This window comes from Mus musculus, chromosome 7 (genome assembly GCF_000001635.26).
Source record: "Mus musculus strain C57BL/6J chromosome 7, GRCm38.p6 C57BL/6J".
NCBI lineage: Eukaryota > Metazoa > Chordata > Mammalia > Rodentia > Muridae > Mus > Mus musculus.
This window is the reverse complement of record NC_000073.6, coordinates 12,942,046-13,010,490: the sequence shown is the minus strand read 5'-3', so window position 1 is coordinate 13,010,490 and position 68,445 is coordinate 12,942,046. Positions and strand designations below refer to the sequence as shown.

At 47.1% G+C, this 68,445-nt stretch overlaps 4 protein-coding genes and 2 long non-coding RNA genes across 17 annotated transcripts; 3 read left to right on the top strand and 3 right to left on the bottom strand.

The window, feature by feature from the left end:
- Nucleotides 1–443: 443 nt before the first annotated feature.
- Nucleotides 444–4,825, top strand: Zbtb45 (zinc finger and BTB domain containing 45). Of its 4 annotated transcripts, none has more exons than XM_006539803.2 (3): nt 444–725; nt 2,162–3,467; nt 4,111–4,825. In XM_006539803.2, exons 2-3 carry the CDS (start codon nt 2,162–2,164, stop codon nt 4,365–4,367), a joined length of 1,563 nt encoding a protein of 520 aa, XP_006539866.1. In that variant the 5' UTR covers nt 444–725; the 3' UTR covers nt 4,368–4,825. The 4 variants fall into 4 exon arrangements, with proteins under 4 accessions (XP_006539866.1, NP_001019870.1, NP_001347762.1 ...); NM_001024699.2 differs by having other exon boundaries at nt 639–809; NM_001360833.1 differs by having other exon boundaries at nt 639–855.
- A 7,473-nt stretch (nt 4,826–12,298) lies between these two features.
- On the top strand, nt 12,299–22,145 carry Slc27a5 (solute carrier family 27 (fatty acid transporter), member 5). The gene is made up of 10 exons (NM_009512.2): nt 12,299–13,113; nt 14,051–14,260; nt 15,453–15,611; nt 17,052–17,176; nt 19,152–19,346; nt 19,434–19,524; nt 20,939–21,137; nt 21,384–21,481; nt 21,628–21,758; nt 21,839–22,145. Exons 1-10 carry the CDS (start codon nt 12,429–12,431, stop codon nt 22,013–22,015), a joined length of 2,070 nt encoding a protein of 689 aa, NP_033538.2. The 5' UTR covers nt 12,299–12,428; the 3' UTR covers nt 22,016–22,145.
- Nucleotides 22,146–24,773: 2,628 nt separating this feature from the next.
- On the bottom strand, nt 24,774–34,295 carry Zfp446 (zinc finger protein 446). 5 transcript variants are annotated; one of them, XM_006540024.4, is made up of 6 exons: nt 32,273–34,295; nt 31,113–31,493; nt 30,845–31,040; nt 30,512–30,606; nt 28,564–28,645; nt 24,774–28,372 (listed from the first exon to the last, which is right to left on the bottom strand). In XM_006540024.4, the coding sequence occupies exons 2-6, from the start codon at nt 31,452–31,454 to the stop codon at nt 27,816–27,818; spliced, it is 1,272 nt and encodes a 423-aa protein (XP_006540087.1). In that variant the 5' UTR covers nt 31,455–31,493; nt 32,273–34,295; the 3' UTR covers nt 24,774–27,815. The 5 variants fall into 5 exon arrangements, with proteins under 5 accessions (XP_006540087.1, XP_006540088.1, NP_780767.1 ...); XM_006540025.4 differs by having other exon boundaries at nt 24,774–28,368; nt 32,379–34,295; NM_175558.4 differs by having other exon boundaries at nt 24,775–28,372; nt 32,379–32,643.
- Nucleotides 34,296–36,246: 1,951 nt separating this feature from the next.
- On the bottom strand, nt 36,247–44,653 carry Zfp324 (zinc finger protein 324). Of its 4 annotated transcripts, none has more exons than XM_011250558.3 (4): nt 43,991–44,167; nt 41,570–41,696; nt 41,011–41,127; nt 36,247–40,277 (listed from the first exon to the last, which is right to left on the bottom strand). In XM_011250558.3, the coding sequence occupies exons 2-4, from the start codon at nt 41,688–41,690 to the stop codon at nt 38,854–38,856; spliced, it is 1,662 nt and encodes a 553-aa protein (XP_011248860.1). In that variant the 5' UTR covers nt 41,691–41,696; nt 43,991–44,167; the 3' UTR covers nt 36,247–38,853. The 4 variants fall into 4 exon arrangements, with proteins under 4 accessions (XP_011248860.1, NP_001349068.1, NP_848847.3 ...); NM_001362139.1 differs by lacking the exon at nt 43,991–44,167 and adding an exon at nt 44,192–44,653 and having other exon boundaries at nt 36,669–40,277; nt 41,523–41,696; NM_178732.4 differs by lacking the exon at nt 43,991–44,167 and adding an exon at nt 44,192–44,653 and having other exon boundaries at nt 36,669–40,277.
- A 3,950-nt stretch (nt 44,654–48,603) lies between these two features.
- On the bottom strand, nt 48,604–60,506 carry Gm29638. Of its 2 annotated transcripts, none has more exons than XR_391162.4 (2): nt 60,138–60,506; nt 48,604–49,004 (listed from the first exon to the last, which is right to left on the bottom strand). It is a non-coding gene; the product is annotated as a predicted gene 29638 (long non-coding RNA). The 2 variants fall into 2 exon arrangements; XR_391161.4 differs by having other exon boundaries at nt 60,148–60,506.
- 1810019N24Rik (RIKEN cDNA 1810019N24 gene) lies at nt 48,674–61,900 on the top strand. The gene is made up of 2 exons (NR_166501.1): nt 48,674–48,802; nt 60,506–61,900. It is a non-coding gene; the product is annotated as an RIKEN cDNA 1810019N24 gene (long non-coding RNA).
- Nucleotides 61,901–68,445: the final 6,545 nt, after the last annotated feature.

Here is a 68,445-nt window from a genome sequence, read left to right as displayed (position 1 = left end):
CCATTCATTTATAGAGCAGCGAATTCCCGAGAGTCTGGGTGGGGTGAGGTGGGAGCACCGAATGAGGAGGCTTCCTTGGGAAGGTGGGCCTGTGTTCTTTAGATGACTGCAGGGAAGCTCTGCAAAGCTTCTTCATCTGGGGTGCGAGCAGAAGTGACTCAAGAGAAACTTCTCGGGGCTGAAGAGATGGCTCAGCGGTTCACTGCCATCGGTAATGGGAGCTGATGCCCTCTTCTGGTGTGTCTGAAGAGAGTTAATAATGTACTCGCATAAAATAAATAGAAAATAAATAAATCGAGAGAGAGAGAGAGAGAGAGAGAGAGAGAAACTTTTCCCGTGTAAGAGAAAAGCCACCTGGGAGAAAAAAAAAAAGCCTCTGGATTCCATCCAGCGCCCTCTCCAGACCCGCTGAGAGTACTGAGGGCGTGGCCCGAGGAGTGATTGACAGCTCGCTCGGATCAGCCTGGAGACGACGGACTCCTGCTCCTTCTGCCTACTGATCCCCAGCTCTTCGGTCCCCAGCTTCTGCGATTTTGGTTGTGGCGCGGACCAGACCGGAAGTTCTGCTCAACGACTGCCTAGTCTAAAGAGGAACACCGGAAACGTGCTCCCGACTATCGTTCCGCCTGTGCCGAGGCTATCTGTTCCGCTTCAGCGCCCGGAAGTGCGGCCTTCAAGTTGACAAGCAGGAGGACCTGCAGGACCTGCTGCCTGAGGAGTCGGAGGTGGGGTCGAGCGGGCATCCCCCTGCCTCAGAGTCCCAGAGAAGGCTGGGGCGTGCCAGGAGCGGCACGCCTGCGTGAGGATCGGTGTGCACGTTGCGAACACAAGAGGGCGCTGCAGGATCGGGGCAGGGTGCGGAGGCGGGAAACTGGGGGTAGATGTAGCGGGCCTGAAGGGGACTCTGGCATAGATAGGGTGGGAGTGAGACAGGCTGATGGAACAAGGTGCATGGCATGGGTGAGGGAGTTGTAGCGAGAATGCTGTAGGAGATGTGGGAGAGTGTGCCTTTGTTCTGAGGCATTCAGGAAGGTTCTGCTGCATCTGAGGAGTCCGGGCGTTCGAGAAGTAGGGTATGGATGGGGTTGAGGAAGAGTTATGGGTTGGCATATTATTTGAAAAAGGAGGCCGCTTGGCAGAGACAGGTTCAAAGCCTTGGTGGGTTTGAAGAATTAATTCATCATCATAGAGGTCCCAGATAAACCCGGTTCGCAGGCTCCCTCTGGCGGCCACGTGAGGGAAAGGCCTGGAGGTGGGAGTGTGGAAGGGACCCTGCATGGCGACTTCCAGTAGGCCAGGCCAGTGGTAACTGACACAATGTGTGCAATACTCCGAGAGAAAGGGAAGGGTGTTTTTGTGTTAAGGATCTAGAATCGTTGAGTCTGAGATCTCAGTAGTCCTTTTGTAAGGGGCAGGATTAAATGGGGCCCTGCTCTGGGTCTGTCCTAGAGAGACAGGCTGGTGGTCAGGGCGAATCCTGAATCTTGATTCTCTTCCCTTAGAGCAGTGTATGCAATCTGATCCAAGGGAAACACCCTTGTTTGCTGAATAAGGAAACAGGCCCAGAGACCTGGAGATATTTGCTTGATGGGTTAACTGACAATTCTGATTCCCAGCTCCTTTGCGGAGGGCGTGTGTGTGTGTGTGTGTGTGTGTGTGTGTGTGCGTGTGCGTGTGTGTGTGTGTGTGTGTGTGTGTGTGTGTGTGTGATGGAAGAATCTGTCTTCCCTCAGTATGATTAGTGCCAGGATGATAGTCTCGGGTTCATAAGAACTATGGGGATTGCTAAACAACACTGAATTTCAGCTTGCTGGCCTTTCACATCACTGGTGCATTTTCAAAGCCCAAAGTTAGCACCTCTCAGGTGATGCAAAGAAGAAACAAGGTTGCAAAGGCCTTGTTATATGTACTGTTTATTTGCTTCCCTTGGGTATGGCAGGCACAAATCCTCAGCCTCAAGGGGTGTTCCTAAATGATTCGGCCAGGAGGCAAGTTGCCTCCCCACCCTTCTGAAAACCTCCACATAACAGTAGTTAATGGGACCTGGTTCTTGAGGTAGTCATAGATCTGCTTGGGGCCTTCGTGGTACTAGGATATGGAAATCTGACTAGGGTAGACTAGAAAAGAAAACAGCCATCCGCATTGTCTCCTCCTCTTGCAGATGGCAGCCACAGAGGCAGTGCACCACATCCACCTACAGAACTTTTCGCGCTCACTACTGGAGACCCTCAATGGGCAGAGGCTAGGCGGTCACTTCTGTGATGTGACCGTGCGCATCCGTGAGGCTTCTCTGCGTGCTCACCGCTGTGTGCTGGCCGCTGGCTCACCCTTCTTTCAGGATAAACTGCTGCTCGGCCACTCAGAGATTCGTGTGCCACCAGTGGTGCCTGCGCAGACAGTGCGCCAGCTGGTCGAGTTCCTTTACAGCGGCTCGTTGGTGGTGGCACAGGGCGAAGCGCTGCAGGTACTCACTGCAGCGTCGGTGCTTCGCATCCAGACCGTCATTGACGAGTGCACACAGATCATCGCTCGTGCCCGTGTCCCCAACACCCCGGCGCCTGCGCCTCTGCCACCACCCGTGCCCCCTCCACTAGCACCCGCGCAGCTGCGCCACCGTCTGCGCCACTTGCTGGCCGCCCGCCCCCCGGGTCATCCCAACGCCGCGCACAGCCGCAAGCAGCGCCAGCCCGCGCGTCTTCAGCTACCTGCACCCCCAGCACCCATCAAGGCTGAGGGGCCTGATGCGGAGCCAGCGCTGACTGCCGCGCCTGAAGACAGAGGTGAAGAGGATGACGATGAGGAAACGGATGAAGAAACCGACGCTGAAGAAGGTGAAGGAGGCGGCGGCGGCCCGGGTGAGGGCCAGGCTCCCCCTGCCTTCCCCGACTGTGCAGGGGGCTTCCTTACCACTGCAGCTGACAGCGCTCGAGAGGATCCCCCTGCATCCACTGGCATCACTGATTATGGTGGTGCCGGGAGAGATTTCCTTCGGGGGACTGGGGTCACTGAAGATGTGTTCCCAGATAGTTATGTGTCCGCTTGGCATGAGGAAAGCAGCGGAGGGCCAGAAAGTTGTCCGGTGGAAACGTCTGCTCCACCCGACTGTGCCCTGGCTGGGCCTCGCCCAACAGGTGTGAAGACCCCAGGGCCCCCCGTGGCTCTCTTTCCCTTTCACTTGGGTGCTCCCGGCCCCCCAGCGCCAACACCTCCTACTCCATCTGGGCCAGCCCCTGCACCCCCGCCCACCTTCTACCCCACGCTCCAGCCAGATGCAGCCCCCAGTGCTCAGCTGGGAGAAACGCAGGCGGTGCCAGCGGCCCCTGCCGCTCAGGCCACAGCCATCTCTGGCACTCCTGTGCGCGCCCCGGGTGGCCAAGGTGCTGAGCAACCCGCCTATGAGTGTAGCCACTGCCGCAAGACGTTCAGCTCGCGGAAAAACTACACCAAGCACATGTTCATCCACTCTGGTGAGTGGGAAAGGAAATCGCCTTTTCTCGCACAGATTTACGAGATCCTTAATCACGGGCGGTTTGGTTCCTGCCTGGGATTGGGCACTTGAGAAGCTTTGTTTTGAGTTAACCCTAAAAGCCTAGAGTTTTGGCTTCTTCCTGGAAAGGGGTTGATTGGGAAGCGGGAGCCTGCCTTTCCAAAAAAGCCTTCAAGGCCTTTGGAAAGCTAGACTCAGCCTGGGGTGGCCAGGTTAAAGGAAGTGTTGGTAGGAAACTGGCCAGCTTCCACAGTGGGAGCCGCCGGAAGAGGTTTGACGTGAAGGAAGCTGGGATTATTTCCCATAAAAGTGGCTCACAATATGGGTCTGAATAGAAGAATGTGGTGCGAGTTGGGCAAGATCTGTGTGTGTAGCCCGAATGGGCAGCGGGTGGCGTTCCAGACAGGGTTCTTTTTTTAGGGTCCCTGGTAGACGATGGCATAGTTAAATGGTGATGTGGGTGCCGGAGAGGGATTCCCTGCAGAGCGGGATTCCAGGGTGGTTTCGTTAACAAGCAAAAGCTTTCTGACCTGACCCAGGAGGGGAGAATAGAGGAGTCCCTACAGGACAGACTCCAGGGAGAGCAAGCCAGACTAATATGTGGTTTGCTTTGTCATCTGTAGGGGAGAAGCCACATCAGTGCGCTGTGTGTTGGCGATCCTTCTCGCTACGCGATTACCTGCTCAAGCATATGGTCACACACACTGGCGTGCGAGCCTTCCAGTGTGCAGTGTGTGCCAAGCGCTTCACTCAGAAGAGCTCCCTCAACGTGCACATGCGCACACATAGGCCTGAGCGTGCGCCCTGCCCTGCCTGTGGGAAAGTTTTCTCACACCGTGCACTGCTGGAGCGACACCTTGCAGCTCACCCTGCACCTTGATCGGGAGCCAGCTTCACACTGCCGGCTGCTGCAGTCTAGGACTTGGACTAGGTTCACTCCACCAGATGGCTTCTGCTCTGGAGTACGGACCCTTCCCTTTCCCCAAGCTGAACCTGTTTTCCCTGTGGACTTGGGACCCAGAACCCTATTTCTCTCCTACACTTGCTTAGCTTCTCTCTATGGGACAGCGAGATGCTTAGGGCCCCTGCCACCTCAGAGACCATTTCCAGATTGAGCTGGGCAAACACATTCTTGGAACCTGATGCTGGATTTGTGACTCACCCCCCGCCAGGTATGGTGTCTAGAATTGTCCTCTGCCCCTGTGCTGGGCTAGAATTCTCTGACCTCACCCCCCAAAGTCTGGAGCCACCCTTCCCTCATTGGGCACCTATGGAGGCCCAGATGGACCTCCCTAGGGATTTTAGGATTCCAATCTAATAAAGGACATTGGGCCAGTACATGCCTCGTAGGCTTTCTGGGCTGTGGGCTTGGGGCTTGGTCCCTACGTTCCTGACTTGCACTTTTGCGGTGACCTGAGATTTCCTGAGTAGGTAGGCACAATTTGCTTTGATATCCTAGACTTGGATTTTCTTTTTTTTTTTTTTTTTTTTTTTTTAGATTTATTTATTGGTTATATGTAAGTACACTGTAGCTGTCTTCAGACACTCCAGAAGAGGGAGTCAGATCTCGTTATGGATGGTTGTGAGCCACCATGTGGTTGGTGGGATTTGAACTCTGGACCTTCGGAAGAGCAGTCGGGTGCTCTTACTCACTGAGCCATCTCACCAGCCCCAGACTTGGATTTTTGGATTTTTGGGTGGGTAGGCTGTGTATATAACAGTCCTGAAGTGTTCAGCCCTATGGGCAGGGGAGTCGCAGTCCCATTGTTGGCTGCTACATTTCTACAATGCAGGAATGGAGTCCCCTTTCAACCAGAAGCCTTTTAGATTTAAGACTCCACCTCCCTCATCTTGACGTCCATGAATGTTGGACACCTACTCGTGAGATGTTCAGGAGGGTTCTTGGGGGCCAAGCTGCCTTAAGGGACTTTGAACCCTGGATGTTAAGCACTAAGTGTTAGAGAACCCAGAGTGAACTGAATGGCTGTGTTAGATAAGTGGGATGCAAAAATGGGTAGGACCCAGCTTGCCAACTGAATAACCTAGTGACCTAGTGTCAAAGAAACCCATGTTAGATCTCTCAGCTCACGGAAGTATTATCCTCCGGGTCTCCTGCCCGTGTCTTATGCGTCCATACCTCACTGTAAGGATCGGGTGCTAGGGGAAGAAGGGCTCTAGCCTACAAGGCCAGGCTCCAGCCCTACCTGTGTGTCTTCTGGGCCCGTAGGGTTCCTCTGTGGCTGGGCATCACAAGCATAGCTCAGCCTCCGAGTCCCAACGTTATGAGAGCTGCTTAGATTCAGCACAACTCAAATAGCAAGGCAAAATAAAACAAAATGTAATAAATCCACTACTGATAGATCAGGAATACGGTCTCAGGAGCTGAACTGCAATTCCCCTTCTTGCCCTCAGCCAGAATGTTGCAGAGCTTTTTTGGTTTTTGGTTTTTGGTTTTTCGAGAAAGGGTTTCTCTGTATAGCCCTGGCTGTCCTGGAACTCACTCTGTAGACCAGGCTGGCCTCGAACTCAGAGATCTGCCTGCCTCTGCCTCCCTAGTGCTGGTGTTACAGAGCTTTTAAGCCTGAAAGCCACAAATGTCTGTTGCAAGTTACATTTTTCTACCAATTAGGATTCACAGATAGGTGACTTCCTCATGCTGATGCTTTTGGGTTATTGAACTGTGGTGAGCCAATTTGCTTGGCATTCACATCTCAACTTGCCAACCAGGATGTCAGTTGCCCAGGTACATGTCTCCGTGTCTCTTTCTACCAACCAGGATGTCAGTTACCTAGGGAGGTCTCGGGAACATAAACTTTGACCCCTGTTGAAAATGGAAGTTTTATTCAAAATGGCTTCAGTCTGGTTCCTTCTTACATCCCTCCCTTGGCTTTTCACATTATTCAAACTATTGATTATTTCACAGCATAAGGGCTTGTTTTGGGTCCTTAGGACCATGAGCAAAACTGAGTAGCAGGAGGAAAAGGAGGGCCAGGGATCCTGGTGTAGTGAGCAGGGTGGTTAGCTTAACAGGATTAGAGCTGGGCAGATACCAACCCTCTATGGCGATTTTGTCTACTTACCTGTCAATAAACTGAAGTTATAATTTGCTGTGTTCTGCTTGGGCCACTCTTACTTTAAGTGGCCATGTTTTCTTTTGTTGTTGTTTGTTTGTTTGTTTGTTTTTAAAGATTTATTTATTTATCTATATGTATATGAGTACACTGTAGCTGTACTGATGATTGTGAGCCATCATGTGGTTGCTGGAAATTTGAATTCAGGACCTCTGGTTGCTCCGGTAGACCCTGCTTGCTCTGGTTAGTCCCACTCACTCCGGCCCAAAGATTTATTTATTATTATTATAAGTACACTGTAGCTGTCTTCAGATGCACCAGAAGAGGGCGTCAGATCTCCTTATGGATGTTGTGAGCCACCATGTGGGTGCTGGGATTTGAACTCTCATGGTTTCTCTGTGTAGCCCTGGCTGTCCTGGACTCCCTTTATAGATCGGGCTGGCCCAGAACTCCCAGAGATCCACCTGTCTCTGCTTTCTGAGCGCTGAGATTAAAGGTATGCACCACCATGTCCATTAACACTGCCAGTTTATCAGAACTCCATTTATTAAAACTCTGAACCTTCGAAATCTCATTATAACAAATCGTTTTTGAGACCCTTAGAACTTATTTAGGTTTTTACATCCTTGCGTGAATTTTAAATCGTTTTTAAACCTAATCATTTACCAGAAACACACACTTAAAACCTGTTTATCCTTTAATATGAAACCTGTGATCGAGGTAAACCTGTCTGCCTTTTCTTAGCAGGAGACCCAGTAGCTTTAATTAACCAATGAACTAACTAATGAACTAATAAGGTGGTTGATTACTTTGGGGGAAGGAGCTGGTTGCCTGTTGTTCCTTAGCTGACAAAGCTACAATTAGCTTAACTGTCAATGTGATCAGGAACCTGAGAAGGCTAAATTATTATCTAAACGGACTATGTATCAATTAAAATGGCAGAGACTAGTCTATAGTCCATTACATAGACAGTCATCCCAGGCCCCAGTTGTCTCTATGGTGATGGAGGCAGAGGGGGTATCAGGACAGTCAGAGACATTCCTGTGGAAGAGGAGTATGGAAGGGACTGACTTCATCTAGTCTCAGTAAACTGAGGCAATCAAGTGTCCTGTTTGTCCATAGTTCAGTCTGGGCCCTCAAAGCAGGCAAGGCACTGGGGGAGTCTTTCTCAGCGGGTGGTGTTACCACAATCCAGGTGGAGCCCTTTGTCACTCTGTCCATTATCTTCTTGGAGACCTTGGGAGGTGAGGGTGTCAGGGTCACTGCTGGGATCTGAAACTCTCATCTGTCATAGTAAGTTTAAACATCTTAAATGTCATAATCAGCAGATCTTTTTTCTAATTAATTAATCAGAAGATCTCTCTCTCTCTCTCTCTCTCTCTCTCTCTCTCTCTCTCTCTTGTGACAGGGTTTCTTTGTATAGCCCTGGCTGTCCTGGAACTCACTTTGTAGACCAGGCTGGCCTCGAACTCAGAAATCCGCCTGCCTCTGCCTCCCGAGTGCTGGGATTAAAGGTGTGCGCCACAACGCCCGGCCAGAAGATCTCTTTGAGGGTTAGTATCAAGCATGTCTGAGTTAAACAAGCCTTGTCTATTTTTAATTATTTGCTTTAGGCTATACCTTGAACCAGGGGGCTAAATAAGGCTTATTTCTGTAATTAATTACAGTAGTGTTTAGCAGGACTACAAATATAGTTCTGACTGTAACAGCTTATTCATCTTTGAGCAGTTTATAATAAAAAAAAATTCTGAATTGAAGCTCTTTTAGTATCAAGATAAGATTTTTAACTCATAAATACAGTTCATAAAGAGACTGGGAACTTTTCTTGATCCTTACATGGTATATCGTTAAAGAACACAAACGTTTTGTTGTATGACTCAGTTCACCGTATAGCTTAACACTGCTAGTTAAAACAGGAGGTTAGCATATAACTTTAAGTCAGCCTCTGTCAGCCTGAATAGTCCTTAGGTAACAAGTGACAGATTTTAAAGCTAGTGATTCTCAGTTTTTAAATGCTGTAACCTTTTAACATAGGGTTTTTTCATGTTGTGGTGACCTAACCATAAAATAAGCCTTGGATTTGCAGGCAGCTTTGGACTACCTATCAAAAAGATCTTTTGATCCTCAAAGTAATGTAACCTATGGGTTGAGCAATTGTTCCAGTTGCTTAAGGTTAATGTTTTACTGCATCATAAGATAGGAATTCTTAGTCTCTGGTGTTTCACTGTGGCCCTAAATTTTAGTCTTTTATTTACCTACTTATCAAGATCATATATACATAAAGATATTATAATAAAATATCTGATAAGTTTTTTTTTTCCCGAGACAGGGTTTCTCTGTGTAGCCCTGGCTGTCCTGGAACTCACTCTATAGACCAGGCTGGCCTCGAACTCAGAAATTTGCCTCCCTCTGCCTCCCAAGTGCTGGGATTAAAGGTGTGCACCACCACGCCCAGCTCTGATAAACTTTAAAATGTTCCATAGCCTTATAATGTGAACATTTTAAAAGCTGTTTTTAAAATATCCAGTTTTGGGGGTTGGAGAGATGGCTCAGAGGTTCAGAGCACTGATTGCTCTTGCAGAGGTCCTGAATTCAATTCCCTGCAACCACATGGTGGCTCATAACCATGTATAATGGGATCTGATGCCCTTTTCTGGTGTGTCTGAAGACAGCTACAGTGTACTCATATACATAAAATAAATAATTTTAAAAAGTAAAATAAAAAATATATATAATAAAAAAGTAAAATAAAATACCCAGTTTTTGACTTTCTTTAAAACGCCAAAACTTTCTCCTTTTTTGTGTTTGTTTGTTTGCTTGTTTGTTTGAGACAGGGTTTCTCTGTATAGCCCTGGCTGTCCTGGAACTCAATTTGTAGACCAGGCTGGCCTCGAAATTAGAAATCCATCTGCCTTTGCCTCCGGAGTGCTGGGATTAAGGGTGTGTGCCACCACGCCTGGCCAAAACTTTCCTTAAAGAAGTTTAAAATCTTTCAATTGTATATTTTTGCAATATCTTATAGTATCAAAGTACCTTTCTTATTTCAAGACCATAATTTGTAGAATTATGTAGAATACCAAAGAGCACAATCATAATTTGTAGAAGGCAAAACCTAGTTTTAACAGTGTAAACAATTTAGTGTCTCAAATCAATATCAAGTGCATTGCCCTTATGTTACAAAGTCTGGCTGCCAGTAAAGTATGTTCTTGTAATGAATGCAGCTTTAACACCTCATTAAACAAATATAAACCCGTTTTTTTAAAGACAGGACAGGAATTATATAATCTTCTTGTTTTGTTTTGTTTAAAGATTATATTTATACACACACACACTTTCACTGTCTTTAGACACACAGGACAGTTATTATATAATCTTCTTGTTTTGTTTTGTTTAAAGATTATATTTATACACACACACACACACACTTTCACTGTCTTTAGACACACCAGAAGAGGGTATCAGATCCCATTTACAGATAGCTGTAAGACACTCTGTGGTTGCTGGGAATTGAACTCAGGACCTCTGGAAGAGCAGTCACTGCTCTTAACCTCTGAGCCATCTCTCCAGCCTGAATTATATAATCTATAATCTTACTTTTTTGCTTGTTTGTTTGTTTTTGTTTTTGTTTTTTGAGACAGGGTTTCTCTGTTTAGCTCTGGCTGTCCTGGAACTCACCATGTAGACCAGGCTGGCCTCCAGCTCAAGAAATCCAACTGCTTCTGCCTCCCAAGTGCTGGGATTAAAGGCGTGCGCCACCACACCTGACCAATTATATAATCTTTTTTTTTTTTTTTTTTTAAAGATTTATTTATTGATTATATGTAAGTACACTGTAGCTGTCTTCAGACACTCCAGAAGAGGGAGTCAGATCTTGTTACGGATGGTTGTGAGCCACCATGTGGTTGCTGGGATTTGAACTCTGGACCTTTGGAAGAGCAGTCGGGTGCTCTTACCCACTGAGCCATCTCACCAGCCCCCCAATTATATAATCTTAAACTAACTTTTTGTTACTGATGTTACAGATTTTTAACCATACCCAATAATTTATAAACCAAAAATCTATAACCATGACACACAGACCATAGTAAACTCACTTATTTAAGACCAGTCAAAAACAAACATGTAGTGGCCACAACATTTATAGATTTAGAACAGACAGACAAAACTTTCCTCATCTTCCCCAGCTATAATTTCAAGGGAGAAGCAACTAGTTATCTGCTTAATCCAATTCTCACGGGCACAGCAGATCTGTAGTGTGACTAGCTGCTGCCTTCCCTACTGGAGAAAGCTGCCTACCAGCCCAAGCACTGTGTTCTACAACCACATTATTTCACTGTTCTGGTCTCACTATGGTAGTGACAACATGGAATGAATTAAGACTAAGCCAAGAGTAGATGGCAGATGAAGTTTGGCCCATTTCTCTGAATATGAAACACAGAGCAACAATGAAAGGAAACAAACTACAGACACAAACGGACAGACATGCACAAACCGCCATGCCAGGGATAGCCAATACACTGGGGGAGGAGAGAGAAGAGACCAGATGTCCCACCAGCAGGACCCATGCCAGATGCCCTATCAAAGGAGCCCAGGAGGCAGATGAGGTGTCCTTCAGTCCTGTCAGACTCTAAAAGCAGTCCTGCCTCCAGCCTCCTTCAGTGAGTCAGTGGTGTTCTCAACAGAACCAGAAACAGGCTTACCTCTGGAGGTCTTGAACAAATCAGGGGCCGGGGTAGAGTGATTGGATTCCCCGCCTGTGCACACCAACTCAAAACAGAAAACAATTGTTTTGTATCAAGTCACTACTGAGAGGTCAGAGATGCAGAAGAGACTCAGGAGTTGAACTGTGACCTTGAGGCAGAATGTTACAAAACTTTTAATTCTCAAAACAACAGGCATCTATGCCAAGTTACACTTACAGTTTTCTACCAATCAGGATTCAGGGATAAAGGACTTTCTTAGGGACATTTCCCTATGTGGTACATTTATCCTGGCCTCACTGATTTATTTAACTGTGGTGGAGCGACTTACCTAGCATCCAACTTACCAACCAGGATGGCAGTTACCTAAGGGGGTCTTGGACCTTAAACGTTACTTGACCTTTATTCAAAATGCAAGTTTTACTGAAAATGGCTTCACCAAATCTCAATCCACAGGGCTACCAGAAGAGCAGGCTCATAGTGGAAAGCATAAGTATGTTTAAATCCAGATGATAAAGGTGTTCTAAGTATTTACTGAGTTGTCAACTGTCTACCTGACAGGCAGCCTGTTTCCATTCAGAGCAAGGGCTCAGCTTCATAAGTCAGGCAAATAAAACCACAGGCTGAGCTGGGCGAGGTGGCATATTTAATCCCAGCACTCGGGAGGCAGAGGCAGGAGAATTTCTGAGTTCTAGGCCAGCCTGGTCTACAGAGTGAGTTCCAGGACAGCCAGGGCTACACAGAGAAATCCTGTCTCAAAAAAAACAAAAACCAAACCAAAACAAAAACCCCACAGGCTGTGTATCTTATCTGGCTTTTTCACGTGGCTAGAGTCAGGCAGGTCTTATTCTCTCTCTCCCTCATATCCCATACCTAACAGGAGATGGAGACAATGCTGGCCCTGGAGAAGAGGATGGCTGGTGGTGTCCAAGGGGGCGGGGCAGGCCGGGTGATCCGGCTGGGGGCTGGAACTGTAGAATTCCCAGCCAGTAAGAACTAAGTAACAAAAGGACAGAGTCCATGGGTCACATTCAGTTGCTGATAGTACTTGGTCATATTTGGGAAGTGGGTAGACAGATTTCCTTAAAGGCAGGTAGTTAGGGCTTTGGAGCACTCATCAGAGCTAAGAGAGACTACACGCTCTCATCTACTTCAGAAAGAGCCAATGCCATGGGTATTTGGAAGAAACTAACCTTACTGCTGTTGCTGCTTCTGCTGGTTGGCCTGGGGCAGCCCCCATGGCCAGCAGCTATGGCTCTGGCCCTGCGTTGGTTCCTGGGAGACCCCACATGCCTTGTGCTGCTTGGCTTGGCATTGCTGGGCAGACCCTGGATCAGCTCCTGGATGCCCCACTGGCTGAGCCTGGTAGGAGCAGCTCTTACCTTATTCCTATTGCCTCTACAGCCACCCCCAGGGCTACGCTGGCTGCATAAAGATGTGGCTTTCACCTTCAAGATGCTTTTCTATGGCCTAAAGTTCAGGCGACGCCTTAACAAACATCCTCCAGAGACCTTTGTGGATGCTTTAGAGCGGCAAGCACTGGCATGGCCTGACCGGGTGGCCTTGGTGTGTACTGGGTCTGAGGGCTCCTCAATCACAAATAGCCAGCTGGATGCCAGGTCCTGTCAGGCAGCATGGGTCCTGAAAGCAAAGCTGAAGGATGCCGTAATCCAGAACACAAGAGATGCTGCTGCTATCTTAGTTCTCCCGTCCAAGACCATTTCTGCTTTGAGTGTGTTTCTGGGGTTGGCCAAGTTGGGCTGCCCTGTGGCCTGGATCAATCCACACAGCCGAGGGATGCCCTTGCTACACTCTGTACGGAGCTCTGGGGCCAGTGTGCTGATTGTGGATCCAGGTGAGTGCCCTAGAGGCAGAAAGGATAGAAAGGGACAGAAGCAAGGGAAGTCAGACGTTTCTGGAAGCTAGGCAGAGAGCCTTTTGTTGTATCTATTCCCAGTCCATGCAATTAAGGGTCAAAATATAGGTCACCCAGAAAATAATTCTAGGGTTACCACTTGGAGACTTCTCTAAATCTTTCAATTTCATTTAAACAATTAATTTTTTTTTTTTCGAGACAAGGTTTCTCTGTGTAGCCCTGGCTATCCTGGAACTCGGTATGTAGATCAGGATGACCTTGAACCTACAGAGAATGAGCTGCCACTGTCTCCCTATTGCTGGGAATAAAGGTGTGGGCCACTATGTTCAGCTTTATTTGAATAATTTTTTTTTTTTACCAATTATAAGGTTTCTTTTAATTTTATTTTATCTATTTCTTTTTTCTGATCAAGGCTCAATCTTTTTTTTTTTTTTTTTTTTTTTTTGGTTTTTCAAGACAGGGTTTCTCTGTAGCCCTGGCTGTCCTGGAACTCACTTTGTAGACCAGGCTGGCCTCGAACTCAGAAATCCACCTGCCTCTGCCTCCCGAGTGCTGGGATTAAAGGCATGCGCCACCATGCCCGGCTAAGGCTCAATCTTTTAATTCTCCTTTTTATTTTTTAAACTTTCTTTCTTTCTTTTTATTTATTTATTTCGAGACAGGGTTTCTCTGTGTAGCCCTGGCTGTCCTGGAACTCTCTCTGTAGACCAGGCCGGTCTCAAATCACAGAGATCTGCCTGCCTCTGCCTTCGGAGTGCTGGGATTAAAGGTGTGTGCCACCATCACCTGGCATTATAGGGTTCTTTACCTAGGAACAAGAAAGCTTTTCTCCGGGATCTGCTTTTCAGTCTCTGGGTCTCCTTGACTTTGGAAGAAGGTAAAATTTGCCTCTTTTCTCCTCTGATGGCTCCTGTAGACCTCCAGGAGAACCTGGAAGAAGTCCTTCCCAAGCTGCTAGCTGAGAACATTCACTGCTTCTACCTTGGCCACAGCTCACCCACCCCGGGAGTAGAGGCTCTGGGAGCTTCCCTGGATGCTGCACCTTCTGACCCAGTACCTGCCAGCCTTCGAGCTACGATTAAGTGGAAATCTCCTGCCATATTCATCTTTACTTCAGGGACCACTGGTGAGGATGGATGCCTGTGGTCCTGCTCCCACCCTCCACACTGATCTTGACCCCACTCACCTTGCACCATGCCTTCAGTTTGTCCTCTGACACCCAACTCTGCCCTCCATCTGGACCTCTGCCTTTGACTCTGACCTCTAGTGTGGCTCTATTTTGTTTGGATTTATTACTCCCAGCTCTGAAAACCAACCAGAGAGTGGGACTTGGTGCTGTTTACATACAAATCCCAGTACACAGAAGGTTAAGAGACAGGAGGATCTAGAGTTCAAAGTCTGCTCATTTCAGTGGAGCATATACTAAGATTGGACCAATACACAAATAAGCATATCCCTGGTGCATGTAATATAGGAAAATTCACAAAGCATTCCATTCCAGGTCTTTAAAATGGAATAAATGTTCAAGCTGGGCATGGTAGCCAATGCCTGTAACTCCAGCACTTAAGCAGAGGCAGATGGCTCTCTGAGTTTGAGGTCAGCATAACTTCAGTTAACAAGAACAATTAGCACAGAAGCTAAAAAGCAAAGATTACTACAATTTAGAGACTTTCTTAGAATTATGGACTTTGACGGATTAGATCTTTGTCTAAGTTCTAGCAGGTGGTACTGTCTACATGCTGAGTTTTACAGCCTGAAAGGTATTTCCATCATGGAGTCAGCTGTGCTAAGGTCTCAGGTTCTACTAAGGTCTAGGGCTCTGCTACAGGAAGAAAGGGAGGAAGGAAGGAAGGAAGGAAGGAAGGAAGGAAGGAAGGAAGGAAGGGAGGAAGGGAGGGAGGGAAGAAGGAAAGGAGAAAGGAAGGATGAATAGATTGAAGGTCAGTCTGAATTACATAGTGAGTCCAGGCTAGCTTGAGGCACAGAGAGAGCTCTTGTCTCAAAAACAAACAAAACAAAACACACAGAAAAAAAACCAAAACAAAACCACACTCAGCCACAAATTTTCATGCTTTACTGTTATTTGTTTTTGGTCTTTTGAGACAGTCTTGCTCTAGCAGTCCTAACTGGCTTTGAACTCTCTATATAGGTACCTCATCCTCTTGAGTGCATTATAGATTTGCATCACATTACCTAGAAAATCTCCATTCTTGCTCCCCTCTCAGAGGTTCAAACCCAGGCTGATCTGACTGTGGAGACCCACCCTGCAGTTGTAGTCTCTCTTCCTACCCAACCTTTATTGCTCTCTCATCGTCTAGGACTCCCAAAGCCAGCCATCTTATCACATGAGCGGGTCATACAAGTGAGCAACGTGCTGTCCTTCTGTGGATGCAGAGCTGATGATGTGGTCTATGACGTCCTACCTCTGTACCATACGATAGGGCTTGTCCTTGGATTCCTTGGCTGCTTACAAGTTGGTAAGTCCTTCAAGGATCTCTCTAGTGCACAGGACCACAGTGGGCATTAGTGTGAGGCAATCAAAAGGACAAGATTCTATTCTCTGTACCTTGGGTTTGTTTTCCCCACTCCAGATTTTGGGCCATGTTGCTTGGTATACAGCCTATGGTGGCCTCAAACCTCTGGTCATCCTGATTATACCTTCCAAGAGCTGAACTACAGATCTGAACCACCATGCCCAGTTTTAGATACTTCATTCACTTATTTTCCTAAAAAGACGGGGTCTCACTATGTAGCCATGTCTGGCACAGAATGCAATTTGTAGACTGGGCTGGTTCCCCAGAAATCCACTGGCCTCTAACTCTGGAGTGTTGTGATTGAAGGCATGTACCACCATGCCTGGCTAGATGCTGATTTTTTTTTTTTTTTTTTTTTTTTTTTTTAGACAGGGTTTCTCTGTGTAGCCCTGTCTGGCCTGGACTCACTCTGTAGACCAGGCTGGCCTTGAACTCAGAAATCTGCCTGCCTCTGCCTCCCAAGTGCTGGGATTAAAGGTGTGCATCACCACTGCCCAGCGCATTTCTTGTTAGATCAAAAGTGTCATTGCTTTTTTTTTTGGTTTTGTTTTTTGTTTTTTTGTTTTTTCCAGACAGGGTTTCTCTGTGTAGTCCTGGCTGTCCTGGAGCTCACTTTGTAGACCAGGCTGGCCTCAAGCTCAGAGATCCACCTGCCTCTGCCTCCCAAGTGCTGGGATTAAAGGCGTGTGCCACCACCGCCCGGCAATGTCATTGTTTTTTACTGGCGACTAATATCCATGAACTCAATACAACACTAAGAAGACAGAAGCTGGAGAACCACTGCAGTTCAAGTTCAGCCTGATCTATATACATACCAAGGTCTAAATCAACCATGGCTGGTAACTCAGTAGTTAAGATCACTTGCTGTTCTTGTAGTGAACTCAGGTTTGGTTCCTGGCACCAATATCACAGGACCCCCCAATCACCTGTCACTCTAGCTCTAGGAAGTCTGACTCCTTCTTCTGACTTCTACCTTGTATAATACACACACACACACACACACACACACACACACACAGCCATGCCGATATACACATCAAAAAGAAATAAACAAATCTTTCATAAAAAATCAAAATAGAACAAAAATAAAATGTCTTCTAGAAGCTAGTATAGTTTATTTATTGTGTAGGATTGGGGATGGAGCCTAGGACCTTGTACATGCTAGGACCCCCTCTAGTGAATTCAGGACAAGTGCTCTACTAATGAGTCACACCCCCCAACCCCTCTCTGGGAGATTTTAGGAAAAAGCTTTACAACTGAGCCAAACTCATAGCACCTAACTGGTGAATTTGAATTTGCATTTGAAATACCACAACCAGGTAATCACATAGCTTCTCACGGCAACATGGAACATTATCATCTTTTTTTTTTTCCCCGTACCAGGAGCCACCTGTGTCCTGGCCCCCAAGTTCTCTGCCTCCCGATTCTGGGCTGAGTGCCGGCAGCATGGCGTAACAGTGATCTTGTATGTGGGTGAAATCCTGCGGTACTTGTGTAACGTCCCTGAGGTAAGGCTCTAAAATGAACTCTCCAAAGTGAAACTCATAGGTCTGCAGCCCCAGATGACTTCTCAAAGTTATCATCAGATAAAGACTTTGGTAAGGAGTGAAGACATTGATTCAGAAATAGAACATAGGCCTAGCACGTGCGAGACCCGACATCAGAGACAGAAAGACTCAGCTATAGGTCTCAAGCAAGCTCACTTCTTGGTTACACAGAAAGTTGAATGCTAGCCTGGGCTACCCTGAGACTACATCAAAACAGAGCCTCATAGGACAAGTCCCAAACACTTTCCACATTTTCTGGTAGGCTGCTTTGATGGTTAGTCACCTGGGCTCGTGTGTGTTAGATTCCTTTAGTTGTAAAATACAAAAACAACCTAAGGAATAAAAGTTTTGTTTAGCTCACAATTCTTGGCTGCAATGCCTCACTGTAGCGAAGTCAGGGGAGCAGGAATTTAAAGAAGCTTCGCCTACCACATCCACAATCAACAGCCTCAAGTAATCAATTAATGCATGCATGCTAATACCCACTTTGATGTTTTTCCTTCCCTCAGTTCAGCCTATAAAATTACACCACCCACATCTACGGTGGGTCTCCCAAAGTCAGTCTGTCACAGGTATGCCACAGGCCAATCCAACCTACACAATCTTTACACATCCACAGGTGACTCTAGAATGTGCCAAGATGTCAAACTGTCACAAAGGTAACCTGTACCTTGTCCAGTGTCAGTGGCTTCGTTTAGAAAACATAGAAAAGAACAGTCCCACCCTGGACCTTACCAAACCCTGGATCTCAGTTTACAAATACAACTATGAATAATAAATATTGGGGGAAGAAAAGAATAGCGCCTACCTGAAGGGGGCGCTGTAAACATGAAATGAAGTACCTTGAACAATGTGGCTCAGGATAAACACACTAGATGTGAGATGTTCTTATTCTTATAGTGCAGTGAGCTGTGGTCCCTAGGAAACTGTCTCTAGGCAATACAACACCTCCCCTAGTCTTTCCCTACCCCTTCAGTTTCAAATTAAAAGCCCTGTGAAACTCCTTCCCAGGAAAGTGCATTCCATTAGGTATCAGTTCAAGTAATGCCCAGGTTCACCTATAGAATGAAAGTCACCACTCAACAGAAATGTTTATAGATAATGCCTCCAAGAAAGAACTCTCATACCCCAGGAAGTGTCAGATGATCAGAAGTTTGCCTGACATTAAGGTCATATTGGTTTGTCATCCTGGCACATCGAGAGAGGTCACCCATGAAGAGTCTCAATGAAAGATTGTGTAGGTTAGATTAGCCAGTGGCATGCATGTGAGAGATTGACTTTGGATGTAGGTATGGGTGGTATAATTGTATATGGCCTGGATACTCCAGTTCTCCCTAGCTACGTAACTCTGCAGATAAAAGCTACTTCAAGCTGGGCATGGTGGCACACGCCTTTAATCCCAGCACTCGGGAGGCAGAGGCAGGCAGATTTCTGAGTTCGAGGCCAGCCTGGTCTACAAAGTGAGTTCCAGGACAGCCAGGGCTACCCTGTCTTGAAAAACCTAAAATCAAAAGAAAACAAAACAAAACAAAAAACGATGTCAAGCAACTTTCTCTAGGCAAAACTTCCCTACAATGTCTGCAGGGATACTGTAGATAAAGACTCCAGTCTTTTTTTTTTTTTTTTTTTTTTTTTTTTTTTTTTCTTTTTTAAGATAGGGTTCTATAGTCCAAACTGGCCAAGTGGCTCATTTTGAGATTCAACTAATAATCCTCCTACCTTGGCTTCCTAAGTGCAGGGATTATAGGCTTGCCTAGCACCCATGCCTAACCATTCTTAAATACCTCAGGTAGAGTCCCTAAGTATAGGTCTCTCCACCACTTCCCAGGTAATTCCAAATTAACACCTAAACTACCTTCTTCAGAAAGAGTTCCTAGCCATACCCTACACCCACCCCAGGCCCCACCTTCTGACACTTCTTGGGATGTCCCTGCAGCAACCAGAAGACAAGATACATACAGTGCGCTTGGCCATGGGCAATGGACTTCGGGCAAATGTGTGGAAAAACTTCCAGCAACGCTTTGGTCCCATTCGGATCTGGGAATTCTACGGATCCACAGAGGGCAATGTGGGCTTAATGAACTATGTGGGCCACTGCGGGGCTGTGGGAAGGACCAGCTGCATCCTTCGAGTGAGTCAGTGGGACTCCCCAGTGTGATGGTGGTCCTGAGGCTGAGCCCCTGGTACCTTTGCCAATGTTTCCCACCCTCTTTCCCAGATGCTGACTCCCTTTGAGCTTGTACAGTTCGACATAGAGACAGCAGAGCCTCTGAGGGACAAACAGGGTTTTTGCATTCCTGTGGAGCCAGGTAAGGAAGTCAGGAAGCCTGCTTTGGATGTGCGAGGGGTTTGTGAGCTAAACTTTCACTTCCTTGGCTGGAACGAGCTGCCCAAAGTCCTTTTTAAATTTTTCTTTTCTTCTTCTTCTTCTTCTTCTTCCTCTTCTTCTTCCTCTTCTTCTTCCCCTTCTTCTTCCCCTTCTTCTTCCCCTTCCCCTTCCCCTTCTTCTTCCCCTTCCCCTTCTTCTTCATCTTCAGATTTTTGGTATAATATCTCATATAGCCCAAGCTGGTCTTAATCCTCCTGCCTCCAATTCCCAAATGCTAGGATTATAGGAGTGTGCCACCACCCTGGGGTCCAAAATCTTAATATTGGTGATACTTTGATATGTGGTGGTGTCTTCAACCTTCACCTTGAACTTTAAGCCTATCTGACCATCACCTGGGGACCTCTGCCTTGGAGGATTTTGGCTCTCCCCGAGTCCCATTTCAAATCTTATTTCAATCAATTCTAGTCTACTGCATTGATATGTGTCTGTTGGTTTTCTTGAGCTTTTTATAGGGGCCACAAGCTCCTAGACAGCAGCCCTTTCCTTCTCTCCTGGAGATTTTGCAAGGGCACAGGAATGGCTTTCTTCCAACCCCCACTTGCCAGCTCCTTATCCTTGCTTTGTTTTCTCATGAACATCTGGATGCTACTACTTTCTCTCTCTTTCAGAACTATTTGATTTCCTGAGTTTCTCTGTCCTCTTCTTGGTGTCTTGGTTTCTCTTGCCTTAAGTCTGAGTGTCTCCCATCAACGTTATCTTTAAAATTTTATTTTATGTACATGAGTGTTTGCCTGCATTTATGTGTGTGCACCAGGTGTATGCTTGGTGCCTGAGGAAGGCAGAAGAGGGTGTTGAATGCCCTAGAAGTAGAACTACAGGTCATTGTGGATGGTGGGAACTGAATTTTAAATCTTCTGGAACAACAGCTGGTGTTCTTTTTTTTTCCCCCCCTTTTTTTCTTTTTTCAAAGATGAGTACATTGTAGCTGTCTTCAGTCAGATCTCATTAGGGATGGTTGTGAGCCACCATGTGGTTGCTGGGATTTGAACTCAGGACCTCTGGAAGAGTAGTCAGTGCTCTTACCCGCTGAGCCATCTCACCAGCCCGCAGCTGGTGTTCTATCTCTCCATCTTTATCAGGACATCTTAGCTCTACCATTGGCTGGGTGAAGAGTTCAGAGTGAGAAACCTCTAGCAGGAGGGCTGCCTCAAGAGCTGGTGGGGTTTTTGTTGTTGTTGTTTTTTTTTTTTTTTTTTTTCTCGAGACAGGGTTTCTCTGTATAGCCCTGGCTGTCCTGGACCGGGCTGACCTTGAACTCAGAAATCCGCCTGCCTCTGCCTCCCAAGTGCTGGGACCTGATGGGTTCTTATTTAGGACTTATTTTCGATCTTCAGGAAAGCCAGGACTTCTTTTGACCAAGGTTCGAAAGAACCAACCCTTCCTGGGCTACCGTGGTTCCCAGGCCGAGTCCAATCGGAAACTTGTTGCGAATGTACGACGCGTAGGAGACCTGTACTTCAACACTGGGGACGTGCTGACCTTGGACCAGGAAGGCTTCTTCTACTTTCAAGACCGCCTTGGTGACACCTTCCGGTCAGGCATGGGTGGACTGGGAGGGCGGGGTTTCTGGGGTGTCCTACCTCCTTAGAGACTGATGGGCCCCTCTCTTCTCAGGGGTGAAGCATGCTCTTTCTAGGGCCTGTCCCCTTTCCCTGAGTGTGGCTTCTATTCCCAGGGACAGAACATTTTTTCCTGGGCCTGGGATCTCTTTTGGGGAGGATAGCATCCCTCGCAGGGGGCGGAGCATTCCTATCCTAGGACGTGGCTTCTCTCCTTCAGGTGGAAGGGCGAAAACGTATCTACTGGAGAGGTGGAGTGTGTTTTGTCTAGCCTAGACTTCCTAGAGGAAGTCAATGTCTATGGTGTGCCTGTGCCAGGTATGGAGAGTTCACCTGACTTTATTCATCTTGCATCTTTGTGTGTGGAGGGTTTGTCATTACAGAGAGATTAAAAGTTATGTCCAGTTGCATAGGCAGTAAGTGAGCAGAGATAACCAGCTCAGAGTGACCAGTGTTCTTTCCAGGGTGTGAGGGTAAGGTTGGCATGGCTGCTGTGAAACTGGCTCCTGGGAAGACTTTTGATGGGCAGAAGCTATACCAGCATGTCCGCTCCTGGCTCCCTGCCTATGCCACACCTCATTTCATCCGTATCCAGGTAAGAGAGAGGTAGCAGGAGTAGGTGGATAAGGGAATTGGTGTCACAATCAGGGGTCATCATTACCTACCGCTTTGCAGGATTCCCTGGAGATCACAAACACCTACAAGCTGGTAAAGTCACGGCTGGTGCGTGAGGGTTTTGATGTGGGGATCATTGCTGACCCCCTCTACATACTGGACAACAAGGCCCAGACCTTCCGGAGTCTGATGCCAGATGTGTACCAGGCTGTGTGTGAAGGAACCTGGAATCTCTGACCACCTAGCCAACTGGAAGGCAATCCAAAAGTGTAGAGATTGACACTAGTCAGCTTCACAAAGTTGTCCGGGTTCCAGATGCCCATGGCCCAGTAGTACTTAGAGAATAAACTTGAATGTGTATACAAAAGTCTGTGTGTGGATTTGAACAGATGAATGCAGCTGTTCAGTGCTGCTCCCTACCCCACCCTGCTACAGAGTTCTCTGCCAAGGACCATATACCTGGAGCTGTCCTGCCAGCCCAAGGTGAAGGGAATGGGGTCGGGGGCCAGCTTTAAAGCTCATCCAGGGAAGAGAAGAGAGTGCGACTGCAACTCTGGGTCTTTTGTGACCAGTGAAGGACAAGCTTGGGTCAGGGTAGGATACCCGATATACATGACAGATGCCCTGTTAAGTGTTGTCCAGGGGATGTGCATGGAACGGCTGTGGATGCACGATCTGACGAAGGCTGGGGGCGGGGCAGTAGACTAAGGCAAGAGTGAACTGGAAGAGACTGGGAGCAGAGTGTTTCTGGAAGATAAGACTCTACAGTATATTTGTTGAGGATCAGGAGGATCAGACTGGGTCTTTGAGTATAGCCCTGGCTGGTATGAAACTACATAGACCTGGCTGGTCTTGAACTAGGAGATCTGCCTACTTCTGCCTCCCAAGTGCTGGGATTAAAGGCTTCTGCCACTATGGCCAACTCTTCATTGTTTTTATTATGTGCATGCATATGCAAGTACCCCAGAGATCAGAGGTATCAGATCCTCTTGATGCTGGAGTTCAGGAAGTTGTGAGCCAGCTAGTGTAAGTGCTGAAAATAGAACTCAGGTCTTCTGCAAGAGCAGTATATGCTCTTATCTACTGAGCCATCTCTCTGCCCCTCTTATGTTATTTTAAAGTACAAAGGAGTGACGAAGCTGATGTGCACCCTTCTGGTGTTACCAAGTGTTTTAGGGTTAGGTTGCTATTGCTATTGATGAAACACCATGACCAAATGCAAAATGGAGAAGAAAGGCTTTATCTGGTGTACATATCGTAGTCCATTTTAGTAAGAAGTCAGGACAGGAACTTAAACAGAACAGGGCCTAGCTGCAGAAGTTCACACAGAGTCCATGGAGGAGTGCTTGTTCCTCATAGCTTGTTTAGCTAGCTTGCTTGCTTGCTTCCTTCCTTCCTTCCTTCCTCTTTCCTCCTTTCTTTTTTTTTTCTCTGTAGCCCTGGCTGTCCTGGAACTTACTTTGTAGAACAGGCTGGCTTCGAACTCAGAAATCCGCCTGCCTCTGTCTCCCAAGTGCTGGGATTAAAGGCGTGTGCCACCACGCCCGGCAGTTTGCTTTCTTATAGAACTCAGAACCACCGGCCCAGAGGTGGGCCCCACCTACAATGGGATGGGTCCTCCCACATAGATCGCCAATTAGAAAATGCTCTCCAGGATTCTCAACAGCTGGACATTATGGGGGCATCTTCTCAACTGAGGCTGTGTAGGAGGGAGTAGGAGTTTAGGTGGGGCTGCAATGAGATGTAAAGTGAATAAGTAAATAAATTAATGGGACAAAAAGAACATTCCCCCGTCAAGAGTTTCAAATGTAGCGGGGCAGTGGTGGCGCATGCCTTTAACCCCGGCACTTGGGAGGCAGAGGCAGGCGGATTTCTGAGTTCGAGGCCAGCCAGAGTGAGTTCCAGGACAGCCAGGGCTATACAGAGAAACCCTGTCTCGAAAAACAAAAACAAAACAAAACAAAAAAAAATCTTTGGGCCGGAGTAGGCAGAGTTGATCAGAGTGATCAAGGATGACCGGAGGGAGCAGAGGTCCTAAAATTCAATTCCCAACAACCATCTGTACAGCTACAGTGTACTCACATACATAAATCTTTTTTTTTTTTTTAAAGAGACTGCTTTCTTTTTCTTTTTAAAAAAGATTTATTTATTTATTTATTTATTTATTTATTTATTTATTTATTATATGTAAGTACACTGTAGCTGTCCTCAGATATTCTGGATGAGGGCGTCAGATTTTGTTACAGGTAACCATCTGTGAGCCACCGTGTGGTTGCTGGGATTTGAACTCGGGACCTTCAGAAGAGCAGTCAGCGCTCTTAACCACTGAGCCATCTCGTCAGCCCCCAAGACTGCTTTCTTATGTAACTCAGAACCACCAGCCCAGGGTGGTACTACCCATAATGGACTGAGCCCTCCCTCTTCAATCACTAAATAAGAAAATGCCAGAAAAGGGCACTGGATCTCATGGAACTGGAGTTACAGACAGTTGTGAGCTGCCATGCAATTGCTAAGACTTGAATGTAGGTCTTTCTGGAAGAGCAGATAGTGTGCTCTTAACCGCTGAGCTCCAGCTTTTTTTTTTTTTTCCCAAGAGAATTTATAACTGTTTGATTGTGGCTCATCTTTTAAAGTGATCATGGTACAAACAAGGGGACAAGAGTTTGGTTCCCTGAACCTACACACAAATGCTGGGTGGCTCCTTTTGTCATCCCTGCCTCTGAATTCAGAGATAATTCCCAGAGCAAAAATGGGTGGTGAGACTAGCCATATCAGCAAGCTCCAGACTTGATGAGAGGCCCTGCCTCAAAGAACGAACTGGTGAGGAAGATTCCCAACATCAGCCTCAGGCCTCCACCCAACACCTGGACACATATGTACCAACATATTCAAACACACATATACCACACTTATTCACACACACACACACACCAAATACTTTGCACTTTGTCTTTTGTTCAAACTTTATTATGATTAGAAAAACCACCAAAAGATATCAATTTTATTACTTTGTTTTATTTTGAGGTTGTTTTATCAGACAGGATTTCATGTTAACACAGGCTGGAACCTGCTATGTAGCTGTGAAAGACCTTGAACTCCTGATCGTCCCGCCTGCTAGGATTACAGGTTTGCTCCATGACCAACTATGACAAACACAGATGGTTTGACAATTAAGACAGTCTTGGGCTGGAGAGATGGCTCAGAGGTTAAGAGCACTGGCTATTCTTCCAGTGGTCCAGAGTTCAATTCATAGCAACCATATGGTAACCCATAACCATCTATAATGAGATCTGGTGCCCTCTTCTGACCTGCAGGTCTACAGACAGAAAGAACACTGTTCACACAGTGTGTGTGTGTGTGTGTATGTGTGTGTGTGTGTAGTTTTCCTTCTGGTGCATACCTTTAATCTTAGCACACAAATGGCAGAGTCTGGTGAACACCTGTGAGTTTAAGGCCAGCAGTCCATAAACTTCCAGGACAGCCAGGACTGTTAGAGAAACCCTGTCTCAAAAAAACAAAACTAAAAAAGGATCAAGAACTTAAGGTAAGGAAGGGGCTGGAGAGATGGCTCAGTGTTGAAAACCACTTGCTGACCCTGCAGTCAACCTTGGTTCAGCTCCAAGCAGCCATATGGTGGCTCACAACCACCTGTAGCTCCAGTACAGGGGATTTTAGTCTTATGACCTCTGTTGGTGCTGTGCATGTATATGGTAAATGCAAACTGATGCAGATGTGTGTGTGCACGTGCACACTAAATAAAAAGAAGCTGAGGGCAGGCTTGGGTTATATGGAAAGATCATTTCAGCTCCCCTCCAAAAGAACAAACAAACAAAACCTATGAAGATCAGGTTCTGGAACTTGCTGTAGGAACTGACACTGTTCTTCAGTTGTCTAGGACAAATATAATGAATGGGCAAGCAGTCTAAGGAACACATGAAAACTCAAACTACTCATGAGCAGGGGCAGGTAGAACAGGGACATGAAGGAAGAGGCACATGGGAGCAGCAAGGAGGGGCTCAGACTGAAGCAAGTGCTTCAATAATGTCATGAACTGGAGACATGATTCAGTAGTTAAAAGCGCTTGATGTGAAGTCATCGGAGCCAGAGTTCAAGTCTGTCACTGCAGTTTGGATTCCAGGATGGACATTAACAAGCAGAGGTGACTAAGTAGAAGACCCTGATACTCTCTTCTGGCTTCCATGTACGTAAACACACACACACATACATACATACATACATACATACATACATACATACATACATACCCACACACCCCTAGAACAACAAACTGGATTAGTGAGCACAAATGGACAGTGTTGAAAACTCAGGTTTCTAGACGACACTTTGATGTGCCCATCTGCAGAATTTATTTGCTTATTTCTTTACTTATTTTTTTTCTCTTTACTTATTTTTAAGACAGGGTCTCACAATAGCCCCTGGCTGTCCTGGAACACACTATGCAAAGCAATCTGACCTCAAACTAACAGAGATCTGCCTACAGCACTGAATCCTGCTCCATAGTTCGAAATTTTAAAATCAAAAGTATTTAAAGTCTTAGTCTGGCGCAGTGACACACAACTTTAATTCCAACACTCAGGGGCTGAGGTTGAAGGACTACAGATAGTTTGAGGGCATTAAAGTGAGACTGTCTTAAACATATATACAGAGAGTTTAAAATACCAACCTGGGCTTGGTGGTACAAGCCTATAGTTCCAACACATAGGAAGCTGAGACAGGAGGATCACCAGTTAGAGGCAGCAGCTGCTGCATTAGGAGACCCTGTCTCAAACAAAAGAAAAGCTCCCATCTCATCACCTGAGCTTCAGGTGATCACCCTGGAATATCTAAGGGGACCCATGCCATTCAAAGGCTCTTTAAGCAGATGGAAAAAGAGGTCCTAAGCCAAGGGTCTCGGGTAGCTCCCAGGGTAAGTCTGTCTTTGATCTAATGAGACATGCTTCAGTGCTTTGACACTGGAACAATTAGTAAGTAAATCTGTTTTGCTCTACCTAGTTTACAGGCAGAGTTAGTAGGCCACCATGCACTGAAAAATTCTGAGTGATTGTTAAGAGGGTCACAGTTCCCTGGGCATCAAGGAATGACCCTTTGTCTTCCAGTTTAACTGGCCATTGTGCGGTGTAGCCTTCACCCAGAAGCATGCATGGCCTGAGGTACCCATGGGTTATCTAACTTCTCAGAATCCACTCATGTGCTCTCATGCACCCAAAGGAGAGTCAGTTGTTCATCCAAGTTCAAGTTCAGGAGTTCAAAGGCCAGGGCGGGTGGGGAGCAATGTGTGTAGTCAGGAAACTAGGTAGGCTGGAGGAGAGAAGTAACTAATTAGGCCTTTTAGGGCTCAGCTGCCCTGTGGTTCCTGTAGTCTGCTAGCCAGCACACACGGCTGCTCTTTTGGTCAATGGAAGCTAGAAGTCAGGAGTTTTACTTAGAAATTGTTATAGACGTATAACTTACATTAAAAATCTACCATGTTAGCCAGGCAGTGGTGGCACATGCCTTTAATTCCAGCACTTGGGAGGCAGAGGCAGGTGAATTTCTGAGTTCAAGGCCAGCCTGGTCTTCAGAGTAAGTTCCAGGATAGCCAGGGTTACACAGAAAAAACCCTGTCTCAAAAAACAAAACAAAACAAACAAATCTAGCATGTTTGTCTAAGGGTCACATGCAGCAGGGGAGAAAGGCAACTGTGGTTTCCAGTACCTTCCACAGAGACTTCTTGCCCAGCCACTGCAAGGAGGGACCTGAGGCAATTTCTGAGCATCCTGAAGTAGGGAGTGTCCACCTTTTGCACAAGCTGGATAGGTTAGTCATCGAACCCAGGCCTGGCTCCACAAAGCAGGGGCCAAAGGAAGGGACTAGCCTCTTCTCCTTACACTGGATAGTCTGGTGTTGGACAGGGCAATCTTCTTGCAATCCCTGACCTATTTGGGGTACCTTAGAACCTCCTCTTGGCTAGAGAGGATGCTAAAGTGGTGCATTAGGGGATGGAGGAATCCAAGGTGAGACATGCCTCTCCAGCTACTCATGGACCCTCTGGCTGGTGGATCTTCCTGTGAATGACCAGCTGAAACTTCCAGTCAAAGCTACAGCCACAGTCGCGGCAGAAGTGGCGCCGCTGGCCTGCATGGCTCTTGCGGTGGATGACCAGCTGTGACTTCCAGCTGAAGCTGCGCCCACACTCCACGCATGTGTATCCCCGAAGGCCAGGGGAGCGCTTCATGGCCGGCTCCCGGGCCACCTGTGATGGTCTCTCCAGGCCTGGCCCTCTCGTGTGTGTGCGGAGGTGGATGATGAAAACGGACTTCCAGTCAAAGCTGAGGCCACACTGCTCACAAACGTACAGCTTCCGAGGTGTGGGCCTCGCTGGGGCTTCAAGCAGTGGTGTGGGAGACAAGACTGAAGGGTCCTTGCAAGGGCTCTGCCTTTCACTTGGAGTGGCTTGAACTAGCCTTGGATCTGCAATGGCTCCCACTTCTGGGGGATGGCTCCGGAGGGATTCTGGTCCTTCGTGTGGCATCTCCTGTTTTGGTCTCAGCTCAGAGTCAACATGTGTCTCTGGCTGTAGCAGCGGCAGGCTTGCTAGGGTGGAAAGAACGTTCATTTGGGGGCTTGGACACATGGGGGCTTACACAAAAGTATGGGGATGGGAACCTTTTGGTAGAAGAGAGATGCAGCCGGATGCTGGGCCACTGCACTGGGAGCCCCAGTGAGGGCCTAGTACACGTGGGAGGTGTGTGGAGGATGGGACAGGGAAGGCCATTGATCCTCACCCTGGGACACCACTGTGTCGTACTTCTCCGGCATCACACCCCAGCACAGCTCTTTTTGTGATGAGTCCAACAGGCCCCACTCCTGCAAGGATGCAAGCAGTCACTGCCTCTCCCAGGCAGCCTCATACCCCTACCCACCACCCCGTGGCTGGCAGGTTACTGGATCTCCATCTGTAGCAGGCTAAGGACCAAGCCAGTATTGGCATTTGTGAGTTCTGGGTCAGCTTTCATCTGTCCAACCTACCATCCCTGTCTTCTCAGTGGTCTATCTCACTGATGGCCAGAGGACTGAACTTGTGGGTAGGTTTTGGAGAAAGCCACAGTGGCTGTCTATCCTTCTAGTCACTACACTATGAACAGGATGTGATGGAAAGTCAACAAGAGGTCTGGAGACTACCTGAGCTTCAGCTACCTTCTGTCAAGACTGATTAACAAAACTGAAAATTCTTCCTTGGGGTGAGAGATTTTTTTTTTTGGCCTTTATTGGGGTGCCTGTGAGAAAGAGTAGGTCTATGTAGCCCAGGTTGGCCTCAAATGCACTACGTAGCTGAGGATAACTTGAAAGTTCTGATTTTCCAGTCTCTGCCTCCTGAGTTTTGGGATTACCGGTTTATGCAGTGCTGGAGATAGAACCTAGGGCCTAATGCATGCTAGGCAGGCACTCTACCAAATGAGCTACATTTGCAAAACCTTTATTTATTTCATTTTATTTTATTTTTTTAGAAAGAGGACTAAGGAGCCAGGTATGGTAGGTGCACACTTTGATCCCAGTACTCAGAGGCAGAGGCCAGCCTGGTCTACATACTGGGATCCAGGACATTTGGGGCTGAGTAGAGAGATAAAACAAAACAAAAACAAAAACAAAAACAAGGTGCGGTGGGTTGGAAGACTAAGATGAAAAAAGAATAATGAAGCTGGGCATGGTAGAACATACCTTTAATCCCAGCACTCAGGAGTTCCTTGGTCTACAAAGCCAGTCCGGGACAGCTGGGGCTTGTTATTCAAAGAAACCTTGTCTTGAACTGCCCTCCCATACACACACCAAAAAAGAAAAAGAAAAAAGAAAAAAGGAGGAGGAAGAGGAGGAGGAATTTTAGGACTGTGACGAGGTGAGTACGCAAAAGTGATGGAGAAAAAAAGCTTAGGTGCTTGGTACCAGCTGGAAAGGTCTGAAGAGAGGTAGTTTGGTGGCAAGACAGGGTCCTATGGTGGCCTTACCAAGGAAAAAAATTCCTTGCCCTGAAATCTGCCATATAGGTCTTTGATAGGTTGAGAAAAAAACCTCGAAGGACAAGCCAAAGCAAATCTGGAGAAAGGGAGGTGGCAGCCATAGTTACATCGAGAGTTGGTACTACTGTCTGGAATGGAGGAAGACACCAGAGAGGGGTCAGAGAAGGGATTCTTAACCTTGAAGCACACCCTAACTAGGCATCCTACTGGGGAAGGGAGGGGCTCGGAAGCAGAAGGAACCTGGAGAGCACAGATCCCTACCCCCTCCACGTTAACTATATACACTCGGGTAGTGGGGTAAGCTCAGGTTCCATGCCACTGTACACTGAGAAGAGCAGTAGAAGGGATTCGAGGAATGTTCGGGAAGAGTATCTTGATCTGACCTCAGGACTGCAGGACACCTCTCCAACCGTACACATAACAGCTGGCTCATACCACAAACCTTTCCAGTAACTGACTTCTCTGGAAGTGAGGAAGCCATGCCCGCCAGTTCTAGACACCCTGGACCTGGGGCCTAAATCCTTTCTAGTTCGATTCTACCGGTCTATTCTTCAGCTCTTAGGACTTGGTGGGAGGGAAGGTATTTACTACTCAGAAGCAGTAAAAAGCGCATGAGTCACTGGCAGGGGATCCTACAAAACTACAGGGCAGAACACAGCCACCAGGGGTAATCCCCTCCCCCACACATGGCCTGCAGTTCCTGCGAGAGGCTGTTTACCTGGATCCTTCCTGTTTGGAAGGATATGGAGACCGTTTCCTGATGTTCAAGATGTCCCTCGGAATCCTGGGTTGAAAGGAGGGCACTTGGAGATACTGAGGAAGAGAGGCAGTTGTCACTGCATTGACCTTTGGCCTGCCTCTGCCATGTGACATGGGGGAAGTGACCCCATTCTTCTCAGGGATCCAGCTTTATGGTCTCTCCAGAGTCCCTATCTCAGCTGGGATTGTCAGACTCAGTTTAGGAGCTGCAGCCCTGACACCGTGCTCTGACCTCACCCCTACCCCCATCCCCACCCCAGGGATTTGAAGTTCACATGTTGCATTCCCTCACCCATCTCCTGCCCATCAGCACTGACTTCCTCCTTCACACTGCAACTGATCTGGGTAGATCGATCTATCCCGGCCTTCAGCGGTGCCTCCGCAAGGCCTGCCTTGGAGGACTCCGTTGCTGCTGAGATGTGGTGACTCCCTGAGGACTCCTTCTGGACTAGAGGAAGCATCTTTGGCTTCAGGATGTGGGCTGTGATCTGAAGAGAATCATGTCACAGGGGCTCTCCCTTCGATCTGTCCTTCTAAGAAGCTAATGTCATTTCACTCACCCAGCCCAGCAGCTGCCCAGGATCATGCTGCAGCCCCTCAACAAGAACTGCGGCCTCCTCGGGGCTTCCTGGTCGCTGCCCTCGAACCCAGGCCTGGATCTCAGGGGGCAACACACCCAGGAACTGTTCCAAAATCAGCAACTCTATTATGTGTTCTTTGGAGGATGACTCAGGCTGTAGCCACTGGTGACACAACTCTCGAAGCTGGGCCAGTGCCTCTCGGGGTCCCTCAACCTCCTCATAGCAGAAACCCCGGAAACGGAGTCGTGCAGCCTCAGGCTCCTCAAGGGTGGTCCTGGAGTCTCTGAGGGATAGGTGTGGGGTACCCCGAGGAGATGGCATTCTTGTTTTGAAGGGTCTTTTTGGAGGTGACAGAGGGACCTACAGAAAAGGAAGAATGTCATCTAAGGTCAGAAGACACACACCAGACCCCTCCTAGAAGCCGGAAAAGAGAACCCTGAGGCCAGGAGAACTTCAAAGAAGGTCATGGGAGGTGCAGCCCCACAGCAGTTGAGCAGCTGTATTTTGTTTTGAAGATAAATGACTGGGTGGAATGTCCAGGGACCTTCTAGAAAACTGCAAATGACGGGCTCAAACATTTGGGTACAACACAGGGCTCCTGGGAGATGAAAGTGGCTCATCCAGTAGACAAAGGGTCAAGCAGGACACGGAGGGAAGGGGGGTGGGACCATCATCCTGGGTGACCTGGAGCCCTGAGGCTTCAGACAGGAGGCAGACCACTGTGCTAGCTGAAGAGTTGGCTCTGAGACACAGGTACAAGACCTGGGGCAGAGCTGAAAGCCTGGGTGCATTCTCAGGAGCTTATTATGGGTTGGGAGGCACAGCTCGCTGATCGCAGCTGAATTGTGGATGCCTCATACTGCCTCAGCTTACTACGCATGTGAAACCCTGAAACAAAAGCCAAAATCAAACAGCCCCGTTTTGTGTGGAGTTGTAAACTGGAACCTGTGTCCCAGCTCTTAAGATTCTGGTTTTAAATCGGCTCTCTTGGGACATCCGTCCTGCTCTGGAGAAACTCAAGAGTTGGGGTGTCAGGCTCTGACACAGGAAAGGGGTGGGTCCGACGGCTGGGAGGTGCTCTCGGTGATCCGAGGAGCCGGATTATGAAGCTGCGCCCGCCCAGCTAGGAGTGAGCTCACCTCTGACGCGTGGGAGAGCCCCAGGAGGTTGGGGCACTTCCAGGAAGTGACACCGAGCACGTCCCACTGCCACTCAGAGAACGCCCCGCCTCGCGCGTTGCCCTACCAGCCCGGCCAATCCTGCATCTGCTCCGCCGGATCGGCCCCCTTCGCTCGGACTACGTCTCCCGTGAGCCTCAGCAAGAACGACAGCACGCTTCCAAGGCCTCTCACGCGCGAGACTCTTCGCTCCTCTCCTTGGGGTCGCGTTGCTGCAGAGTTCCGGGGGGGGTTCCCACTCCTGACTTGGCAGCCGTTCTTCTCTTGCAACCGCAGCCGTAGGACTCACGTAGGACGGAGCCGACTGTGGGTTAGCCTCCTTACGCATGTGCGCAACGGACCTGGTTTCTATTGGCCAGAGAGGCATCCTGACCAATCAGAGCTAGCGCTCCCGGAAGGACTCTCGCTCCTTGTGTCTCCTAGGTAACAGCTAGCGCACAACTTAGGGCCTCTTGCTGTTCTCTGAGTTAAGCTGTAAGGGTCCCCCTGCCTCGGAGAAGGCCTAGGTGGAGGCTCCTTGGCCTCTTGAGTCCAGACTGTTCTAGACAATCCCGTTGGGAATCCAGGTGAAAGGCGGTGGTGGGCGAGAAAAACTCAGTATGGCCTCCATCGGATCTCCGTTAAGCTCCCTGGATATTGTGGAGACAGTAGGCCTACAGGTGAACAAGTGCTCAGAGGAGGTAACCATGTAATTACCAACCCTCACTAATAGTCTTCAGATAACATTACTGAAAATAAGGACGGAGGTTTCTGATTAAAATTACGAGGTATACTCAACCCTTACTTAGGAGGATGTAGTTAGACAAGATGACTTATATTTATTTTTTTTCTCCCAATGGGCAGTTGATGGCATTTTGTTTGTTTGTGGGGGAATGGGGCCTTTAAAGAATAAAAGTCCTTGGCTGTCCTGGAACTCACTCTGTAGACCCTACTAGCTAGCCTGGAGCTCACTCAATAGTTCTGCCAGTCTTTCTCCCATTCGCTGAGATTAAAGGCATGGGCCCCCATATCCGACAGTTAGAGGCTTTTTAGCTTAATTGCAGATGGGCTTAGTTTTATTTCCACATATCAAGTGGCTGGACTGTGATATAAACCATTCAATCCTGAACTCGATCTGCCTACTTGGGTTTCTTCTGCTACCCAGGAACCTTCTCCTTGGCAGCTACTGTAGAGAGCAGCGGTTCTCTACATCCAAAACTCCTGAGCAGTTCTGTCGGTAGAATTTGTCTTTTACAGATTCTCTGGACACAACTCTCACCACCTACCTATTGAGGAGAAGCGCTAAGGGGGCCTAAGGGGGTTCCCAGAAAGCTCTCTTGGAAACACCTTTGTTCTAGTGCTCACCTCCCTGCTAGGCTGGTTTCTAAGCCTTCTATGTGCCACAGGATAGACCTGGTTGAGTCTTGTGATGGTATACATCTTACCCCTGGGCTTGACATGACCATTACCATCTTTATTTCTCCCTTGTTCAGGCCATTAAATCTAAGACCACATATTTAATAGGTAAACTATCATTGAGCTAGCCCCAACTCAGTCCTTAATTATAATGGTTATATTAGGTTGGCCAATGTAACCATGAAACATTTTATCTTTTGAGGCAGGATCTAAGTTCCCCCAGGTTAGCCTCTCAGCTGTCTTAAAGTAGAGGGCCTGTGGTGACCTACTGACCTAGCTCTTAGGGTAACAAAATAAAATTTATAACAGATAGCTAGGTCTATGGTACTGGGGTGTTCAAGTTTCCTCTTGGATTGGGGAGACATTTTGGTCACCAGTCGTTCTTGCCTAACTGTGTGTGATCTTTTTTTTTTTTTTAAATATTTATTTATTATATGTAACTATACTGTTACTGTCTTCAGACACTCCAGAAGAGGGCATCAGATTTCATTTCAGATGGTTGTTAGCCACCATGTGGTTGCTGGGATTTGAACTCAGGACCTTTGGAAGAGCAGTCAGTGTTCTTAACCACTGAGCCATCTCTCCAGCCCATGTGTGATCTTAGAAATGATAAATTTTAAGGTAAAAAGTTGATTAGGGCACTCAGGAGGCAGAGGCAGGCAGATTTCTGAGTTTGAGGCTAGCCTGGTCTACAGAGTGAGTTCCAGGACAGCCAGGGCTACACAGAGAAACCCTGTCTCGAAAAACAAAACAAAACAAACAAAAAAAAGTTAATTAGGTTTGAGATTCTTCAGTCACCCATCTTCTTGTAAATGTTCCAGCTCTGGGGAGGAAGGGGAGAAGCCTTCCCCAGTGGCAGTGTTACAGCTCTGAAAGGAAAGGTATCCTGGAAGTTGGGAGCCAGGAAATACCACAAAGTCACAATATACAACAAACCTCAGACAAGAGATTTATTGGGAGGGAAAAACTCAGAAGGTGGTTGTATTTCAGGTGAGAAGCAGCAGAGAACTGAGCAGAAAACAGAATATATATATATATATATATATATATATATATATATATATTTCTCATTTATTTTATGTATATGTGTTCACTGTAGCTGTCTTCAGCCACACCAGAAAAGGGCATTGGATCCTATTACAGGTGATTGTGAGCCACCATGTGGTTGCTGGGAATTGAACTCAGGACCTCTGAAAGAGCAGCCAGTGCTCTTAACAGCTGAGCCAACTCTCCAGCCTGAGCTTGGGCTTTTTACTCTGTAGGGAGGAGCTTGGCCCCAATGTAGCTGGAGGGGCGGATCCAGCCATTAGGGCCATCTGAGTGTTGTGTGGGCAGAGCTTGACCACTCTCACTCCTCAAAGGGTTGACGCTTGTAACCCCAACAAACTCATTTACCAAGCAGGACTTAGGAGTCTTTCTCTGGTGTTTTCTTTCTCTCCATTTGGAATGTAGGTTTATGGCTGCTTAGGAAAATCATGAGACAGAGATCCCAGTGTCAGCTCAGTATTTGATTTCCCTTAAATGCAGATTGACTCATCTCCTGGTTTCCAAGTGTCATTGTCATTTATGTTACCCTCCCTCCCCATCTTCACCTGTAGACTTACATTACTGAAGTGTTGAGTTTGCTGCATCATGTTCACCTGTAGAGCTAAGTGTTGAGTTTGCTGTGTCATGCTCACCTGTAGAGCTAAGTGTTGAGTTTGCTGCATCATGTTCACCTGTAGAGCTAAGTGTTGAGTTTGATGCATGTTTGTTTGGCTTTGGGTTTGGAGGGGTGGGGGTTGTTTTGTTGTTTTAAGACAGGATTTCTATATCCTCCAGCTTCAGTTTTCCCAGTTTTGATAATATAGGCAGATGCTACCAAGCTTAGCTGGTTTAACATTTGACTTAGAAAGCCCAAGGACATTTTTACAGGCACAGCCTGTTAAGAGGAGCCAGCCCAATATAACCATAGTTCCTGGGGAAGACCATGCATAGGGGAGCGCAGGCCAGTTCTGGGTATTGGAAGAGGTAGATTCTAGGAGGATGAAGGTAAAAAGCAATTGGCTCACAAGCAGAAGAGGCTGGTGAGGAAGAGAAGATGGCCTTGATTCCAGCCTGTGGGCCCAGGAAAGTTTAGGACATTTGCTTCAGTTTCCTTAGGGAAACCTGTTAGGGACCTCATTTGCCCAATGTACCTTTGGTCCTGAGCCTTCCTGGCATTACATAGCTCCATCCAGGAGGAAACGACAGTGGGCCTATCGGGTATCAGGAGGCCTAGCTCAGAGAATTTTCCCAAACAGTCATAGGCAGCTGGATCCTATACAGCATCCCTCTTTGCATAACTTAATGAGGTTTAGTGGACAGATGTGTCTGACTCCACCGGCAGGTGGTGGGACAGTTATGTCTCATGTATAGAGGGTAGCTGCAAGATGGTTTTGTTGCTTTTTTGAGACAAGGTCTCACTATGGGCCCCCAACTGCTATATAGACCTGCTTGTGTCTCTGTCTCTTGGGTTCTGGGATTAAAGGTACCCATCAAGGCATCTGATCTTTTTAATTTTTTTTCTCCAAACTGTCTCAGTAGCCCCACTCTGGTCTGGAAGATTAACTTCATATCCTCCTGTCTCAGCCTCGCAAAGTGCTAGGGTTACAGGTCTGCACCACCATACCTCCAGGTGACGGGACCGGAGTTCCCAAAGGGCAGGACTCAACTTTGCCCATGCGCTCATCCTCATCAGCAGACACAGTCACAGCACTGGCTCGTTCTTCCCACCCTCCTCCCTCCCATAGCCCGGTCCGCAAGGGCTCATCTACCAACAGAACCGCTGCTCTGGGGCAGCTCACTTTCCCCAGATCTCCTGGCTTCCCCCACCTACCTGTGGCCGCCTGTATCCTACACTAGGCTGCAGGTAAGCTGTACCTCTACCCTATGGCCTCTGGGAACCCAGATTGAAGCCAAAGTGTCTGTGCTGACTCCAGTGGCATGTCTCTGCACATCCATTTAATATCATCTGCTTTGTTTTAAGGTAAAAAACAATATTATTGTTCATACAGGTGTATCTCAACTCAGCTTTTTCTTTTTTTAAGATAGGGGTTTCAGTGCTGGGCTGTGATGGCGTAGGCCTTTCATCCCAGTGTTGGGAGGCAGAAGCAGGTGGATTTCTCTGAATTCAAGGCCAGCCTGGTCTACAGAGCTGCATCCTGTTCCAAGATGATCAGGGCTACACAGAGAAACCCTGACTTGAGACAAAACACAAGGCCTCAAACTATCCTTGAATTGCCCCCTCGAACTCCTGATCGTGGGGATTTCAGGCATGCCACACCAAGCCTAGTTCTTTGAACTAATTAAAACCCAAAGCTGAGGTAGAAGGACATAGTTCAGTTGGTGGAGTGCTTGCTAAACAGGCACAAGGTTTAATCTCCAGCATTGAATAAACTTGGCATGCAGCTGTTTGCCTATAGCCTCAGCACTCAGGAGGCAAAGGCAGGAGATCAGAAGTTCCGGCCAGCCTTGGCTACAGAGATAGTTCAAGGCTAGCCTGGGTTACATGAGACCCTGTCACAAAACAACATCAGGGCCAACAAGATGGCTCAGTGGTTAGAAGCTTGTACCATGAAGCATTACAACTCGAGTTTCATCCCCAGCACCCATGTGGTGGAAGGAGAAAACTGATTCCTGAAAATTGTCCTTTGACTTCCGCATGCATGTATGCATGCCCTTACATACATGTATCCACACATATAAATATGAACTATAAACAACAGCAATAAAAACCAGGAGACATGTCCTGGAGTCAAGAGGTGTGGACTTTCATATCTAGGTAAGAAATTATAGTATATATCTGTTTTAACTTTTCAATACTGGCATTCATTTCCCTGTTGCTGTGACCTCAGGTCTACATGGGACCTGGTCTGCTAAAGGCCGCAACAAGCAAACTGAATCCCAAGCACCCATCTGCCCTCCCTCACCATTTAGGGTCATTATCACTGGGCGTCGGGGGTCTCAGAAGTCACAGGAAACACCAAGTCTTCCCTGCTCAGTTCTTTACCTTGGGCTCAGATGGGATGGGATGGGATGGGACAGGTGGGTGCATGATGGTTAAGCCCAGCAAAAATAAGCAGCCCTGTCTCATTTCCTCTCAAGTCAGTAGCACCACTTCAGATGTTCGGGCTCATATAGCATGGCTTTGGTAGTGGCTGATGACAGGCCCGCATGAGGATGGGGATGCCGAGGAACCAGAATTCCTGACCTGTCTTTCAGAGCTGAGGGGGACATCTTCCCTCCAGGCTTCAATTTCCTATTGGTGGGTTATGCCAGCCCTTCGAGCCTGGATGGAGACTGGAGAAGTCCACCTGAGTTCAACCCTGGTTCTGCCTTGTGCTCTAGGCCACACTAACTCTTCTGTGCCACCTGAGCTTTCTTGTTTGAAGCAGAGAAATCAATACAAGACCCACAAGCTGCTCACTGGGCAGCACCTAGCACATGGCTGGCTGTGAGTCTACTTGGACTTTATCTGGATCCTATAAGAACATTTACTCCTTGTTTAGACAGGGTTTCACTGTGTAACTCTGATTGAGACCTGGAACTCACTATGTAGACCAGGCTGACCTTCAACTCAGAAGAGACATGCCTGCCTCTGCCTCCCAAGACCCGGGTTTAAAGTCATGTGTCACGATATCCGGCTGCTAGAATATTTTATAGCATCATCCTCTACTGGTCCAAATCTCCTTCCCTCTTCATTTCCCAGAGGAGAAGGCTGAGGCACAGAAACAAACCATTTGTTTGCCTGAAGCTTGCACCAAAGAAATGGAATGCACTGGGGTTGTATCTCCAGCTGCTAATTTGAGAGCTCCTGCCTATTGCGGGCTCTTTTCCTGTTTGTATAGCCACAGTCAGGAAATACTGAAGTGGCATTACCATGAAGATCAAAGTCTGAGAGTCACACATTAGTTCCGGGGTCAGTCCCTGCCTACTCCACCAGTCCCAGGGGGGTTCATGCAGTCTATGGATTCCTCTCCAGGACAGCTTCTTTTAGGATATAGCTGTAAATGGAACTGACTGGCAAGTCTTCCTTGTACCTGCCTCACACCACAGTGGATTTGCTGAGAACACAGGCTCTTCCACAGTGAGTGAAAGGGATTTCAGAGAAGGGCACAGCTGTGACCTTAGGCCTCAGCTATCTTTGGGACTGCTGGTGGGGCTGTGGTAGAACTGGCCTTTGGAGGTGCGCCATCTAAGGATACCCCAAGAGACCTGGCCTGGGGGTGCGTACTGCCCCTGGGCCTCCTCAGGGCCTTCTCTCCTGTGTGGATCCTTTGGTGATGGAAGAGGGCTGGGCGCTCACGGAAAGCGCGGCCACACTGCGTGCACACGAAGGGCTTCTCACCCGTGTGGATACGCCTGTGGCTGAGCAACACTGCGCCCTTGGCAAAGGCCTTGCCACAGTCGCCGCAGCGGAAGGGTCGTTCGCCCGTGTGCAGCAGCTGATGCTGTGTGAGGTTGGAGCTGTGGCTGAAGGCACGGCCACAGTGTGGACAAGAGAAAGGCTTCTCTCCGGTGTGCACACGCTGGTGCTTGAAGAGCGAGGAGCCTTGACTAAAGGCTGCGCCACAGAGGGAGCAGGCATAGGGCTTCTCGCCGGTGTGCGTGCGTTCGTGCTGAATAAGATGTGAGTTGCGGCAGAAGCGGCGGCCGCACTGTGCGCAGGCATAGGGCCGCCCTCCTGCGTGTATCTTTAGGTGCTGACTGAGGTTGGAGCCGTGGCTGAAGGCCTTACCACACTCGTTGCAGTGGAATGACTTCTCGACTGTGTGGATGCGCTGATGGCGCACCAGTGAGGAGCTGTGTCGGAAGGCCTTGCTGCACACCATGCACACATAAGGCGTCTCACCGCTATGGATGCGCTGGTGCTGAGTCAGGTGAGATGTCTGACTGAAGGCCTTGCCGCACTGGGCGCACTCATAAGGCCGCTCCCCGGTATGAGTACGCAGATGCTTGAGGAGGTCTGAGCTCTTCACGAACACTTTGTTGCACGCCCTACATTCGAAAGGTTTGTCCCCAGAGAGAAGACCTGGGCCGGCCTGGAGGGCCTCTCCCAGCTCATCCCATATCCGGGCCTCTGTAACATTGGGGTCTCCCTGAGACTCATGCCAAGCCTCACTCATCCCACGTCCCTCCTCTGCCCCATGGAGATCTGGAATGCTTTGGAAAGTTCTCCCAGGGGTTAGCTGCATCTCTGGCTTTCGCTGCTCTGCTACCCGTGGCTGCTTCCCTGGGGCCAGAAAGTCAGAGAAGGCCTTCCCTCTAGATGAACCATTTTCAGGAACCCCTACTGGAGAAGTCAATCGCAAGCTGACAGTTGCTTCACTGCTGCTGGAACCTAGCAGGAGTTGCTCCCAGTAAATCACTGATACCCCTGTGGGTTTTTTCTGTAGAGATGGGCAGGCACTTTGGTGTCCCTCCAGAATTTTTGCATCAGGGTAGGCACCAGCAGGAGGAAGGATACTAGTAGGTATCCTATCAGGCCTGTCACAGGTGGCCCCTGGAGGTGTTCTAGACACATGTCTTTCTCTTGTACTATAATTGGATCCTGAAGGCAGAGAAAAGATAGTTACTGCTAGGACCCTGTCTGAAAAAAAAAAAAAAACAAACTTATTGAAGAAGCTGAGCAGTGCTAGTGCTACACAGAGAAACACTGACTAGAAAAAACCAAACCAAACCAAACCAAAACAAAACCCCAAAACCAGAAAACCAGAAGTGTAGGTTGGCCCTGGGAGAAGTTGGCAGAGAAGAGTCTGTCCTAACAACTGTGACCTCTATGGTCACAACTGTGCACTGGCTGACCTGGGACCTTTCTCTCAAGCCTCGCTCCCTAGCCTGCTTTCTCTTTGTGTTCATTCCTTGAGTCTATGCACTATCAATCCTGTTGCAGACTGCTTTTCCTGGGCATTCTCTCTACAACACTCAGCAGTGTCCTGGCCAATGCTATGCACAGTGCCAGAAAGAGCCCGGCCAGGAGAAGTGTTCAAACAACAGTTGGGGAGAAAGAATGACCCTACAAATGTGACAGTTCAATGGGGAAAGTGAAGCCACACAGCACAGCCGATGGGTATGTATGTATGTGTGGCTCAAAGGGAGTAATTTCCTGCATGGACACAGCATCTGGGCCCTTCAGGGGCAGGAAAGGTCACAAGATGAGGAAAAAGATTCAAAAAGGGAAGGGAGCTATCTCTAGACAGGAAAAGAGGGTGTCTGTAATACCAAGAAGTAGAGAATGTAGTAGCCCTTGCCCCTGAATACACCCTAGGTGAAGCCCAACTCACCAAGGCTGGATCTCCTGTGGGCACCCCTGCCTGGGCCTCTATTTGTCCTGTTGGGAACCCAGGGTTCCTCACCACGCTGGAGTTGGATGATCACACGAGGCCGGGAGACAGAAGGTCCTAGGAAGGAATAAGGAGCATGTGAGGCCAGCCCCAGCTCAAGACAGTCCAGCCCCAATAGAGAGCAGGGTGTGGGATATGGATGTCAACCATGCAATTGCACCCAAAACCCCACAGGATACAGGAGGACTGCAGGCCCGGCTCAAGGGTTCCCATAAGGAACTACTAGATCAGCCACTCCAAAGGAAGGTGCTAGAACTCAGGCACAGAAGAATGTAGACAGCCAGCACCCCAGGGATACAGGAAATGGTTATGTTTATCAGACTATATGTGTCCAGGGCACCGCCCTTCCTCTCACATCCCTATAGATAGAGGGTCATACTCATAAACAGTTAGGGAGAGAGTGGACACTTGTAATAGCTCCTGAACCTGGTGTGCTTAGCTGCCTGCCATACCTGGTCCCAGCTTTGCTTCCAATGAAGGACTCAACTCAGGCCTTTACCTATGGAGTCTACAAGTGCGAAGTTTTCCAGCATTACATGGCGGTACAAGGCCCTCTGGGCGGCATTCAGGAACATCCACTCCTCCTGGGAGAAGTACACAGCCACGTCCTCAAAGGCCATCCATCTCTACAACAGTAAGAATAAGATAGTGTCTATGCGATGGCTGAGTGAGGTAGGAACCTGTTCCCTATTAATGGAGATGCTTCTCAGACATTTATCTTCCTTCCCTGTAGACTGGTTGAGAGGCGGGTATATGTCTGTGAGTTTGGGACCAGCTTGGTCTACATAGCGAGTTCTAGGACAGCCACAGCTATGTAGAGAAATCCAGTCAAACACCAATTTAAAAAAAAAAAAAAAATGGAGCTGGGCGTGGTGGTGCACGTCTTTAATCCCAGCACTCAGGAGGTAGAGGCAGGCGGATTTCTGAGTTCGAGGCCAGCCTGGTCTACAAAGTGAGCTCCAGGACAGCCAGGGCTACAGAGAGAAACCCTGTCTCAAAAAACCAAAAAAAAAAAAAAAAAAATTAAAAAAAAAAAAAGGCCCTTTGGAGTAAGTAGACAATCTCAGTTACTGCTATGGGTATTGGGGTGTCAGAGGTCTGAGGTGGGACTGGCCTCATCAACCTGGTAGACATACAGAAAGTCAATCCTTCTTGCCTCTATACCAATGCTCCATTTCCTTTCTGCTTTTACAACTCATACCCTTGCTCAGCCACCTGTTGGACTCTTCCCCTCACAGCCATAGGCACCACAAGCCTTTCCTCCCTGTTCTCAAATCCTAAGCAACCAGCCCTAGTCAACTCTGTGAAGCTATCTGTCTTAGTATTGATGACCAAAAAGAAACTTGGGAGGAAAGGGTTTATTCAGCTTACACTTCCAGATCACAGTCCATCACTGGAGGAAGTCGAGACAGCAACGCCAACTGGGCAGGATCTGATGCTGAGGCCATAGAGGGATGCTGCTTACTGGCTTGTTTCCCATGGCTTGCTCAGCTTGCTTTTTTTTTTTTTTTTTTGTAGAACCCGGGACCACCAGATCAGGGATGACACCACCCACCCTGGACTGGGCCTCCCCACATTGATCACTAATTAAGAAAATGCCTTATAGTTCAATCTCATGGAGGCATTTTCTCAACTGAAGCTCCTTCCTCTCTAATGACTCTATCTTGTGTCAAGTTGACACACAAAACCAGCAACCAGCCAGTATACTATACTTCTTTAATTCTCAGGTCCCGGCTCAAGACGCTAGGATTAATTAACTGGACATCTATCACTTCAGGCCCATCAAATCAGTCCACTCTGGGACATCACACATGCCTGGTCTTTCCTGTGTCTACAGTAGTTCCATCCTCCCAGGTGCTCAGGCTGACCAATAGAGTTCTTCACACAACACTGATGCATCAGCAGATCTACTCATAATTCAGCCACCTTAACCACTACCATGACTAATCTCATGCAGGGACCACCATCATTCACATAGACCAAGGGCTACTAGCCTCTGTTCTACATAATAATATGAATTATTATACATATTATTCCACCACGTCTGTTCTACGCTCAGAAAAAGAGAAGATGCTTTTAAAATCTTAATTAGGTGTCTGGGTGTGGTAGCACAGGCCTTTCATTCCAACACTCGGGAGGCAGAAGCAAGTGGATCTCTGTGAGTTCCAGAACAGCCTGGTCTAATTGTACATTTCCAGCACAGCCATGGTTACATAGTGGGACCCTGTCTCAAGGGTCCTACATACCAAGTTGCAGACCAGCTAGATTTACACAGTGAGATTGTCTTTCAAAACAAAACCCCAAAGCCTGGGGCTAGAGAGATGGCTCAGCGGTTAAGAGTATGTGCTGCTCTTTCAAAGGGCATGAATTCAGCTCCCAGTGTCCACATTAGATGACTCACAAGTGCCTACAACAAAGTTCCCCGGGAACCAACACTCATATGCATAGACCCACAAAAGTACACATAAAAATTTTAAAAATCACTCTTAAAAATCTTAACTGGGAACTGTCCAGTCTGTGTTTAAAGCACTCTGTCTTCCGATGCCTCTGGGACAGAGTCCCAATTCCTCTGCCTGCTGTTTCAGACACACAAGACCTCCCTTCCTTGGTTATTCCACGTCTAAATTGCTAAATACCAGGCTGGGATGAAAGTTTGTAGTGTTTGCATGGTATGCACAAGGTCTTGGGGTCCATCCCCAGTACGGAATAAACTGTGTGTGCTCAAGCATGCCTGAAAACCTAGCACTATGGAAGCAGAAGCAGAGGGACCAGAAGGGCAAGGCCATTTCTTGGCTGCATATCTAATTAGCGGCCAGCCGCGCGAGAGAGAGAGAGAGAGAGAGAGAGAGAGAGAGAGAGAGAGAGAGAGAGAGAGAGAGAGAGAGAGAGAGAGAGAGACTTCAAAATATAAAAGTCTCACCTTGGCGTTTGCACATGTGGGTGCTTTCCTTTAACTTTTCCCCAGACCTTACCCACTTGGCTGTCACAAGTGAGGCTTCCACACCCGCACGCCTCACTCACCTGGACTATGATGTTGGAAGCAACTGGGTCCCTCCCCACAGTACAGTAAGAGGGCAAGCCAGGACACCTGGTGGGTCCTTGGAAAGATTCCTACACTCACCCGCGGTGGATTTGTCAGCGGCCAGGTTGCCGCCGCCGGAATCTGCAGTGGGGGCGGGGCATGACGGGCGAGAGACCTGGGCATAGCCCGTCCCCGCCCACGGCCTCGCGCAGCCCGCCTGGGCCTCAGTTTCCCGGTCAGAAAAGGGCGTTGTACGCCCAGAGGACTCCTGGCGGGCTGCGGCTGGGGGATGGAGAGTTCGTGGCTTCGGCACAACCCTAACGGTCTCCGCTGCAGCCTATGAGCCAACAGGGAATACTGAGGCTTGGAGGCAGAGCTGCGGGCTTGCAGTGCCGACGTGTACCGAGCCAAGGTTAGAATCGGGCAACTGCGAGTACTATCCTTATTTGCTCTAGTCTTGGGTCCCCAGAACCTCCTCGAGATTTGCAGAGTCGGCCAGGCCTTTCGTGCACCAATCGGGATCACCCGTGTGGCCTTAAGCCAGTCTGCAAAGTGACAACCCAGACCGCCGGAAGCCCCGCCTCTCCTATCCGCGTTGGCCCAATGCACAGCACGGATGCTCGGGTAAACGTAGTTCCTGCTGACTTGCCTGAATGACAGGAGGGTGCCTTCCTGGTATCCATGGCGGGTATCCAAAGCATCTTTTCTCCCTACCTCCCAGCCTTAGCTGGAAAGTGAAGTTTACCACCACCGTCCGGTTTCAGCCAGGCCTGAGCACTAACAGAGACTCCTGGGTAGGTCCCCGCTCTGGGCAAGCGGCCCAGGACCAAAACCTGAAGATTCAGAAGTGGAAACTTGGAGATTTCGGGAGGCAGGCGACACAAGCTGGGAGCACAAAAGAAAAAACGTATGGGGAATCCCTTCTAAAGAGACGGCAGCAGTGGGCGTGGTGGCACACACCTGTAGCCTCAGCACTTGGGAGGCAGAGGCAAGATCTCTGATTTCAAGGCCAGCATGGTCTACAAAGAGAGTTCCAGGGCAATTCAACGGTTAAGATCATTGACTGTTCTTCCAGCAGATCCGGGCTCAAATCACCACAAGGCAGCTCACAACTATCTGTAATTCCAGTTCCAGAGGACCCAACACTTTCAGACATACACGCAAGCAAAACACCAATGCCAATGCGCATGGGAAATAAATAGACAGAAAAGCCTTAGATCAGATCCATGATGGCGCATACCTTTAATCTCAGCACTCAGAAGAGAGAGAGGCAGGAGGATCATTGTAAACTTAAGGCCATCCTAGACTACATAGCAACTTCCACACCAACCGCGATCACATACGGAGATAACATGCTCAGGCAGTTTCCCTCTGTGTGGCCAGCTGCAGAGACAGAGTTGGGTTTCGGCCTCTCTTTCTATTCCCCTATCTCAGTCTTGGAAAGAGTGAAGGTCAATGTTGCGAGCTCTTATTTCAGACCCTTGCACATCAACTAGTTTCTATGCTTGGCTGCTTGTCCTTAGGACACCTGTTCTTCCCTCTTTTCCACACATCACAATATTGATTCTTTATTTCCTTGGGGCCAATCTAAGTGATATGTGAGATTTTGGAAAGGCAGGGCAGTCTCAGTGAAGACTGGCCCTGTTATTGGAGGACAGGAAAAGGTTTTTCTCTATTCTGCAGCATGTGAGGGATCTTCTTTCAGGATTCTCATTTCTCCTGTGTTGGGTTCCTTAGTTCTATGTATGCTTGTCTCTATATAGAAGTTCCTTGGGTCTCTTGTTAAGGGTGGGCTAATGCAGCCCCTAAGTACAGTGGGTTCTCAAACAGCGTGGGTTGAGAGCTGGCTGTGGTAGCAGCTACTATCCCAGTACTCAGGAGGCAGAGGCAGAAGGACCAGAGCTTCTTTCACGAGCAGCTGTAGCTATAGTGTGAATTTGAGATCAGCCTGGGCGACAAGAGACAATGATTACAGAACTTAGAAAGCTACACCAGGAGATTTGTCACAAATTTAAGGCCAGCCTAGACTATAGAGTGAGTCTGTCCCCCCCACCTCCCTGTCTCCGCGCACACACCAGAAGAAGCCAGGTGTGGTAGTACATGCTTGTAATCCCAGAACTTTGCAGAAAGACTAAGGACAATTAATTCAAAGTCATTTTTTAGTGTACAGTGAGTTCAAAAGCAGCCTGGAATAAATACATGGGGCCCTGAATCCAAGAGAAGAAAGTGACCAGTAAGATGGTCCAGCAAGTTAAAGGCACTTGTCACCAAGCCTGCCACCCTGTTTCCGTCCCCAGATGGAAGAGAATGGACTCATTCCAGTTGTCCTCTACCTTCTACTGAGTGCCACAGCACACAGGCACCTACACTCGTTCGCACACGAGAGAAAGAAATTTCTTTAAAGGAAAGAAAAGGCTGGTTGAGGTGGTATGAGCCTTAAATCCCAATACTCCAGGGACAGGCTGATAGTCTTTGTGAGTTCAAGGCCAGACTGATCTACAAAAGATTTCCAGGCCAGCCAGGGCTAAATATGAGGCCAAACAAAACAAAACAAAACAAAACAAAACTAGGGGCTGGAGAAATGTCCCAACACTTACTGACCTTGCAGAAGACCCAGGTTTCATTCACACCAGCCTTCTCACAACTGCCTATAATTCTAGTGTCAAGGGATCCAATACCTTCAGGCCTCCAAGGGCACCTGTATACAGGTGGTGCTCATAAATTCATGCAGGCACATGCTATATACAAACCTTTAAAATAGGAAAGCAAGTGCAACAAAATAGCCACAGCAGGTCTAGTGGTGACATTGGCATGCAAGCCCAGCTTCTCCAGAGACTGAGGCAGGAGGATTACAAGTTCACAGTCTCGGCTACATAGTAAGTTCAAAGCCAAGCTAGGCAACTCCGTAAAATCTTGTCTCAAGAAGTATAGAGGGCTAGCTAGGGGTGTAGCTCAGTGGTATATGAGAAAGGAAGGAAGGAAGGAAGGGCGAGAGAGAGAGAGAGAGAAAGACAGACAGACAGACAGACAGACAGACAGACAGACAGAAAGAAAGAAAGAAAGAAAGAAAGAAAGAAAGAAAGAAAGAAAGCCAAGAGAGATGATCTCCACAAGCTACCACAGGGTCAGTAAAGTGTATCTGAAAGTTACAACGTTTCCTTTTCTCTCTCCCCCCCCCCTAGTCTATTTTCTTTTGGATGCCTGCCTAGTATGTTTTTTCTGGTACCTTGGACTTTCTTATTTTCTGAAACTTCTCTCCCTGCTATATCATCTCTCAAAAGGAAGGTTACGAGGCTAGGAAGATGGTTCAGTGGGTTAAGAGCGCTTGCGTGTACGTATACAGACCTGAGTTTAAACCCTCAGTACCCTTGCTGGTGAGATTGCTACCAAGCCCAGTGATCAGAGCTCAGTACCTGGGACTGGCTACTGTGGTTGTCCTTTGACCTCCACATAAATCTCATGGCAGGCACATACAAATAAATGTAAAATTAATATTATTTTTCTCAGGCATGGTGGCTCATGCCTTCATGCCTTTAACCCCATTACTCAGAAGACAGGGTCAGGTAGATAGATCTCTGTGAGTTCTAAGCTATCCTGGTATACACAGTCAGTATCAAGCCACCCAGAAAATTCACCACCAGACTACAAATCACAGCAGCTTCTAAGTGAGCTCAGAATCCCCAGGAGTCTCATCGAGGCCTGGGTGCTCAAGTCAAGGGGGAGTTCAGACTCAGTAAGTGGCAGAGGAGCCCCGCGGGTGAAATTGAAGTACTAGTAAGCTCTTCAAATATGCTAATAACTTTGGGTCAGAATCCGCTAAATTAGAAGGGCACTCCATGTCATTAAAGAAAGGATCTCACCGAACAGTGGTGACGCATGCCTTTAATCCCAGCACTCGGGAGGCAGAGGCAGGCGGATTTCTGAGTTCGAGGCCAAACTGGTCTACATAGTGAGTTCCAGGACAGCCAGGGCTATACAGAGAAACCCTGTCTCGAAAAACAAAAACAAAAACAACAACAACAACAAAAAAAAAACAAAAAAAAAAAAAACAACCAACCAAACAAACAAAGAAAAAGGATCTCAGGGCACTGGTACTTGCGGGGAATCTCTAAAAGGAGAGTCCTAAACGGAAGTTAATTTATATCCATGCCATATTTTTTGTTTGTTTGTTTCGGTTTTGTTTTTCCTCAATACAGTTTCTCTGTGTAGCCCTGGCTGTTCTGGAACTTGCTTTGTGAACCAGGCTGGCCTCGAACTCACCGAGATTAAAGGTGTATGACACCTCTGCCTAGCTCCATTCTCTACGTTCTCTACAATGCCGCTAAGTCAATGCCACGGAGAACAAAAGCTCGCTCCTCGCTCACCAGATGCCGGGTGGAAACTACATTTACCACAAGACTGTGAGGCTCTCTAGACTCTGAGCCAATCACAACCCAGATGAAAAGCTTTTTCTCAAAAAAAAAAAAAAAAAAAAAAAAAAAAAAAAAAAAAAAGCTTTTTCTCAGGCTGTGTGCGCAACGGAGTCGTGACTTTATTTTGCTCGCCAAATGGGTGGGATCTATAAGCCGAGTCCTTTCACTTAGTACACGCCTCCTTGGGACCGGAGAGGAAGGGTAATGGGGAGGACGGCACTTGTAGCCGATGCTTTCCATTTCCTAGTCCTTGCAGGCTTGAAGTCCCTGGGCATTGAGTCTCCGAGCGAGCGAGACGGTAGGCTCATATTCACGTCCTCTGGTGTTTTGCCTTGCTACTGGGAATCGTAGATTCACGTCAGTTTTAAGGTCCCAACGCCCCCACTACGCGTAATGCCGAGGGTTTCCCACTTCTGGAAAACAGTATAGAAAGCCGTTGGATGAATAGGGACTCCGTGTGCAACTGCTTGGAAGTGAGGCTGAGCTGGAGTGTTCAGGATCTGTTAGGGAGAGACCGGGTAGAGTGGTAATCTAAGAGAGATAGAGGGAGCCCCGGGAGTCTGGAAGGGTTGAAGCACCCTAAGCTTCCTCTGGCTGCCCAGGGGCAATGAGATGCTCGGGGTGAACTGGAAGAAGGAAGGGAGACTCATAAGGAGACTCTACCTTAAGTGTCAAACTTGTGGTTACTGAAGACATACTCCATGAGCACTTTTCTAATTATCTTTCTTATTTCCACATCATAAAATCTGGCTAGTTTAACAACAGATGCAAAGTTATATTGCTCCGACCTCCAAGTTCACAGTTTCAGTCAAGCTACAACCATCACTTATTCTTTTCTCCTTTCTCTCTCTCTCTCCCTCCCTCCCTCTTTATTCTTTCTCCCCTCCCTTCCTCTTCCCTTCTCCTCCCCCTAACCACCCCCCCTCCTGTGTGTCTCTTGCTTTCACTGTCTCAGTATTGTGATTACAGGCACACATCTACACATTTGGACTCCTCACACATCTGCAGTCACATGCATGTACACACATAGACCTCCTCAGAGATACATAAATAAACATTTTTTTTTAAAGGGAAGGGCATCTTTAACATGGTGGATGTTTCGTTGTGGCAGTAGAGGACCAGTTGACTGACCTGTGGTACATGCTATAAAGTCAGAGAAAGGGAGAAGCAACTTCAGGAGAAAGTATATTTGTGTATATATATGTTCAAAAGGTGACTAAGGCCCCTGGGACTGAGGCAAAATGAGATGAAGGTAGATTGCTGGTAAGGTCAAAACTTGTAGATGACTTTTTCTTTAAAAGAATTATTTATGTATAAGAGTACACTGTAGCCCTGGAGAGATGGCTCAGCAGTTAAGAGCACTGACTGCTCTTCCAAAGGTCCTGAGTTCAAACCCCAGCAATCACATAGTGGCTCACAACCATCCGTAATGAAATCTGATGCCCTCTTCTGGTGTGTCTGAGACAGCTACAGTGTACTGTATATATAATATAATATATAATAATAATAAATAAATCTTTGGGCTGGAGCAAGCAAGGCCAGAGTGAGCAGAGGTCCTGAGTTCAATTCCCAGCAACCACATGATGGCTCACAACTATCTGTACAGCTACAGTGTACTCATACACATAAAATAAATAAATAAATCTTAAAAAAAAAAAAAAGAATACACTGTAGCTGTCTTCAGACACACCAGAAGAGGGTATCAGATTCTATTACAGATGGTTGTGAACCATGAACTATGTAGATGCTGGGAATTGAACTCAGGACCTCTAGAAAAACAGTCAGTGCTCTTAACCACTGAGCCATCTCTCCAGTCCCCCTACCCCCTCTTTTTTGCCTTTCCATTAGCATTTTTTAAAAAGATTAATTTTATTTATATATGTAGGTACACTGTAGCTGTTTTCAGACACACCAGAAAGGGCATCAGTTCCCATTACAGATGGTTGTGAGCCACCATGCAGTTGCTGGGAATTGAACTTAGAACCTTTGGAAGAGCAGTCAGTGCTCTTAACCGCTGAGCCATCTTTCCAGGCCTCCATTAGCATTTTTAAGCCTTCCCGGCTCCCCACCCCGCCCATTTGAGATAGGGTTTCTCTTGTGTAATTGGCTGTTCTGGACCTGCTTTGTAAGGAGGCTGCGTTTTGAATACTGCTTAAGGAGATGTACACTGTAGCTTGGCTGGTAAGGGGACAGCATTCAGAACCTTACAGCTCTGGTTCTTAGTGGCTGGGTGAAGTTAGGAATAGAGCCAAAAAATAGGAGAATCAAAGGAAGGGCTGGGTGCTGCCACCTCAGACAGCTTCAAGTTTTGAAGGTTTGGGGCAAGAAAGGATCTTCATTGCAGTAATCAGGCAGCCAGGGTTTGGGCACAATTCGTAGGCATCTGGGAAAGAAGCAAGAAGCTACTTGGGTAAGTCATAGGGACAGTGGTGGGCACGTCCAAGAAGTCTTATATATGTGACAAAGAAGTATGAGACAATAGACCAGGGTCTAACTAAGACAGAGCCCAACCTTGGTGATTCTGGGAGGCAGAATCTGGAAACCAGAGCTTACGCGTCGTCTGTCTATTCAGGGCAGACGATGATCAATGAAAAAAGAGAGTGGCTCTGGAGCTTTGAGACAGAGGCTTACCTGGGAATGTGTTTGTGTAGGGGATCTACTTGCCATGAAAGACTGCTGCTAGAGAAGTGGCAGGATGTGGAACTGAGGACCGACCGGATGGATTTATACACAGCCTCTCCCCAGTATCATTTTTGCCATCTTTTGGTCTGGTGACCTAAGCTGTTGCCATCGTGGCAGGAGCAGGTGAACTTTGAGGGTGTGACTGCATGCTTTCCCCAGGCCTGGAGGCCCCTTCCTGAGGCTGAGTTGTGATGCTGGAGACCTTTGCACTGCTGCTGCAAGTAAGGCCCTCACAGTCACCCCAGCACTCGTTCCTAGGCTTGCTTTGCCCTTCCTGTTTTCTTCAGGAGTAGTTTTTTCCCCAGTTGGAGCATGGATTGTTTGTTCACCTGAACTAGCTCTTCTGTTTGTGTGCTGAACTGGGTTATAGGTGTAGCCTGCTGCTCTTCCCAGCCAGCCCTGATGCTGAAGCTTTCCTGGGAAGGAATCGGGATTGGGAATCTTAGTCTCATGGCTGGAGTCTGTCTAGGTTGATGGCACCTCTGCCCCAGGTTTCTGATTTCATTCATGTTGTTTGTTTGTTTGTTTTTTGAGACAGGGTTTCTCTGTGTAGCCCTGGCTGTCCTGGAACTCACTTTGTAGACCAGGCTGGCCTCGAACTCAGAAATCCGCCTGCCTCTGCCTCCCAAGTGCTGGGCTTAAAGGTGTGCACCACCACGCCCGGCCCTCATTCATGGTTTTTTATTTAGTTTATTTTTGGTTGTTGGTTGGTTTGGTTTGGTTTGGTTTTTTGAGACAGGTCTTCACTATCTAGCTCTTGTCTGCCCTGGAACTTGCTCTGTAGACTGAGATACACCTGCCTCTGCCTCCCAAGTGCTGGTGGCATTAAAGGTGTGCATTGCCTACCACTGCTTGGGTCTGTTTTAGTTTTTTATATGAGACATGGTTTTACTCCGTAGCCCAGTCTGGCTTCAAATGCACAATCCTCCTACCTCGGCCTTACAAGTTCTGAGGTATATGCCTGAGTATCTAGCCCCTCCCCTCTCTCTTCCTCTCTCTCTTTCTCCCTCCTTCCCTCTCTCCTTTCCAGGGTTTCAGTGTATAGCCTTGGGTGGCCTTGAACTTATGAAAATCCACCTGCCTCCAAGTGCTCCTATTATACTCAGCTCCCCACTCCCCTGCCTTTTTTTTTTTTTTTTTTTTTTTTTTCTGAAACATTTATTCTAGGAGCCTGGCTATGCCTGGAATTGCAGACATGGTTGCTTCATGTGAGGAAGAACACTGAGCTATTTTTAGAAACATTCTTCAAAGCGTTTTTTTATAACTTTCTAGTTTTTTTGGAAAAGAATTCTGTGTTGGGGCTCAAACCTAGGGCCTTGCATAGGGTAGCCAAACATTCTACAATTGAGCTACATTCTCATTCCTGGTTGCAAAGATGAGATGAGATCCCTCTGGTCTGTCAGCCGTGGGTTGACCTAAGAGAAAGCTAACTACCCATCTATCTTCTCTTTTCCCTGTGATTTGCATCTTCCAAGGACTCTGTGATTTCACAGAGTAAAGAATCCTGGGTGCTTAACGAGACAGATGTGTCTCTAGTTACAAGAGAAGCCAACAGGGAGTCCAGGCTTGGTGAATGGGAAGTGGAAGCAGAAGTAACATCGTGCTAGGCATCCTTCTGTAGCCACTAATGTTTAGTTGCTGGGGCCGTGGCCACTTAGTCTTGACTCTCCGGCTAACTTATTTCTACTGACTTCTAGTCCCTAGATGATGTCCACTACTTGAGTTGTTTTACCTAGTCCCTCCTTCTTTCTTCTTTTTCTTTTTTCTTTGTTTTTTTCTTTTCTTTCATTCTTTCTTTTTGACATAGGGTTTCTCTGTGTAGCCCTGGCTTCCTAGAACTCAATCTGTAGAGCAGGCTGGCCTCGAACTTCCAAGAGATCCACTCTACCTCTGTTTCCTAAGTTCTAGGAGTAAAGGTGAGTGTCACCACTTCCACCACAGCCACTACCCGGCTTTCCCAACTGCACCGTCACACATTAGCTTACAGTCGGTTTTTTTTTTTTTTTTTTGGTTTTTCGAGACAGGGTTTCTCTGTGTGTAGCCCTGGCTGTCCTGGCACTCACTTTGTAGACCAAGCTGGCCTCGAACTCAGAAATCCACCTGCCTCTGCCTCCCGAGTGCTGGGATTAAAGGCGTGCGCCACCACGCCCGGCTACAGTCGGTTTTTTACAAAGCAGTAAGTTGAGTGAAGCAGTGAGTCCAGATGTCTCACTGCAAGTGGATTTGCCTGCTCTTTCTGAGATGACTGGCATGGCGCCTATGGAAAGCTGAGTTGCAAGTTGGAGTCCCTCTTCTTTGCCTACCCACAACTCTACTGGGTTTTGGCTCTTTCTGTGGCTGTTCAAGCAAAGACTGTTCTGTGGTCTCTTCTTTCTGTATATGACAGAAATGCACTTTTTTATTTGCATACAATTTTAAATTATGTGTATGGGTCTTGTGCTTTCATGTATGTCTTTGTACTACTTGGGTGTCTGTTACCCAAGTAGGCCAGAAGAAAGCATGGGTCCTCTGGAATTGAAGTTATAGATGGTTGTGAGGAACTGAACCTGGGTCCACTACTGAGCCAGCTCTCCAACCCCTTGTTTGCTTGTTTGTTTTAAAAGATTTTTTAAATTTATTTTACATATACTATATATATATATATATGTATATATATATATGTATGTATGTATGTGTATATATATATATATATATATATATATATATATATATATGCACACACACACACACTGTAGATGTTACAGACACACCAGAAGAGGGCATTGGATCCTACTACAGATGGTTGTGAGTCACCCTGTGGTTGCCGGGAATTGAACTCAGGACCTCTGGAAGAGCAGTCAGTGCTCTTAACCACCAAATCATCTCTCCAGCCCACTTGTGTTTTTTTGTTTTTTGTTTTAATTGATTTTTTTTTGTTTTTTTTTTTTTTTTTTTTGGTTTTTTTTGAGACAGGGTTTCTCTGTGTGTGCCTGGCTATCCTGGAACTCGCTCTGTAGACCAGGCTAGCCTCAAACTCATAGAGATCCACCTGTATCTACTTCCCAACTGCTGGGATTAAAGGCATAGGCCACTACTACCTGGCTTTTTTTTTTTTTTTTTCCTATGTGAAAGCATAGTTAATTTTCTCATCCAGACATTTGCAGCTTACTTTTACAAAACAGCAGACAGGGCTGGTGAGATGGCTCAGTGGGTAAGAGCACCCGACTGCTCTTCCAAAGGTCAGGAGTTCAAATCCCAGCAACCACATGGTGGCTCACAACCATCCGTAACAAGATCTGACTCCCTCTTCTGGAGTGTCTGAAGACAGCTACAGTGTACTTACATATAATCAATAAATAAAAAAAAAAAAAAAAAAAAAAAAAACAAAAAAAAAAAACAGCAGACAAAATTTAATTATTTACATTAGTACAGAATATGTGATATTGAAATATATATTAATGTATTATAGCACTTGAGTTATAAACACACAGCAAATGCATTATCAGTTTACAGCCACCATGTTTTGCACACATTTAGAATCTCATCAGGAAATAAACATAGCTTTTGGCTTAAATATCTAAACAATTTCTGATGCTTTTTGTTATCTACAAAAGCCTGTCTAAAACTACCACCATCATGTGTTCTCATTATGTAATATTGGCTGGCCTTATGTAGACCATGATAGCCTTGAACTCATGGAGACTGCCCATTTCCACTTCAGAGTACTGGGGTTAAAGGCTTGGGCCACCACGCCTGGCCAGATATGTGCTTGTCAAGAGGCTGCTAGGACTCACGGAATGTACCTCCCTCACTTAGGGAAAGCAGTGCTCTGTGCTCTCTCTCTCTCTTTTTTGAGTTGAATTCTTTTTTTTTTAATATTTTTTTATTACGTATTTTCCTCAATTACATTTCCAATGCTATTTCAAAAGTCCCCCATACCCTCCCCCTGCTCTGTGCTCTCTTATTCTCCAGAGTAAGTGAAGGGAGCCCTTGGGTCACCTCAGTTCCCACTTATCCCCATCTTCAGTGGGTTAGGTTGTTCCCTGACCTAGAAGGTCTGAACTAGAGCCTGCTGATGACCTCCAAGGATTTCCCACCAGTGGATTTGTCCAGCCTGCAAATGATGTTTTGTTTGTTTGTTTAAGGTAGGAGTGATCTGTCGGCATGTACACCTACATGACAGAAGAGGGCATCAGATCGCTTTATAGGGTTGTGAGCCACCATGTGGTTGCTGGAAAGCTTTAGACCTCTGGAGGAGCAGTCAGTGTTCTTAACTGCTGATTCATTATTTCTCCAGCCCACAAAACCCTTACTGTTAAAGTAATCTTTTCATTTCAGGGATCACTCTCTTGGTGGGGAGAAACTGAAAAGTTAATTAGCTCTAACAGTGCAAAGCTGCCGCTTCCAATGCCTGTTAGTCTGGATTATCTTAATGCTTAGTCTTCTGGGGGTGGACTGAAGGTCACTGTGCCCAGTATATCTCTTGGTTCTTAGACAGCTTTGAAGACTAGATGGTGGTGTGGCAATCATCAGTATATCCTAGGGCAGCAGGAACTGGTCTCTTTGTTCTCAATAATTCCTGCAGCAGTTGAGGGGCCTCTGTCTTCTGGACCTACCCATCTATAAGGTCTTAGAAGAGCAGAGTCTATAAAGTGTCACTGGCTATGAGATTTACAGTAGCCAGATGGGTAGCCTAGGTGGGTACAGAAACTGTGGAGACTGTGGTAAATGGAAAACATATATTGAGATGTCTGAATCCCATTATCCTAGTTCATAAGAGTTGGATATATTCAAGTTCATATTCAGTGACATCAAACAATAGGGGAATCTCTTTTTGCAGTGGGGGAATTTAAACCACATACATTTCTTATTACAGCAGCTCCTTGAAAAACAGAAGTTTTTTGGTTTTTTGAGACAGGGTTTCTCTGTATAGCTCTGGCTGTCCTGGAACTCACTTTGTAGACCAGGCTGGCCTCGAACTCAGAAATCCACCTGCCTCTGCCTCCCAAGTGCTGAGCTTAAAGGCGTGCGCCACCACGCCCGGCTTAAGATTTATTTATTATTATATCTAAGTACACTGTAGCTGTCTTCAGATGCACCAGAAGAGGGTGTCAGATCTCATTACGGATGGTTGTGAGCCACCATGTGGTTGCTAGGATTTGAACTCAGGACCTTCAGAAGAGCAGTTGGTGCTCTTAACCACTGAGCCATCTCTCCAGCCCCCGCCCCCCCCTTTTTTTTTTGAGACAGTCTTTTTTTTTTTTAAAGATCTATTTATTTATCATATGTAAGTACACTGCAGCCGTCCCCAGACACACCAGAAGAGGGCGTCAGATCCTGTTACAGATGGTTGTGAGCCACCACATGGTCGCCGGGACCTGAACTCTGGACCTTCGGAAGAGCAGTCGGGTGGGGTGCTCTTACCCACTGAGCCATCTCACCAGCCCCCTGAGACAGTCTTATATTTGGCCTCAAACTTCTGATCTTCCTGCTGGGGAGGAATCCCAATGCTGGATTACAGGCATGCACCACCACATTCAACTATGACCATCTGATTTTCAGTGCTTATTAAATTTGTCCTCATGGTGACCTTGGCCACAGGAGAGAACTTCTACGTGCCATCCATCTTTTTTTTTCTTTTCTTTCCTTCCTTTCTCCCTCCCTTCCTTCTTTCTTTTTGGCTTTTTAAGATAGGGTTTCTCTATCTAGCAGCCTTGACTACCTTTGAATTAGCTTTGTAGATCAGGCTGGCCTCGAACTCACAGAGATCTACCTGTCACTGAACCTCCACTTTCTATAGAACAAGGACATACCCCTTAAAAAATTCAGTACAGAACAGAGCAAAAAAAGTCTAAAGGTTTGTAGAATCCTTCAATGTCACAGATCTATATACCATGTGTTCCTGGCCCAACAATGGCTTCGAGGCAAATCAGACAAAAGAAAGTTTTGGGGCTCTCCGCACATGAAGAACCCATTGGCTTACAATGTTTACTCACAGTGTGTAGCTCCACTCAGTGATATCTCTGCCTCCTAGTACCCAGAAGCATGAGACAAGCAGTTCTCTAAAGGAAAGCATCAGTGAGCATGGGGCTAGTCTGCATAATTTCTGAGCATCCCAAGGTATCAGAGCAGATCCTAACTCCAGGCCGTCCCTTCTGAGTGTACTAACTGCCCTCCACCAAGTAGAAGCAGAAGTGATACTTGAAATTAGAGGTGAAAGTCCAGTTCTATCAGTCTCAGAGTAGAAAACATAATGGTCATCAGAGTTTAATCTCTTGTATCCTGGCAGCTACAGGGAGATCTTGTAAAAGAAACCCTACCTTTCTGGCAAAGGGTCCTCGACTTAAGCTTGCCTTCTAAGCTCCTTAAAAGATCTGTGTAAGGTACTTGGCATGCTCTATGTTTGTGTGTGTTTGTTTGTGTGTGTCCCAGAATATCCCAAACCAATCTCCCAGGACTCTGAGCAATTACAAATAAATCTGTTGACATCTATATTGATTCTTAAGGGAGGCCTGCCACTGAGGAAAGCATTACTGAATAAAAGAGAAAGCTCTTTTGTTTATTTTTATTTATTTTTGATTTTTTGGGGGGCGGGGGAGGATATTGGTTAAGAAAAGATCTCACATGTTGCCCAGGCTGACCTTATACTTGCTATGTAGTCAAGTCTGGCCTCCAATTTGCAGTCCCCCTGCTTCAGTCATTCAAGTGCTGTAATTACAGGCATACTGCATGTCTGGCTCAGAGAAAGCCTTCTGCTACAATGTGAGCCCTAAATCAAATTAGTACCTGAAGCCAGATAGTGAGAAGTTTTGATTCCATTCACCACTAATAACAATTTTGTTGAAGCTTTATTGATTAGGGTTTATGTCGTCTGCAAGAAAGAGTGTTCTTTACCTGCAATTGTTCCCGTGATACCCGCCACTCCTTCACCTACCAGAAATGCAGGGTTTGGAGCAGAATTATCTGAGCACCACAAACCGGATGGGAAACTGTCCTGTCTCGAGAAGTTAAGCCCAGCAGTTGCAGGTGGATAATAATGTCCAAGCTGCCTCTTTTTCCTCAGTTTTCAGTCTCTGTGGTTCTGATGCCTTCTCTTTAGTTCTGACACCACAGCATTAGCTACAAAATACAGTGTCAGCCATCTCTTAGCAAAAAGAAGCATATAAACAAATCCCTGTGGGTGGATAATCTGGGCTGTTACATAAGTGACCTCTGTGGCAAAATGGACGACAATGGACTAGGCTAGTAAACATATAAGCTGAGGGGCTGAAGAGATGGTGCAGCAGTTAAGAGCACTGGCTGCTCTTCCAGAGGACCTGAATTCAATTCCCAGGCAGCTCACAACGGTCTATAACGCTAGTTCCAGGGAATTGGACATCCTTACACAGATATACTTCAGATAGATATACAGGCAGGCAAATACCAGTGCACATATGATAAAAATAATCTTTTAAAAAGTACAAGCTAAGCCGGGCGTGGTGGCGCACGCCTTTAAGCCCAGCACTTGGGAGGCAGAGGCAGGTGGATTTCTGAGTTCGAGGCCAGCCTGGTCTACAAAGTGAGCTCCAGGACAGCCAGGGCTACACAGAGAAACCCTGTCTCGAAAAAACCAAAAAAAAAAAAAAAAAAAAAAAAAAGTACAAGCTAAAAGGGTGAAGCTTGGAGCACTTTTCCATGTACCAAATAGGTTTTCATTTCCATAATTTGGGAAGTGGGGTAACACCTAGCATCCTCAGGGGCAGTGTGAGTGGCAGATGAAGGTGCAGGACTCGGGAGAGAAAGAGGGAACAAATAGTCAACATGTTACCCACTGGATGGACTCCCTCAAAAGCTTCAGAGGAGCCTCAAAACCTGATATTGTCCTAAAACCACTTTAAGCCGGGCGTGGTGGCACATGCCTTTAAGCCCAGCACTTGGGAGGCAGAAGCAGGCAGATTTCTGAGTTCGAGGCCAGCCTGGTCTACAGAGTGAGTTCCAGGACAGCCACGTCTACACAGAGAAACCCTGTCTCGAAAAACAAAAACAAAACAAAACACTTTCAAAGATTTTTTTTTTCTTTTTTGACTATTCACAAGCTTTCTGGTAAGCCTTGCAATTAAATGTGACTTGAGATATGGGTTTCCAGGAAGGCCTTGGATGGAAAGATATCCTGCAGGAACTGAGAAGAGTCACATTTGAAGAGCAATATATTGTCACTAGAGTGGAGACAGGAGATTCAATGAGTGAGGTGCTTAGAATATCTGTGACATGTATACAGAGACAAATTGGCAGATGGCTGGTATCAGCCTTCAATACCGTTGTATACAGTTACTTGGGCACATGAGTGGTAAAAAGATACCATGTTCTATGAAGGGAGTCAGGGAGGACTGTTGGAAGAGTATTGAAAGAAGTAAGAGAATTTTTAAAGGTGGACCTTGGCAGGGTTTTTTTTGTGTGTGTGTAGGTGCTAAGAACAGATTTCATACAAAGATGCTTGCTGTCCCTAATGCGCAGGCTGCATTGAATAGTTGTGACACTCTCCCTTCTGAAAAGATCAAATATCAAGGGCAGCGGGTTATAGTCTGGGCTTTTCTGTCATCACTATGGAAACACATGGTTGCCACCTGAAGGGCCTAAGTAGAGAGACTGGAGAACAAGTTGGCATTAAGTGCTGTGCAAAGAAAAGACAGGCCTTTGATCATCAGCATGCCCACACTTAGAGTGAAGAAGCCAGTCTCGAAGAGCTCGTTTTCAATAACTAAGGATACAAACCAGCTCAAGACATGTTATGTGGTTGCCAATAACAGAAGAGTTGAAGTATGGGGAGGGGGGGAGTAGAAAAAGTGAGGCTTGGTGAAGTAGGAGTCAGGGGACAATAGGATGAAATGTCAGAATTGGGAGAGGAAGACTGGAAGGAGGTGTGTGACTACTCTCCTTGGTGTCAGGGCAAGAGAGAACACCCCAAAGTCCCTCCACACCTGACTTGTACTCACAGGGACTGACCTTCTTTGGCCATAGCGTCATTCCAAGTACCCTGGTTTCCCCTTTCCCGCTCTGTAGTGTAGAAGCAGAGATTCCCATGGAAGACCAAGTGGTTTGTGAGAACCCCAGGTCAAGGTGATTCACCCCATGACAGATCATTAACAGTGTAGTGAAAGCCACCAGTGCAGTTGTGTAGCCAAGAAGCTCGGCATCTTATAGAAATAAACGCTCGGGGAAAGTCTCAGAGGCCCCAGCCAAAGGTCATATCAGCGCCTATTACGTCAGTAGCACTGGCAAGGAAAAGCGAGCCAGGAAATGGCAGGGCGAGGGTCGTGACCTGCAAGTCTTTCCGAGCCTCTGTCTACGACATTCCCTACAGATGGTGCACACGCTCAGTTTTTGGGTGGAACACCCCCCGGACACGACAAGATCATCGGGACTCTGGGGAACGTGATATCACGGAGGCCTAAGTCCTTGACTTCTCAGCTCCAGTTTCCACGACCCCTCGGAAGCAGCCTTGCCGTAGTAAAACCACATGGTGACATAGCCCACTCCACAGCCAGCAGGGGAAGTGGCCAGTCAAAAGCCAGAAGTCCCGCCTTCTCTACGAACCGGTCCAGAAAATGACTCCCAGCGTCCCTTTGGCCCACCCATAAATGCTCTTCTGGGTTTTCATTGGGCAGAGAAAGGTCTTGCGCGCGCTTAGTAATGTATATCCGTTTCTGTCACGATCACCGTGGCAACCACAAAAACGGTGCCGTGATGGTTTCTGGGAAACAGTGTGCCTTTGTCTGAGCATCCTGAGCCAATGAAACTTCAGAGGTATGGTTTAAATCAGGAGAGCAGCCGCGGAAGGGGCGGGACTTCTGGTCCCCACGCGGGTCCTGTATTGCGTTCTTTATGTAGCTCGTTCTCCTCTCAGCCCGTGGCGCTCCGCTAGAAGGAACGGACAGAGAGTGTCAGGATGTAGTAGAACCTGCGCCAAGAGGCTCGGGCTCTTCGCTCTTGGCTTTAGTTCCTGTGGTCCCCGTAGGTTTCTCAAGTTAGGAAGATCGAGAGCCTGAGGGCCGATACCCATTATTACAGGATATTCCATTGTCATTAAGCCAATGGAAGTGTAAAGGTTAGGCTAACCCGAGAGGATCTGCCCAGCCCAGAGCTTGTACGCTGACGGACCCAAACTACAGTGAAGAGAGAGTGCCCAAGATCTAGTGCAGGGAGATCTGGCATCTCAAGTACCTGGAGTCTTGTAGGACATGATATTCAAAACTGTATGGATCTGAAAATTGCTGAAGGAAGACCCAAGACTCAGATAGTATGCAAAGACAATGAGCATTTATTCTGCAGATACAACCAGCATGCTGAGGTCAACCATTTTTGAAATGGTGACCCCAGACAAAGGTGCACAGGCCTTGTAGGGAACTCTAGAAGGATTAGGTAATCTAAAATGTAATTGGTGCGTGCTAGGGGGTCACAGGTGGTCAGTGGTCTGTATTCCTATGTCATGAACGCTTAACCACAGGATGAGATAGCACAGATGGCCCATCCTGAGCAAAGATATTTCCCCGGTTTTTTTGTGATGGTCCCCAGGGTATTCTTCCAGAGGGGGTTTTATGATCTTGGTCTGGATTTCATGGTCTTTCCCTGGAGGTGGTGTCTTAGGGCCTAGTTTCTGGGACTTATGGTCTGTTGTGGAGCTGCTATTCTATGGCCTTTTTATTTTTGTAATTATGGTCTGGTCCTTAAATGGGGTCTATAAATGGAGACAAGTGGGTTTGTGTTGTTCTTTATGTTGTATATTACTATCCCCTGAATTAAGAAAATGCATCCTTTGGGTGTCCAGCGCAAGCATAGACCTTCTCAACTGGGTGTGTTGATATGGATATCTGCTCATAGACAGTGGACCACCAACCTTCCCCTAACACCCAAAGACCATTCAATAAGACCAAAGTCCGAATTAAGAGTCTGGTTGACAACTGCCTAGAGAAAAACACTTCTCACAGAGCAACCTCGAATACATTTTACAGGATACTTTTTTAAGGCAAAGAACACAGAAAACAACATATTGGTTGGTAGTTGCAGAGGGAAGTAACGCAAGCCGGCAGTTTAACAGAAGCCAGAACCACCTACTTAGCCTTTTGAGCTTGAATTTCTAGAACAGGGTTGGTTATTTCCCCACGGGACTTTCCCTATAGCTGCTGCCTGCTAGAGAACACACGGAGAGGATGGTGAGGATAGTGATGGGAAGGCCAGCCAGGAGGTGTGCGCTTCTGGTGACTGGCAACAAGAGCCCATGGAACCAGATAGCTGACTTTGGAACCTGCTTGACTTTGGCCAACTAGATGACTTGCTGTGAGTCTGTGAGAAAGTGTTACCAAGGTTGACCCCTGTTTGGGAAATATGGAGGTTGGTCTTAAGGGAGAGAATTGTTGGGTTTTGTATTTGAGCAGTCTCAAACTAGAGACATCCAAGGATGGAGGAAGGACATCCATTATGAGCAGCCATACATAGGTTAGGTTCAGAGTACTAAGTTTGGCCAAGTAGAACTAGCACAAAACAATGAAGCATAGGCTGGGTGGGGTCAGGCTGTTTTTTTTTTTAAAAAAAGATTTATTTATTTATTATATGTAAGTACACTGTAGCTGTCTTCAGACACACCAGAAGAGGGAGTCATATCTTTTTACGGATGGTTGTGAGCCACCATGTGGTTGCTGGGATTTGAACTCAGGACCTTCCGAAGAGCAGTCAGTGCTCTTAACCACTGAGCCATCTCACCAGCCCCCCAGGCTGGTTTTTAATCCAAGTCAGGAGGCTGAGGCAGGATGATCATGTATTCAAAAAGACCTGTATTACAAAGTGAGTTTAACGCCAAAATGAGTAATTTAGCATGACCCTGTCTCAATTGTAAAGGATTTGCCTAGCGTGGGCAAAAAAACTCTGGTATTGATCCTCAGCATGCTCCCCACCCCATGAAACAACAAACAAACAAACCAGTGTGGTGATCTTCCTTGGGGAATTAGGGTTTTGTCAGGCTGATCAAGAAGCAGAAACAGAAAGAATCAGCCTACACCAAGTTCCAAGCCATGGGTATGTAGTCAGTGGATCAGAAATTGGTTAGAGCAAAGACAGCTGTGAGGGAATAACTCACAGCCAAAGCACAGGTAGAAGACAGGGATTTGAGATTGCTCATGGGTCTGGGCAGCTGAGGGTAGAAGCAAGATCACGAGGAGGGGCAAGATGATATGGAGGGTTTGTAGATGTTCTGAAGAGGGCATGTGAGTAATGTGACCTAGACCCTCCTATAAAGGCTTAATGGAAAAATGAGATCCCAAGATTTTTTGTTTGTGGGGTTTTGTTTGTTTGTTTGTTGTTTTGTTTGAGACAGGGTGTCATGTAGCCCAGGCTGGCCTCAGACTCAGAATGTATTGAAGGATGGCCTTGAAGTCTTAATCTTCCTGCCTTCACTTCTCAAATCCTGGGATTACAGGCATTGTTAGCCACCTTACTTAGCTTCATTTATGTTTGAGAGACACAAAGATAATGGTCAAACCAACGTGTAGATACTAGCCATCTACATACTTGTTCATTCCTCTTGGACAGGCTGGTCTGGATACTGCAGACTACTAGGACTTTGAAGGAGTGGCCCCAGGAACGTCAAGACTAATGTCTTCTGGTTGAGTAAGATGAGCTATGAGTAAGCAAGAGGATGGTGAGCTGAATGGATACTGAGATAAGATGCCAGCGATTGAGGTGGTAAATCTGAGCCATGGGGCCATGGCCTGGGCATATCCATTAAACCATCTTTGATTTTCAGCTACCCATTCTCCCTCTGCCACCATGCCCAGCTTGCAGCGTGACCTCTAAAGATGTAGCCATACCTTTCTCCCAGGAGAACTCCTTGGAGCACCTCAAACACACCTGTTCTACCAAATGACTGGAAAATAAGGAGGTCATGACGTTCTTTGATGCAACCCTGTGTCATCCCTCAGCATAGTGGCCAACTTCTGCTTTCTGTCTTTTTTTCTATTCCAGGTTCAGATTATTTCAAACTCAGGTCCCAGACACTCTTTTTTCCTGAGTGGCCATTGTAGGTGATCTGGGTTCTGGTACTGTAGTTTGTACCTCACTTGTCTTTTTCCCTATGTGGCCTCATGAACACATAAAGACATTTTCTTAGATTAAGAAAAAAAAAATCATAGCCAGGTGGTAGTGACACATGCCTTTAATCCCAGCACTAGAGGCAGAGGCAAGCAGATGTGTAAGTTTGAGACAAACCTGGTCTACAGAGCAAGTTCCAGGACAGCCAGGGCTACATAGGAGAACCCTGTTTTAAAAAACAAAACTAAAAAACAAAAAATGAAGGAAAGAATGAAAAAAATATTTAAAGACATGTCTCAGCTGGACGTGGTGGCACATACCTTTAATCCCAGCACTCAGGAGGCAGAGGCAGGCAGATTTCTGAGTTCAAGGCCAACCTGGTCTACAAAGTGAGTTCCAGGACAGCCAGGGCTATACAGAGAAACCCTGTCTCGAAAAACAAAACAAAACAAAAAACCAAACAAACAAACAAAAAAAAGAGTGGGTGATGTGCCCGGCAGTGTTGGTGCATGCCTTTAATCCCAGCACTTGGGAGGCAGAGGCAGGCAGATCTCTGAGTTCAAGGCCAGCCTGCTCTACAGAGTGAGTTCCGGGACAGCCAGGGCTACACAGAGAAACCCTATCTCGGAGGAAAAAAAGAAAGAAAGAAAGAGAGAGAGAGAGAGAGAGAGAGAGAGAGAGAGAGAGAGAGAGAGAGAGAGAGAAAGAAAGGAAGGAAGGAAGAAAGAAAGAAAAAGGAGTGGGTGATGTTATCTTACCTACTCCCTGTAAAATACAAGGCGCTGGTTATTGTTTGGGGATCTAACTTCTAGGGACATCCAAGTCCTGAATGTTTTCTCTGTAAAGCTCAATCTTTTCCTCTATGTACATCTCAGTCTTCCCCAATGGGGTCTGTCATGTGATGTCTTGGCTGCTCCTCAGAAGACATAACTCACTCATGCATTCCATCACTTCCATTCTAATAACACAAATCCATAAATAGGCATGACAGATACGCCAGAGGAGACTGGGACCTGGTGACTGTTCTCTCATACCTGCTTGTTGACTCTGTCCTCAAGCCTAGTGTAATGCCTGTCCTCATGCCTGGTGCATGGGTCTGTCTTCATGCCTACTGTATGGCCTGTCCTCATGCCTGGTGAATGGTCTGTCATACCTGGGTGGCTTGGTCTCCATACCTGGCACATAGCCCAGGCCTTGGTAACTCTCTAATTCTCCACTAGTTTTCCCTACTCTCATGACAGCTTCTCCTCAACTATGCTTAAACTCAATTATGTTCTCTGTTCCTAGCCTTCAGCTGAAAAATGTTCACCTCAACTTAACATGTCCTAAGCTGATCACATACATAGCTTCACATATTCTTTGCAGCCCCGATGTTTTCCCCAATAGAATGAGTTCCAAATGTAACACCCTCCAATTTCTGGTCCGTAGCCATGCACTGACATGGTAGATCATCTTGCTCTCATGAACTGTCACCAGCTTATCCATTCCTCACAGAATTGTCCCTTTTATATTCAACTGGATCACAGTCAAAATCCGTGGCTCATGAGCTAGGAAGATCTGAAATCTGGGATCACACAAAAGGTCTGGAAGAGGTCCAGCTACAGAGACTGACAGCTGGAAGCAGGAGTGTCTCTGGGTAAAGCCATACCTCTGGCATCAGTGCAGGGGTCAATGACGATGCCACTTTTCCAGCTTCCCAAACCCTAGTGAAGAGTCTCCTTCACACATACTAAAGTACTGGTCACTCCTTCACATGACATAGTTACTGAAAAATCTGTCTTTCTGTAAGATGGGCTTGTTTCCTTCAGTGGCTGGGCATAAATGTGGAAAGTTGGGAATCTGGAACTCCTAGAGGCTAGGTGCTTGCTGTGCATCTTGTCAGTTCTAGCTGGCACTAGATTCTGTCCTAGGTGATATCAAACTAGAGTTCCCACGCTTTTGATGTCTACAGTGTGTGTGTGTAAGTGTGTGTTATGTGTGCAAGAGAGTTCGTGTTAGCTGGGCATGGTGGCACATGCCTTTAATCCCAGCACTCAGGAGGCAGAGGCAGGCGGATTTCTTAGTTCGAGGCCAGCCTGGTCTACAGAGTGAGTTCCAGGACAGCCAGGGCTATACAGAGAAACCCTGTCTTGAAAAACCAAAGAGAAAGAGAGAGAGTCAGTGGTGTGAATGTGAGTGTGTGTGTGTTTGTGTGTGAGTGTGTGTGTGTGTGTGTGTGTGTGAGTGTGTGTGTGTGTGTTACCACTGAGCCAATGACTTTATATATGCTCAACAAGACCTCTGCCACTGAGCTACAGCACTAAGTGTGTTGGGTGAGGTTCTTCCTTTAGCCATTTCCTTTTCTTGAGCCTGCTCGTGAGGCTAACCCTTTCCCCTGGCATTGGCTCCTTTGAGCACTTTTTGCTTCATTTTTCTCACTTCAGAGTTTTAGCTCAGTGTTTCATTGGAGGCATCAGAGTCAGGACATGAGATAATAGGGTTTTTTTTCTTATTTGTTTTAAAGGTTTATTTTTATGGCATTGGGGCCTTTGCACTATCTGAATGCAGTTTCTCCACAGGCCAGAAGAGGGCATTAGGTCCTCCAAAGCTAGAGTTCACAGATGTGAATGCCCCTCCCCTTGCCCCTCTGCCACAGTGTGGGTGCTAGAAACTAAACTCCAGTCTACTGCAAGAGTAAGAAGTGCTCTTAACCACTGAACCATTCCTCCAAACCTTTTTTTTCCCCCAGACAGAGTTGCTCTGTGTAGCTTTAGCTGTCCCAGAACTCATTCTGTAGACCAGGGTAGCCTTGAATTCCAGAGATCCTCCTTCTTCTGCCTCCCGAGTACTGGGATTAAAGGCTTGTGTCACCATTGTGTGGCTTTTTTTTTTTCTTTTTCTTTTAATGTGAGTGTGTGGGGGCTGAAGAGATGGCTCAGTGGTTAAGAGTCACCAACTGTTCTTCCAGAGGCCCTGAGTTCAATTCCCAGCAACCACATGGTGGCTCACAGCCATCTGTAATGGGATCTGATGCCCTCTTCTGGGGTGTCTGAAGACAGCTACAGTGTAATTACATATAATAAATAAGTAATGTGAGTGTGTGCTACATGTGTGTGGATGACCTCAGAGGTCAAAAATGGGTATCAGATCCCTGACTCCAGAGTTACAGGCAGTTGTGATTGGCCTGACACAGGTACTATGAACCAAATTCGGTCTTCTAAAACAGTGGTCTCAACCATTTTGGGTTCACCTAAGACTACTGGAAAACATATATTTTATGTTATGATTCACAACAATAGCAAAATTACAGTTAGGAAGTAGCAATGAAAATAATTTTATGAGGCGGTGGTGGCGCACACCTTTAATCCCAGCACTTGGGAGGCAGAGGCAGGCAGATTTCTGAGTTCGAGGCCAGCCTGGTCTACAAAGTGAGTTCCAGGACAGCCAGTACTATACAGAGAAACCCTGTCTCCAAACAAACAAACAAGACAGAACCATTTCTTAACTCCTGAGCCAGAAGAGGGCATCAGATCCCATTACAGATGGTTGTGAGCCACCATGTGGTGTCTGGGAATTGAACTCAGGACCTCTGGAAAAACAGTCAGTGCTCTTAATGGCTGAGCCATCTCTCCAGCCCCCACTATTTTTTTTTTTAAGACAGGATATTCCTATGTAGCTCAGGCTACATTAGGCACAACCTTGTGTAAAAAAGCAAAAACCAGAAAGGACCTTAGCTGCACAGGTCATAGCAGGCAAGCTATGAATTTCTTCTGTATAGTGTAAGTGCTATTGCCTATGTGATTTCTTAGCCCTCAGGTAACAGAGGTCCTAAAAGGCAGGGAATCAAGGTTGGATTAGATAGATAACAGGCTGGATTCCACCTTTCAGGCTTGTGTCCTCAATAGCATGTCATCTCCATCTGTGTTTTACAAGTGTGTCTTTTGCTTGTTAGTTTTTTTTTTCTCAAGACAGGGTTTCTCTATATAACCCTGGCTGTCCTCCTGGAACTCACTCTGTACACAGGGATGGCCTCAAACTCGAAGATCCACCTGCCTCTGCCTCCCAAGTGCTGGAATTAGAGGCATGTGCCATCACTGCCTGGTTATTGTTATAATTCTTGTTCTTTTTTTTTTTTTTTTTTTTTTTGAGACAGGGTTTCTCTGTATAGCCCTGGCTGTCCTGAGTAGACCAGGCTGGCCTCCAACTCAGAAATCTGTCTGCCTCTGCCTCCCAAGTGCTGGG

Coding starts and splice junctions, on each gene's coding strand:
- Zbtb45 (XM_006539803.2), top strand. CDS start 2,162: ATGGCAGCCACAGAGGCAGTGCACCACATCCACCTACAGAACTTTTCG. Junction 3,468..4,110: donor GCACATGTTCATCCACTCTG/GTGAGTGGGAAA, acceptor TGTCATCTGTAG/GGGAGAAGCCACATCAGTGC.
- Zfp446 (NM_175558.4), bottom strand. CDS start 32,639: ATGCGTAAGGAGGCTAACCCACAGTCGGCTCCGTCCTACGTGAGTCCT. Junction 31,494..32,378: donor ATGCAGGATTGGCCGGGCTG/GTAGGGCAACGC, acceptor CCTTTTCTGTAG/GTCCCTCTGTCACCTCCAAA. Junction 28,646..30,511: donor TCCAAACAGGAAGGATCCAG/GTAAACAGCCTC, acceptor GCATCCTTGCAG/GAGTGGGGCCTGTTGGACTC.
- Slc27a5 (NM_009512.2), top strand. CDS start 12,429: ATGGGTATTTGGAAGAAACTAACCTTACTGCTGTTGCTGCTTCTGCTG. Junction 15,612..17,051: donor CCTTGGCTGCTTACAAGTTG/GTAAGTCCTTCA, acceptor TCCCCGTACCAG/GAGCCACCTGTGTCCTGGCC. Junction 19,525..20,938: donor TTGCATTCCTGTGGAGCCAG/GTAAGGAAGTCA, acceptor TTCGATCTTCAG/GAAAGCCAGGACTTCTTTTG.
- Zfp324 (NM_178732.4), bottom strand. CDS start 44,275: ATGCCCAGGTCTCTCGCCCGTCATGCCCCGCCCCCACTGCAGATTCCG. Junction 41,128..41,569: donor CGCACTTGTAGACTCCATAG/GTAAAGGCCTGA, acceptor ATTCCTTCCTAG/GACCTTCTGTCTCCCGGCCT. Junction 40,278..41,010: donor CCACAGGAGATCCAGCCTTG/GTGAGTTGGGCT, acceptor CTCTGCCTTCAG/GATCCAATTATAGTACAAGA.